Source organism: Bactrocera neohumeralis, chromosome 3, assembly GCF_024586455.1.
Source record: "Bactrocera neohumeralis isolate Rockhampton chromosome 3, APGP_CSIRO_Bneo_wtdbg2-racon-allhic-juicebox.fasta_v2, whole genome shotgun sequence".
NCBI lineage: Eukaryota > Metazoa > Arthropoda > Insecta > Diptera > Tephritidae > Bactrocera > Bactrocera neohumeralis.
This window is the reverse complement of record NC_065920.1, coordinates 29,521,955-29,594,043: the sequence shown is the minus strand read 5'-3', so window position 1 is coordinate 29,594,043 and position 72,089 is coordinate 29,521,955. Positions and strand designations below refer to the sequence as shown.

The following is a 72,089-nucleotide window of genomic DNA, read 5'->3' as shown; positions in this document are numbered from 1 at the left end:
AACTATTAATCCGGTGTATGAGTATGATTATTTCAATAATTTAAAAATAAGGAACTGGTCCTTTAAATATTCTTTCGAAATCAGCGAAAGAGTGAACTGAGCAACTTCTATCTGGTTCCTTGAGATGCTCAGGACCTTGTCATCGCCTTTATTAGCTAAAAGAAGTGGCATGTTTTTGCTGCGTTTTTCGTTAACTTTTCGCCGACTATCTGTAGTAGTGATGATTTCTACATGAATCTCCCCGCTGAGCTCAACAAAGGTCCGCGGATTGGTGGCGTATAAAGGCTTGCCATTCGAAAAGATAAGGTTCTTGCGTATCATCATGCTCCGCGCATATCTGCGTTGAATTTACTTTTCCAAGTTTAATAAGGTTGGATATTAAGAGTTGATGAAACAATATTATTATGTTCTCTTTAGACCAGAACTAGAACGGTTTCGATTGTTTCAAACAACGCTTGAAAGAGCTGAATGGTCTGGGGCAGCTTCGAGAATTGTGTTCCCAGCTGCCCCCGGCGGGTCCACTAGAAGGTTTTTGACTTGCTGGTTAGAGCATTCGCCCACTTGTCACCTTTTGTTATGCCAACTAATTCGGTGGTTAAGATTGAGTTGTAGTCATTTAGTTTGAAACTACCTGCTGCGTAGGGATTACTACAGGACAAGACTTTTAATCTGTCGGAGAATATGTAGATTTCACCTTTAGAACTATCGAGCACAGAACCATTGATAATTTGAAAGTACCTTAAGCGTATGGAATATTATTGTCGCATTAGCTTGAGTTTATTAAGAAGGTCGAATATGATACCATGCCCGTTGTGACGCCGAGTTTGGCTCCAATGACCTGAAAATCATGAGCCGGCTGGCCCTAATAATTGTATCATACTTCACTTGAATGTATAGTTAGAATAATAGCCAAATATCTAGGAGCCAGAGGCTTTGTTGATTTTGGTGCTAACTGGAGCCAATCATTTGACAACCACTCAAGGGAGCTCTTGAAGCTTCTAATTGTTGGGCAGGATACAAAGATAACTTACTAATCATGTGATGTGTTGATACTAAATGACAAGGAAACGAAGATCACTAGGATTCGCTATCATGTGTTAGTATACCTGGTATTCGCCAAATTGTATAACTTTGCTTTCGTACGGTGATCTGTACTTCATCAAACGAAATCAGATTAAAAATTTTAAATCTTTGAATTTGATTATATGTATAAAAGATGAAACTCAAATTTGCGATAAATGCACTTAAAAGATTCAAAAAATGAGTACAAATTGCTTGAAGAGAAACGGGTGATGCTTGAATTATTTTTCAAGCAGCCTGAGTTTATGAGCATTCTTTCCAAATCGCTATGATCAGTGACAAGCCAAAGCTTGCAAAGCGAATAATTTAAGTAAGAACTACTATGTGCCGGACCGCAAGCCAAAGTAATGAAACCAAAATACAGCCACGCGACTAGAAACACAGATACATACATCCATATCTCTCTGCAAATACCGAGCTATGGGCAACCGCATTTACATAAGGTTAAATAAAGATTTTGAATAAAGCAAAATATCAAAAACTATGGCATATCACACCAGGCCAATTTCCGGCTCAACGCCTCTAAAATATTCCAATCCACAAGCTGCCCCCACCGCCAGCGCACCAGCACGCCAGCAAACGTCGACGGAAATCAAATGCTACAAAACATAACAAAACGGAATTCATAAACATGAAGAAAAATATGAATGAATGTGCGACGACGGAAGTGCGGAAGTGCGCAGAAACGGTAGTGGCCACAAATATCGGGGAGATGACGTATAGGAGGCGGAAGCGTACATTGGTCTCCATAGCGGCAATGACCGTCGGAGTTAACTCGATGACCGTGGCATGTCGGCGGTCAGCAAAAAATTTCAATTTCGACTGCCTTCTCTGTATTGGCGGCTGCCGTCAGTGTTGTGCACTCGCTTTATACATATATACATATGTACGTGACGGCATGCGTGGTCAAGCCCGCATATTGGCCTGAGGAGGACATTGAATATGTATAGGAAATAAGCATGCATGTATGTATGAGTGTGTGTGTGTGTATGTGCTTCTATATGCATAAATGAATCGGAATGAAGCCAGCGACAAAAAGTTTCACCGAAAAATGTGAACGTGCAGCAAGTGAAGGCGATCGACGGCGGGGTAAATGTTATTAGGATTTTATCTTCGGAATTTCATAAGCTTGCTGGAGTAACGGCAATGGCAAAGCCGTGTGTTTGTACGTGTATGAATAGAATGTTTCTGAGCCATACAGAGTGCTTTGTATGCAGGAGCCTGAGCGATGGAATCCGATACGATGTGATTCAAATTCGACTCGATACGCTTTCAAGCATCGTTGTTATTGCTTTCGACCTGTGGGCAATAGTTGCGAAGCAAAATTGTTGCTGCATCATCTACTGGTGTTGTTAAGTTTTTATTTTTGTTGATTTTGGTTTGTGGCAAAAAATTCAAATGTGTAAAAATGAGATATGCAAAATCGAACGTTAGCCGTTGTGGCTACTATGCGTTGTATACATATGTACATACATATATGGTGAGTGTGTTTGTACCGAGCCGGCATTAGTTTGTTTGTTATAATATAATTTGCATAGCAGCGTTGCTATTTGAACTCACCGACTCTGCGGCGAGCAAACACTCAAACTAATCGGATGTGGACCACTGCAATGGCTATTGGTTTTGGTTGTTGCTATTGTTCCATACTGCTGCTGGCCGCTTGTGGCATTGTCGTGTTATGCGAAATAATTCTTTTTTGCGAATTCTTAATTTTCATATCAATCTTTTTCATCAGTATTTGAGTAATAGTATGTCTCTTTTGCTTTATTCTTTCCCCTCTTATTCGCAACATTTTTTGCGTCCGAAGTTATTATTTTTATTATGGTTACTACAACATTTTATGGGTGCATGTACATAGTAAAATGTAAATAAATAAAGACTTGGCTTTGGAGGCTTTATTAGTTTTTGAACCTTAACCCTTTATAAACTGACAACGTTAAAAGATTAAAAACGGAAAAACAGGAGTTACCACAGCTATCGTTTCAATAACTAACTCTCAAAAAAGTTTGTATTTTCGTTGCAACATTGTTAAAAATATTTTCATCGTTATACAAGCAACCCTGAACTGTTTATCTAAGCTCATTAAATAATAATATTTCTATGTTATGATGCATGTTTTAAAAATAATGTGTTTATATGTTTTTGTAATTGGTTTGCTTGTTGGTCGGCTAACAAAATGTTTATCTTCACCATTTTCTTATTTGACTGTTTACCGTTTGTGAAACTCGCAAGCTGCCGTCTGTCACCTACAAATTTGGATCTGATTAAGTGCGCAGTTAATCCGGATTAACGCTGCCGTCTGTCAAGGCTATAACTCAACTAAGTAAAAACGGAAAAACTGTATCGTTTCAACAAAAAAGGGTATGTGACAGATATGTCACGTTATGTAACAACGTCTCTAAGCTCATTAAATAATAATATTTGTATTTCGTGAATATTTACATGTTTTTTAAGAAGTGTGAAATTCTTTGAAGCAGTTGGTTTGCTTGTTGTAGCACAAAGTCACACCACTTATTTCACATACCGTTTGTGATACTCCAACACATCCTAGACGCTTGCAACGAGTTCGTTTTTATGCCCATCCCGGCCAGTGTCCAACTTGATCTTGCCTAACTGCTATAGGAGGAACATGTTGGGTTGGGCCCAATTTGCACAACACCGTGGCAACTTCTAAACGAAAATCAGCAGATGACAACTGATTGCCCTCTAATTTGTTTTCTTTATGAGCTCTTTTGTATAAGAGCCGAGCATTAGACATTGCAAGGTCTAAAAAGTGATAAAATAGACGAACGTGCCATCGCTTGCTTCTTAGCAATATCTTATAGCGGCCCATGATGCTGTCAATGAGATCAACCCCACCCATGTGCCGATTATACTCAACTACTCGGCTGTCGAAATAAAGTTTATAGTTTTGGTTCTTTGGAATATTTCTGGCCAGTCTCATGACAACATTTGAAGCAGCACCTAAATCTGGTTCTCCGGGTTTCAAAATATTTTCAGTTCCAGATTCCACTCTATTCCATTCTATACGCGAATCCGTTAGTGTCGCAAAGTACAAATATTTTAAATCCCCATTTTTTCGGCTTTTTAGGGTTATATCGTTTTAGGTTATGTCGAGCTTTGGTGGAGCAAATTTGCTCATCTACACAAAGCTGAATTTGTAGCGGAATTTTTTTGCATGTTTCGTTTAGTTTTGCCAATATTGGTCGAATTTTAAAAAGTCTATCAGCTTGCGAATGATCACGAGAAAGCATCTTAGAATTTTCATTAAAGTGAATACATTGTCTCAATTTTTCAAACTTATTCGCTGCCATTGTTTCCTTTATGAAAGGTGTACCGATTTCGTTATTCCAATGTTTCGTCACTCTCGGGAGGTGCACCAAAAACATCATGTATGTTATGCCAATAAATTGTTGAACGTCGATTTCGGATACATGGAAACTATTGTTGGGATCCTTTTCCCTTATGTATAGGTTAGTTTGTTGCGCAATATCTTTGATTAATTCAAGAGGAAATATTTTTAGGAAAAACTGTATGGGTGTTTCCAAATCCAAAATATCAGCAGGCAGTTCTTCCTTTCCAGTGAAACGTATTTGATGTTCGTTTAGTTCAATACTCTTTTTCTTCCAGACTACATTCATTTTTGGTTTAGGACGATGTGACGATCCTTTCTGACTGGCATTTGTAGGCATGGTTGATTCCTCTAAGCGAACGTCAATATCTTTCTTTTCGTTTTCCAAAAGAGCGTCATTTTGCTCCCAATCGAGTTCAAAGTCTGAACTTATATCGTCCTCAGGATCAAAATCGGGATCTGTAACGCTATTATCGTCAGTTTTGAACCCATCTTCGCTACTTTCATAATTCATCAACTCTTCAAGAATATTATCTTTTCGGTAATCGCAAGCACGTGCATTCACTAACTTTACTACAGCGAAAAAGAAAGTACCGTTTTATAAGTGATGCCAATACATAAAAACAACCAGAGAATTTTAAAATTGATAAATACGGAGTGTGACAGTGCTGCTACATCATACTAAAAAGGGAAAAATTAATTTTCCTATGTTTTGTACCCTCTAAAAGGGTTTGTAACATATCTGTCACATGATGCTATAAAGGGTTAAATACTACTATGAGCAAAAAATAGTAAAACTTTGTTCTTTACTTTAAAATAAATAATTAATTTGTTCTTCGATATCTATGTATGTCATCTCCCTAAATGTAATCCCCCTTGGCTTAAATATACCTGTGCCAACGTTTTTTCCAATCTTCGAAACAGTTCTTAATGTCAGTTTCTGGAATGGCCTTCAATACGCGTAGCGATTCACGTTTAATACCTTCAATTGACACAAAACGGTTTCCTCGAAGCGATAATTTGATTTTGCTGAATAGCCAGAAGTCACACGTAGCTAAATCAGGTGAATACAGCGGTTGCGGCCAGATATTGGTTGAAAATTTGGCGAAAAACTCACGAAGAATCAATGCGATGGTGCATTATCATGGTGCAAAACCAAGAGTTGTCGGCCCATAATTCCGGCCTCTTTTTACGAATAGCGCAAACGACGCATAACACTCAAATAGAATTCCTCATTGACAGCTTGGCCGGTCGGAAGGAATTCGGAGTGCACCACACCTCGATAATCAAAGAAAATTGGCGACATTATATTGATTTTAAATTTGCTTTTTTGTGGTTTTTTCGGCTTCGGCTCATATATATATCTTTGATTGATAGTCTCTTTCCGGGTCGCCAGCAAAGGTGTACGACTCATCGTCAGTAATAATACGTTTCGTAACATTCTGGTAGTCACAAAGCTTTGTTTCATTCACATTTATGCGACGCTGTTTTCGAAAAAATTTACTGAATTTGGTAGCAATCGTGCTTTCACTTTTCTTAGGCCCAAATGATCTTTCAAAATAGTTTTCACTGATCCTTCCGATATTCCAACGATACTCTCTGACTGATTAATCGCCGATTCTCAAGTACCAATTCCTTTATTTTATTGACGTGTTGATCATCAGCTGATGTTGATGACTGGCATGGACATGTTTCGCCCTCAACGCATTTTCGATTCGCATTGAATAATTTGTACCAAACATAAACACTAACTCGCGACAATCAATTATCACCGGAGACCTTTTCTAACATTCTCAACGTTTCGTCACCAGAAATTTGATTCTGTACACAAAATTTAATGGAACTTCTTTGTTGAATAATTTGATTTATAGTAAAAATCGTCGAATGCATTTTATGTACTTCAGAAAGACAAGCGTATACTTAACACTAATGATTATTTTAATGGGATATTTGGTACAGATGTCACTGACAGTCATAATAGCCTAGAAAAAAATATTTCGACGAATATATTTTCACGCGAAATTTTATTTTAAAACTTTTATTTTTACTTTTATAAAACTTCTACTATTTACTGGGTCTCTAGTCAAGTGCTAAGTTCGGGTGTAACCCAACATTTCCAGCTCTGACAACTTGAAAGAATCAAAGCAGTGGAAATATCTACAGGTGGTGGCAAAATTTTATATTAAACTAGGTTAAGTATTGCCCTGATTTCTTCCATTTTACATAGGAGGAATACATTGTTATTAGTTTCTTTTGAATATTTAAGTTTTCTTACCTACTGACCAATGGTGCTAACGGAAGTATTGACTCGAGTCCACCCATTTTTGGCACGCTCTCATCACGGAAATATTCGCCCCAAAATTCAATACTACAGCTCTCAGATTGTCAGCAATATGCACAGTGGTGTACGAACAGTCTATCACCCAAATTTCAACTCGTCTCGTCAACCTGATGTTTTATAAAGTTAACTCAATAACTATCTCCATTATTTTAGGTGATACAACTACCGATACGCCAACACTAGATTTACGGTTGGATAAATCGATTATATAGCTCTTAATGAAGGCATTTTTAAGCATTTAATATTTCATGATTCACAAAAACAACAGTTAGTTAAATGGAACTCTCGTAGTCTCATCAAAAACTGAGTTTATAAATATCGACTGCAACTTTCCAGAAAAACGAAACTAAAAGGCACTTAATACTTCAGTTTTCAATAGTTCATAATTTGATATTTTATGAAGTACTCATTACTGGTTCATAATTAAAAAATAAATACGGGTAAACCTAATGATATATGTGCAATTACTAATTATTACTCATTGGCATTGCTAACAAAATGACTTAATTGATTCGTCATGAATAATTACCCGAACGTCCACATATAACTTCCATTAAATTAACAACTCGTAATTAAAAATGTACACGGAACATTGTCAGCATCATGCGGAAATATTGCGAATAATTTGGTGAAAAAACCGAGGTTAATTGCAGTAATTGATCAAATCTGTTCAACTCATGTTTACCTTACCTCAGTGCCGCGCTGCACAAATGCTGACCACAAATAATTATGGCTTAATTTTAAATCGCATTTTAAATAAGCGACATATGATTCAGCAACAGAGTTTGTACTCTCATTGGTCAGAGATTAATAAAATATTTGCAACCGCATGTAATAGATGATGTAATCATTTATTTACCATGCTGAAGTCTCAATGTCAATTTAAATCGCTTTAAAATTTCACTTTCCATTTAATTAAGTTCACATAATTTCAAGTTAACATTAAATTTTAACACACACGACTAAAGGATGCTTCCAAATAATTTTATTTTTTACAAAAACGTAAACATTAGTGATAGAGCCAAAAATATCAAATTTATTGACCAAATTAGTCGAAGCCGAGAAATATTATTCAGCTTCTTTCAGTTAACTTTATGACTGACTGGGATATTATAATCTAACCTTATTTTATAATAAACATCACAGTAAGTACATTGTGACTCTCTAAGCCTCTCTTACCGAAGTTGAGAATATCTTTTTTGTCGGAGTTTAGAATTTGAGAAATATATTGCTATCGTCCTCGATTAAGAAGAGTGTTACCACTAATAAATATTGCTTATCTAATGTAATGGCTAATTGGGATGATTTGAGTATTCGCACTGCAATCCAAAGTACACTTTGATTTCTTAACAAAATAATTAGATTACCAGGTCGAATAGTCTAGCCCTGTCTTTTCGATACCATCGAAGGAGATATAGGAAAGATGGACTCGCTGATGGAGACGGGCTTTTTGAGGGATCGAACAAAGCTTACATGGAGGGTTAATGGAGAAGTACAATGTCGGGAATCATTAGATAAGTTGTCATCGACGGTATCCAACGGTAGGCTGTTTCATGGGGTCGGAAAAGGGAAAGCGAAAAGGGTGTCAGAAATATAGGGTAAGCAGAGCATGCAAAGAGTTAGCTAGTGTCATGCGGGGGACATATGCTTGATATGTCTGGGTCTATTCTGGATAAGTAAGAGTTTAACCTGCTACAGTATCCAGAACGAAGCTGCGTAAGGGTCACTCTTGTTTCTCGCGGCAACTAGAGCTTTTCGTCTGCAATATGTGGTGGTTTGCCTCCAAGTGCGCCATTCACTGGGAGAGAATCGGTGAAGGTGTCACTGTAGTTGAGGAAGGAGATGGTCCCGCTCAAAGCAGGGATAATTTCTGCGAAAGCACCCCAATTGCAACCGCTTGGAGGGGCGTTCATTATGCTCCTTAACTGGGAGCATACGGGCCTCAATATGAAGGTATTCGATGGGAGACATCAGGAGGCATCCTGTCGTAGTTCGGAGTGAAGTGTTTTGACATTTTTGTAGTTTCCTCGTCTGCGTTTCACTGCATCCAGGTGACCATATAGTGCTCTCGATCTTTGCGTAAGACGATGAAATCTTCACAACTCAGAAGATCTGAGCGGCTATTTAACTTGGCTTCTTGGACCGCAACTATCGATACGCGTGAATCCAACTGGAGTCCGTTACAGTTGAATTGTAAAATCCGAGTTTGTCGCAGGTGTCCGTGGGTTATCTTGGGAGTGAGGGAGCGACGTTGGCAGTATGGTGCCACGTAACTCGTGGTCCACTTGGGCTAGACTCAATGCCAGTACGAGTCAAAAGGATACGGAGCAACGTCGCTGCAAGGACTTACCGATCTAAACGGGGTTAGATCTACGAAATAACTGCCCTTGGCTGGATAACATCCGGGTAAATTCCGATAACGTAGAACCGGAAGTTGTGAGAATTGTGAAGCGAATCCTTCTTCAGAGTGGTGTCTTTTCACTCCAATAGTAAGCCAGCGATATTGGCCTTGACTTCGCGGACTATGCGCTCAGGACTAATGAAAGGATGGAAAATTATTTTATGATTACACCAGTTTTAGTGCCTGGCGACTGCGGCATTGCAGGAAATTGTAAAGCTGATGAGCTCGCTATGACAGAAACTTCAGTCTCAATATTTGGAGAATGGGAACAGGGGCTCCGTTGAATTCTTCTATCGCAGGGCAATTTAATGTTGTCTTCACAACATACATACACAACAGTCTAAGTGTGATGATAAGGGATTAGCTATCTAACCCAACTTGATTGTTCACAATAATCGTGGTGTTACCCTTAATAAAGGTTCAAACCTTACGATTTTTTTAAATAAATTGATTTACCTTTTTTATTCATAGAATCTATTAGTATGACACAAAATCTGACTCATTTTAAGTTGGCTCATACAAATGGCTCAAACTAAAATAATGCGAGAAATGTATATACATACATATGTATATGTACGTACATACCTTTCTTAGACCTACACTTAGTACTGTGTGCCTTGCTGCAAGTCAATTTTATTTTCGCACCATCTTCAACGAGGAGGCTTGTTTTCTCAACTCTTGTAAAGTGCACGTGACACAAATAGATAATTACACTCTAGTCTTTGGCGCCTTAACTTAATCTGCCGCAGGGGGCTATTCACTTCTTTAGCCGCCATCTTCATGTTAGCCAATCGGCTTGACGTTAAGCCCGGAAGTCCTTGTCATCCGTTTGCTCTTTCTAAGATTTCTAAGATTGCTTGCGTTCCTATCAATTTACTTCTACATGGTAGGTAGGTATGCGTTTACGCTAAGCCAACAAAGTCTACTGCTCCACTTTTTGCGTCACGCACCCACTTATATTTATGGATATAATAGATATTTGCTGATTACAGCCAAAAAAGTATTACGCATAGGCAAAGAGTATGTATACACATATGTCTGGCAGTGTTACAGACGGCTCAGTATTAGGTGTAATGCATGGAGAAGACATGAGGTCTAAAACACCGCAAGAAACAAAAGCAATAGGAAATCTTGCGATGCATACGTGTGATCGGGTTACGTTAGAGTGATAAGCTTTCATACAAAAGACATTTCTGACAGGTTTGTCAGTTGTTGACTCAGCTTTTTTTGAACATACTACTAAAGCGAAATACCATATTTAATACATTTCTTCGATATACATAGAGGAAACTGCAAACCAGGCGACTGAAAATCTGAAAAGTTTTAATAACATTTTTAGTTTTGACGTTTTCGTACAGAAGCTATTTAAATAAGGATTGATCCAAAAACAATTTCGACGATTAGGTGACACATGAATTAACGCCTAATTTCGATCTGCGATTCATAACAAAATATTTCCATTCCTGTTGTGAATAGTTACAGGATATACGAATGATAAGTGGGTCACTCCCTTATGACAACGTCAAGCTAAAACAGTCGTGGCCGAGTCGCGCTGAGCTGGCACTGACGGTGACCAAGCCAAGATTGGCGGTCAGGAAGGTTGTGCTATGTTTTTAGGGGGATTTGACATAGATTTCCTTTCACTAGATCTATTAAGAAAAATATATTATTTAACTGTTTGGCTAAGAAGAATAATTTTGCAAAGTAAGAGTAAGAGTAAATGAAAGCGCAAAAGGAAATCTGTACACTCGGCATATGGAGTTTAGTAAGAAATTGGGGATAAACTCAAACAAGGTCTGTGTCAAGTTGTAAAAATTATTGCCATTTTCCTAATAAATCGTGGAACAGAGAAATGCAACACATTATGGATCACATGGAAACATAAAAGTCGAAACCCCTTTGTTGCCGTAATAGAATACTTATTCTATAATGGGCTGTCAAAAAATTCTTGCGGTATTTTTATTGAATTTTTTTTTTATTGAAATAGAAATGAGTTTTTGATGACTCATGCCCAGCTCTTGACCGATGCTACGGCTGCTACTATGCCGGTCTCTTTCGACCAATTCAGCGATTTTATCGCTATTTTCGACGACAGGCCTTCCGGAGCGTGGCGCATCTTCGACCACCTCTACACCAGAACGAAAACGTTGAAACCATCGTTGTGCGGTGGAAATGGAAACTGTATCGGGTCCATAAACTGCACAAACTTTATTGGCGGCTTGAGATGCCATTGATTCTGTCGATGTCCATGGCGTATAAGTAACTGGAATGAGGTTGAATATGCAGTACTTTAGTATAAGTAGTGTAAAACGTTACAACTTAAAACAGTCTTTGTGCTGCGCTACATCGTTGTATCAGAAAAAATGGTCTCCGATCAAGTTGCCAAGTCCTTTTGCTAGTTAAAGAGGTGAAAATCAGTGTGGTGTCATTGTGCATTTATTGGCTTTCTCGTATGTGGTGTAGTTTTATAAGAAATATTGATTTGTGAAATTTGTGTGTGTATTGTTCCTTGATGTGATGTATTGGGTTGCGTCTCTCTTGTGCCTTGTGAAGAGTGTGTTGACCTGTTATCGATGTGGTTATTTCAGGGAGAAGCTTATAATCAATTAGCTACTCCCGCCTTCTGGACAAATGTTTTAGTGTAGCTGTTGCTACAACGGTGCTCGGATTCAGGAGAGGCCGTGATTGGCGTTATCGTACCGCACGAGTTCTATGTTGTGGTTTTCTGCTGCGGCTGCTTGTAGCAGTTGGTTGTCCGCCGTCGCGTCAAGGGATGCAGTGAAACAGCCTGCTGAATATGCGGTAGAGACCCGTTCACTCACACTCTTATGTCTCTTTGGTATGCGCAAAGCAATATCCATTTGACTAAGCTACCTGCAGGTGTTACACCGGTAGTATACCTTTAAAGACTCCGCAGAGATGCGGCCAGTGTGACCGACGGTATGGAGAGCAATATGCAGCTCTTTAATTAGGCAGTTCGCATGCCACTACGAGCAGGAATCAGTCTGTGGCAGCCACAGTTCGCGGAATGTAATTAATCCGTGTAATAAAAGAACTCATTTAAGTAATTGAAGAATTTTTTGACTAATACTCGAGTTCCGTTGTACAATTTTGATGCTCTTAAGTTTCAGAGTATCATATTTGCTGATCCCACTTTCAAAAATAATTTACTAGGCACCATTCCTTATAGTTGGAGTAAATTAAGAAACTCCTCGGAATTTTTTAATCAAAGGTGGGAGTCAATAAACTTGTATGTATGTTGCCACAAAGCTTGGTAACTTCGAGTTCTATCATAAAAATAAATTAGAGAAAGAAAACAATAATTTGGTACAGAGGATCGCAGAAGCAAGAAACATTGGAGTGGTTCCGCCCCTAAATCTATATACATATGTGTATTTAATAACCGCTGAAGTGCTTAAATCAATCAAACTTATATAATGGTTAATTTTAACTACTTCTTTATATGCTATAAGAGATAACTGACTGAATAAATTCCACACCAATATTACGTAATTTTATCTTTACAGAAGGTAGGGAAGTGCTTATATAATGAGCAGAAGTAAAAATTCAACAATATTTTAAATTTCATCTAAATTATTTTTCTTTGCATTCAGTAAATAAATAAAAGATCAAATGTTATGAACTATTTTTTTTTCTAGCACCAAATTGACCCCAGTGAATCGCTGGGTAGTAGATAGGATTCTTTTGGAGTATGGTAAATCTCCATAATTCAGACACCCAAAAACCTTCACGAGTTCAAAACCGGTTACTTTATCCAAGATCGGAGCGATAAACTTCAAGTTACTTTTTAGAATCTGGCTTTTTCGAAACAGTTGAATTTCGAATATGATGCGCGTCGTAATTGGTCAGGAGATAGCGACGTGGCTTTCGGCTGCATTTATCACTGCAACCAAAAGAGCCAGACAATGAGGCGCAGACAATGAAAATAGGAGCTTATGCCATCAATGACATCGTTCAAGTAATTTGCCTCCTAAATTGCCTTCTACATCAAATGTCTTCTTACGTTTCTCTCCATTCACAATATCCCTATCAAGCTCAACCATATCTTAGGTTTGAGCTCAGCAGCAGGACAGCTACGAGATACTAAGTTGGCTGGATTCTCCTTGGAAAACACATACCTCCATTATCCACATGTCAGTCAGTACATGTATAGTATGTAAGATACCCTGTTGCCCACGAACGTTGACAGGGGAACAGAGTGCTGTTTTACTCACTGCATAAAATGGAAAGTTGTTATGGGAACAGAGGTGAATATGTATTTTTTCTTGGCATACAGGCAATCGAGAAGGTGGGCACCGGAAAGTTCTGTGTGTCGTAGTCTTCTGTACGTGTGTAAATCGCCGATCCGTATACACGAATTGATGTGTCGTAAAATCCATTTAACTGTATGTCGCGATCATTTCGTAGTAGACAATGTCGAGGCAGATTGAGTGATGGAAGCAAGTTAAGAGATACTAAGCAACAATTCCAGGCTTGATGTATGTGTTGTAGCACCGACTCACTCGTCCCATTCTTATTTTAGCAGCCACAATTCTTACATAATTATTTTGGAGGTTATCACGAGTGAGGAGAGCACTCCAACTGGATTGAAAAGGGGTGCACCGATAAACAATACTGTGCGCTTTTTAATAAACTTGTGAACTTACTTTGGTGTCAATGAGAACAACAAAGTGTCACTGCATTGATTTCAAGTCACTCCAAGTGCACTTGATGTAAAATCATCGGCAATGCTTAGCTCTTTCATAGCTTGGCTTTCCTTGAAATCTGCGTGATTTTAATACCACTTGAATAGAAGAAACTGATCGCGTCGATGTATCTCAATAACTTTTGCCTTTAATGTGTGTAAGGAATTTGTGTCATCCACACCACAAAGAAAATCATCAATATAACAAGTAAGGAAGGGCTAAGTTCGGGTATCACCGAACATTTTATACTCTCGCACGATAAAGTGATAATCGAGATTTCATTATCAGTCATTTACATATTTTTCAAGTACCGTATTTGTGTAAAGTTTTATTCCGCTATCATCATTGGTTCCTAATGTATGTATGTATATATTATACAGAGAAGGCATCAGATGGAATGCAAAATAGCGTTATATTGGAAGAAGGCGTGGTTGTGAACCGATTTCACCCATATTTTGTACATATCATCAGGGTGTTAAGAAAATATAACATACCGAATTTCATTGAAATCGGTCGAGTAGTTCCTGAGATATGGTTTTTGGTCCATAAGTGGGCGACGCCACGCCCATTTTCAATTTAAAAAAAAAGCCTGGGTGCAGCTTCCTTCTGCCATTTCTTCTGTAAAATTTAGTGTTTCTGACGTTTTTTGTTAGTCGGTTAACGCACTTTTAGTGATTTTCAACATAACCTTTGTATGGGAGGTGGGCAAGGTTATTATCCGATTTCTTCCATTTTTGAACTGTACATGGAAATGCCTGAAGGAAACGACTCTGTAGACTTTGGTTGACATAGCTATAGTAGTTTCCGAGAAATGTACAAAAAACTTAGTAGCGGGGCCACTATTCCAGCTTTTGGAAACAACATTTCCAAATAATTCCCTAATGCGATCCTTTGTGCCAAATTTGCTTTAATATCTTTATTTGGACTTTGGAATGGACACTTTATAGGTTTTCGGTTTCCACCTAAGACGCAGCCGCGGTCAACATTTAAATGAAATTATCTTCAAAAAGTAAATGTCATGAACCAATCTAACGTTTCAAATAAAGAACCGAGGAGATTTTGCAAATTTTATGCGTTTTTTTAAAAAAAAGTTTCAACTCTCTCGTCAAAAATCACTTTGGTATATATAACCCTATATCTGACTCTTTTAGTTTTAGGACTTACAAACAACCGTTATGTGAACAAAACTATAACTTTGTTGCGAGAGTATAAAAAGAAGGCTTTACAGCCGCAGCGCCCATTGGAAACTCTACCATATGCTTATCTGTTAAATAGTGAAGGCTTCGCACTGTTAGATATGGAACTGAAGCGGTACCATATGTCACAGTGCTGAGATATGTGAGAAGATCTGCATCTGCCAAAAATGAGTAAAATCAAGTCAACACTTCTCTTAGCTCCTATACACCTAATATTTTATTTTATGTATATTTTCGAACTTCCGGTTAACTTTAAGCCTTATTTGTATATTGGTGAACTTGTAAGATTTCGTAACGAAACTCAAAGAGCCTTTATTTCGGCTAATGATATGTCACACCAAAACTGGAAAAAATCGGTGAAAATGTTTCTTAGCCCCTACAAACCTTATATTAGGTTGTCAAATCCGCTTTTTTGCTCTTTATTCAATGCTTTATAAAAAGTGTTACAGTGATCGGATTTAGTTCAAATATGCGCCGTTTCGTTCGATAATCTGTTTCCATCTAGACGGCAACTTCATAATACCCCCCTCGTAGAAGCCACCCTCCTTATTTGCGAAGAACTCGGACAGCCACTTTTCACAAGTCTCTTTTGAGTTCAACTTTACACCAACAAGGGCGTTCGCCATGGACAGGAACAGGTGGTAATCACTTGGCGCTATGTCCGGGCTATATGGTGGATGCGATAAAACCTCCCATCCGAGCTCCCGTAGGTTCTGACGAGTCATCAAGGAAGTGTGTGGTTTGGCGTTATCCTGGTGGAACACTACACCCTTCTTGTTGGCCAATTCTGGATGCTTCTGGTCGATCGCCTGCTTCAAGCGGTCCAGTTGTTCGCAGTAGATGGTAGACTTAATCGTCTGGCCATATGGGAGCAGCTCATAGTGGATGATTCCTTTCCAATCCCATCAAACACAGAGCAAAACCTTCCTGGCCTTCAATCCCAGCCTAGTCACTGTTTGGATTCACCGGCCTTCGACCACGACCCTTTTCGCTTGATATTGTCGTATATAATAAATTATTCGTCGCCAGTCACCATCCGCTTCAAAAATGGGTCGAGTTCGTTCCGTTTCAGCAGCATATCGCAGGCGTTGATTCGGTCGAGAAGGTTTTTTTGCGTCAAATCATGCGGGATCCAAACATCAAGCTTTTTTGTGTATCCAGCCTTCTGCAGATGGTTTAAAATAGTTTGGTGACTAACTCCCATCTTCTGGGCGATGTCACAAGATGCCACATGCCGGTCTAACTCGATGTTTTCCATGATTTGATCGGTATTCGTCGTCACAGGTCTTCCGCCGGCTGGCTTATCCATGGTGTCGTTTTCACCCACTCTGAATCGTCGAAACCATTCCTCCGCAGTTCGAAGTGATAGAGTACCATCCCCCAAAACACTATTAATCTCACGGAACGTTTCTCTAGCAAATTTGCCTTTAACGAAGCAAAACTTTAAAATAGCGCGAATTTCAGCGTTAGGGAGCTCCATGTTTACACGCCTATAACAGTTGAACGCAATATCCAAACTAATCATCCATAGCGTCGTTTTGTAGGTTATGTCAAGACCTTTCAAATATGCTTAGCATTACCACATACGAGCTCTGTAGCGCTGTATACATAGCCGCGAAATTCAAAAGACAAAAGGGCGGAAGGGAGATATTTGGCAAAGTAATATAATAAAATTCATAAGAATTATAAAAGTTTTTCAAACTTCCAGTTAAATTTGTAACGTACATATATATATATGTTGGTCAATATGTAAAATATCTTGGCAAAATTAAGGGGAAGTATAATATTTGATATACTATAGTTTAATGGAAAAATGGTGTTACTGTAACTAATGATTTTTAATTCAGAATAAAAATTGGGTTTTCGCATCCTTTTGTTAACGTTTTCCTCATATACCACATTTAATAAATGTAGCCTCTTTGATTGAGTTGTTCATATCACACATTTCAGTTAATTAGGTTGAACTTAATATTAATATTTTGGACATGCAAAATGTATTAATGAAACTAAGTCAATCTACAACTTATATTATTCACAAGATTGGTATTGCAGATGGGCATAATCGGGCTATTGCCAAGGTAATAAAATGTCATGAAACGAAAACCAAAATGCCATAAATAAGCTCTAAATTAAGACAGACACAAACCACTAAATTTGTATCCACCAGACCTTCTGATAGCAAGAGTTGCTAGCATTTCCTTGTATTGTGTGTGTGTCATGGAGTTTAATATTATACTTGTTACGAGAGCATAATAACACATAAGAATTTTGACAACCACTTCTACATTATTTCAACTAAGTAAAGAGCAATTTACAACCAGCCAAACATTCTCTATTATATATATCTTAAATATACAATATATATATCTGTAGTATATTTCAATTTCCCCAAACCATCAATTGACAGCCAGCTACGGTAACTAACTGCAGCATCAAGTGCCATTGCGGCCAACTATCCAGGCGAGAGTTGGTTTTTGTTATTGCGCTTTTACTTTGTCGCACGCGTTCCTGTTCGCGCGTACACCGAATGAATCACGAAAAGTGCACACACTTACGGAGCAAATCGTCATCAAGAGGAAGCTTAAAAAATAGCCACGAAGTCGGCGATGTTTTTGTTCAAGTTATTGCGTCCATTCCGGCGACCATAGAACGTGTGCTGCATGCGTGACGAGAGTGCGCTCCCATTATTGCAAGCGAGGTGCATGTGTGCCACTATGTTCTTTGATGGAGCATCATCGCTATCCGGCAAAGTATCTAGCGCCAAGCCATCTTCAAAGCTTAAATTGAACGTCGGGCGCAAGTGGAGTTCTAGAAGAGAATTTCGGTGGCGCAAATGCGTCGTCCTTTACGTATATTTCAATTGTCACCTGGCGTTCGTGCAACCAGCAATAACAAATGACTTTTGTCAGCACGAACCCGTCTCCGAGACCATAGATAGCTGAAATTCAATTTATAAACATTTCGTAATTGATAATTGAATGAGGAAACACATAACTTAGAACAACAGAAGGAGGAGTGAAAGTTGTAAAAAAAAGTTGTAAAAAGCGTGTCTGATGGAAAACAAAACGCAAATAACTAAGACAGGATTGAATTTCGTAAACCAGTCATTTGTTGCAGGCAATTTCAAGCTGTTTTTCCTACACCACAAAGATGGCTTAACTGCCGAGTTTAGCGGCTTATGATTCTTCGGTTCAAGTACCACGAATATATCGTCTACCAAATATTTAACTGTTTAAAATTGTATAGAGAGGAGTTTGAGAGAAATACTATCTCCTTCGATTTGCCAAGCAATACTCTCCGGCGTCCAAACTATAATAGATGCTCAAACGAACGGTAGTATTTGTAGTGACACTTACAAATCATGTCTCATTGAGAACAGACGTAGGACAGTTTTTGTTACATACCAAATAATAAAACACAAAAGACAAAAATCAAAAAAGCAAAAAACACATAAGGATCACACCTGGTTATTCGGTAAAAACACTCACTAATAACTACCTGCAGTGCGGTAGCGGGCAAGTACAAACAACACCATGAGTGATGACGTCGATGATGCCGTTATAGAATGACAAAAAGTAAGAAAATGACCAGCAAAAAGATCATTACAAAACTGACTTATAGCGCAATTCTGTAAGCAGTCTCTAGTCACTATTTGTGACATTTTAAAATCTGAATTTGTTAGTTAATATTCACAATACAGTCGCTTGTCTCTAGTCACAAAATATTGTCTCAAATTTGTCAGCTGATAATAAGCAGGTCACAAATGTAATAAGAAAAGAGAAAACAAACAATGGACGAATATAAAAATATTATTAATTTCTTTCCAATAGAAATGCTAACAGGAGAAATTTGGCACACTTGAGAAATAGTGAGGATCCATTTTTATTAAAGAAAATCCGAAATCATTGTGTTGGGAGCTTACGCAGGAATTGAAAACTCACGATAATGGTTTCCGAAAGTCAGCTATTCCTTTTGAGACTCCAGTGAGTGTTCAAGCTTTTAAATGAAGATTTTTTACTAAACATTGGTTTACTATTTATAGTTCGTTCCAGAACTATATTTTCTTTTCAAATTGCTCATACCAATACTGCATTAGAAATAGTAATTTTTCTGCCATGACCCAGTCTTCAAACTTGTGATGGAACACAAAAATGTGGAAATAAGCAAAATGGGGTAAAGTATACATATATATGTGAGGGAAATTAAAACAAGTATATATAAACATAAAAAATATTTCTAGTTTCCATAACAAGTTTGGAATTAAAGGACTGTTTGGCTATTGACTGCAGCCTTCTTCTTCTTCTTCTTAATTGGCGTAGACACCGCTTACGCGATTATAGCCGAGTTAACAACAGCGCGCCAGTCGTTTCTTCTTTTCGCTACGTGGCGCCAATTGGATATTCCAAGCGAAGTCAAGTCCTTCTCCACATGGTCCTTCCAACGGAGTGGAGTTCTTCTTCTTCCTCTGGTTCCCCCATCGGGTACTGCGTCGAATACTTTCAGAGCTGGAGTATTTTCGTCCATCCGGACAACATGTTTTCGCTGAACTATGTCAATGTCGTCGTATATCTCGTACAGCTCATCGTTCCATCGAATGCGATATTCGCCGTGGCCAATGCGCAAAGGACCATAAATCTTTCGCAGAATTTTTCTCTCGAAAACTCGCAACGTCGACTCATCAGTTGTTGTCATCGTCCAAGCCTATGCACCATATAGCAGGACGGGATTAATGCGTGACTTATAGAGTTTGGTTTTTGTTCATCGAGAGAAGACTTTACTTCTCAATTGTCTACTCAGTCCGAAGTAGCATCTGTTGGCAAGATTATTCTGCGTTGGATTTCGAGGCTGACATTGTTGTTGGTGTTAATGCTGGTTCCAAGATAGACGAAATTATATACAACTTCGAAGTTATGACTGTCAAAAGTAACGTGAGAGCCAAGTCGCGAGTGCGATGACTATTTGTTTGATTACAGGAGATATTTCGTCTTGCCCTAGTTCACTACCAGACCCATTTGCTTTGCTTCCTTGTCCAGTCTGGAGAAAGCAGAACTAACGGCGTGGGTGTTGAGGCCGATGATATCAATAGCATCGGCATACGCCAGCAGCTGTACACTCTTATAGAAGATGGTACCTTCTCTATTTAGTTCTACAGCTCGAATTATTTTCTCCAGCAGCAGGTTGAAGAAGTCGCACGATAGGGAGTCGCCTTGTCTGAAACTTCGTTTGGTATCGAACGGCTCGGCTCCCGATCCTGATGGAGCTTATTGCATTTTTCAACATCAACATCATCGCGGCATAAAGGCAGCTCCTTAGCCTCCTGCAGCCATATTGCAATAATTGCACCGTCTTCGTCGGCTAATGTTATACCACACGAATACATGAACCGAAAGGGTTACTTTAGTATTAACGTTAAACTATTAATTTGATATAATTAATATATGTATTTAAAATTTTAGATTTGTGGCGACATACTAATTTTGCCATTTGAATGCACGTTTTTCCGGCTCATGTCACGACTCTGGAATTTGGAAAACACCGCGTTCTTGATTTAAACTTGCGTAATTTTCCACAGTAATTGTGACTTCGATGAAGTCGACATTGAAAACTTTGAAGACTCTTCTTTCGGTGATAACTATACAGCTCAGACAGACCAATTTTACACTGCAGGAATAAATGCACGACGTAACTGCTTAAACTCTCTCACACAGTCTTTGTAAATTTTACAAATAAATTTATATTATATTTCCTTTTATATTTTCATAAAAAATCGTTAATTTAATTCATTATTTCATTTATATTTTCAGACCTCATATAATATATGTACATAATAAATAAGGACTACTTAAATATATAATTATTTAATTCTTTTTAACCGCTTCGGATAGTTTTGAAATTGCACTTGCTATGTTATTCAATGAATCGGCAACATTTTGCCTCTTCGTCACTCCTCCTCTTCATCGCAGCCATCATATCAGCAAACATTTCTTGGGATGTCTTCTTTCGAACACGAGAAGTTGATAGAATGTCGTTTGCTGAGGGATTCTGTGAATCAATATGGATTATAATGTCGTTCTAAATGTAAAAGAAGATAATATTCGGTTTTCTATTTATTTATAAAAAAAAGTAGGTGTAAACATATTATGCGCAAATTTTTTATTTAATCATACCTCTACTCCAATTGTAGGCACATCAGGCAGTCCATCCACCACGGTCCTGCTTAGTTTCTTGCATAGGCCCTCCACCTGTCAGTATTCTATCCATTTTTGCCTTTATTGCCGTCGATCGTATTTGGTTTTTTCCAATGGTTTAAATGCTTTAAAAAACGCGATATTTATTACAGTGGAAATCTACGTATGTATAAAAATATATATAAGTATATGTAAACATTTAACTCCCTCCATTTGGTAGGTGAACATGATGGAACTTTTACGGCATTTAGCTGCTGAACAAGCTCGATCCACAGCTCTTCCAACCTTTTGGTTCGCGTGGGATCATTTTTGTGGAGCTTCATCTCAAGGTGAAGCTCTATGAATGCTAAATAACTTTCGATTTGCTCCTTTGTTGCAGGCAATGATTGTGGACAAGTAAGAGGTAATTATATACAAGCAAAAGAATATAGCAGAAAATATTTAATTTGTATCGTTTTCTTATCTTACATGAAGGATACATGAAGGACAATGAAGACCTGATAACGAAATTAAATGAATCGTTTGAAAATTGGAAACCACCAACAATATTCGTAAATGATAAGAAATGATAATATTAAGTTTCATACATACGTCTCAACTAAACCAAGACAGAGCTATTCGTGTCGTTACCAAAAACTTCATCATAGTAGGCCATTGGAAACAATTAGAGCCGATGTTGAGCTGCTTGGACATGCTGGTCGAGATGTTAAAAACTACTCATTTGTATGCAATTCGAATGATTGTGGAATTATAAAGAATCTTACAAGATAATTGATTTAAAAAATGCTTGGGCGCAAATTTCAAAAGAGTGTGCGAAAGATATCGCAGAAATTAAAAAAAAAAAAAATCTGCGGACGACATATGTGCTGGAAAAGAAAAAGGTGGACGGGTGCAGGAAGTCTGCAATGTCGACTGATGTGGTATATGAACCACATTTATATTACTACAAGGAAATGTCGTTACTCGACCCTGTTAAAATCCGGAGGACGACAACAAGTAATGTAAGTAAAGTATTTTTAAATATTTGAATATTCATAAATTGTTTTCATATATACATATATACAATATTTTCAAAAGACACACGCAGAAGTAACCGATGAATCTGAGGAGAGTTTATTTAACCAAACAATAATTGAAAATTTTGAAGTGGATTCCTCACAATTGCCTTCGCCATCTCCAGTGGACAACTTATCAGCGTGCTCGCCGGCTCCGTGCTCTCACCTGCTCCATCCACTTCGGCATTAGTGGCTCGGAGACGAAATAAGCGAGTATCGAATAGTGACGCCAAATTTACAGAAGCCATAGATGCTAAAGTCTATTGTGGTACCAGAAACGAGAACAAAACTGTATTTTCCTCATTCTCCAGAACAATTGCTAGCAATTACCATTAATAGGAGCGACGGGGGTGATGTCCGAAATACCTAAAATGGTCACACGTAGGGTTATACATCATCTATCAACTCGGAGAGTTAACAATTCTCAAAGTGATATACTGCAATTGGCGATGGATGATGCGAATATTCAATAATAATGTGTGGTAAGTCGTATTCCCTTAATTACCAAACAGAAATAACTAATATGTTTTGTTTCAGATATTTCAACGCGATATTTTAAGGAAGATATCGGGTGATTTTTAAGAGCTTGATAACTTTTTTTTTAAAAAAAAAACGCATAAAATTTGCAAAATCTCATCGGTTCTTTATTTGAAACGTTAGATTGGTTCATGACATTTACTTTTTGAAGATAATTTCATTTAAATGTTGACCGCGGCTGCGTCTTAGGTGGTCCATTCGGAAAGTCCAATTTTGGGCAACTTTTTCGAGCATTTCGGCCGGAATAGCCCGAATTTCTTCGGAAATGTTGTCTTCCAAAGCTGGAATAGTTGCTGGCTTATTTCTGTAGACTTTAGACTTGACGTAGCCCCACAAAAAATAGTCTAAAGGCGTTAAATCGCATGATCTTGGTGGCCAACTTACGGGTCCATTTCTTGAGATGAATTGTTCTCCGAAGTTTTCCCTCAAAATGGCCATAGAATCGCGAGCTGTGTGGCATGTAGCGCCATCTTGTTGAAACCACATGTCAACCAAGTTCAGTTCTTCCATTTTTGGCAACAAAGTTTGTTAGCATCGAACGATAGCGATCGCCATTCACCGTAACGTTGCGTCCAACAGCATCTTTGAAAAAATACGGTCCAATGATTCCACCAGCGTACAAACCACACCAAACAGTGCATTTTTCGGGATGCATGGGCAGTTGGCCACCAAGATCATGCGATTTAACGCCTTTAGACTATTTTTTGTGGGGCTACGTCAAGTCTAAAGTCTACAGAAATAAGCCAGCAACTATTCCAGCTTTGGAAGACAACATTTCCGAAGAAATTCGGGCTATTCCGGCCGAAATGCTCGAAAAAGTTGCCCAAAATTGAACTTTCCGAATGGACCACCTAAGACGCAGCCGCGGTCAACATTTAAATGAAATTATCTTCAAAAAGTAAATGTCATGAACCAATCTAACGTTTCAAATAAAGAACCGATGAGATTTTGCAAATTTTATGCGTTTTTTTTTTAAAAAAGTTATCAAGCTCTTAAAAAATCACCCGATATATAATTAAATACCATACCAGATTTAAATACCAAACAAGAATTTTACCAATATTAATTTTGTGATATGTATTTTAGAACAACTATACAGATTATTTCTACTTCGCTGTTTTTTTTTTTATTTTTCATTGGAAAGGAAGATCTTTATCACTAAAACAATGTTTACATACATTATTTCTTATTTTGCTAGCATATTTGTATGTATCATTTTCCAGAATTGGTAGAGATGTTATGGTGGACGGAAGGTGCTCATGATATGGTTCATAATGTGTATTCGGCGACATATTAATTTTTCGCGATAAATAACTTTGTAAAATACATTATACTGATATGATTTTATCAGACTATTCTATTGAAACTTCAATTGGTCGGTGAAATATTCGAAAACGTCTGGCTAGTTTTCCAAACGCCATCTCAACCGTCATTCGGGCTCTACTTTGTCTATAATTGAAAGCCTCTTGTGCAGTATTTAATTTCAAACTTCGGTTGAAAGCTTTTAACATGTGTCGATTTAGCCAAAAAATATCGTCGCCAATAATATAAAATGGTGTTTGAAAAAATTGCCCTTTTAAAGGTTTATCAGATGGTATATTAGTTAGTCTCCGGAAAGCTTATCAAATAAGGAGCTGTTTTCATATGCCACAACATCAGATTATTTTCCATTTGCTCCAATATCGGCATAAATAAATCTGCACTGAAATTATTTTTCTAACTTTATCTTTAGATGCTCTTTCAGAAGAGCGCCTATTATAGAATTCAATACCTCCGGAATAAAGGTATTAATTGTTTTTCGAGATATGTGGCAATACTAATGACCGAAATTAGTCTCCAGTTGCTATATATCGCAGGGTCGCAGAACGCCGGATTCTTGATGAAACGGTATATACATATATGAATTTATATAGTTTAGCTTCAAATAATAACTCAAATATAAATTAAATTGTTTTATATTCTTTGAAATAATATCTTTGCAAAAATGTCCTGTCCCTGTTCTTCCTCCCATAAAATATATTTTAGGAGATGTGCTTCCAAATCATGAAGACCTTTTAATTCCAGAAAGGGATTTACCCAGTATTTTTGTCTTTTTTTTATTATACCCTGAACAGGGTTTATTAAGTTTGTCACGAAGTTTGTAACACCCAGAAGGAATTGTCGGAGACCCTATAAAGTATATATATAAATAATCAGTATGTCGAGCTGAGTCGATTTAGCCATGTCCGTCTGTCTGTCTGTCTGTCTGTCCGTCTGTCTGTATATATACGAACTAGTCCCTCAGTTTTAAGATATCGTTTTGAAATTTTGCAAACGTCATTTGCTCTTCAAGAAGCTGCTCATTTGTCGGAACAGCCGATATCGGACCACTATAACATATAGCTGCCATACAAACTGAACAATCGGAATTAAGTTCTTGTATGGAAAACTTTCACATTTGAAAAGATATATTCACGAAATTTGGTATATGTTATTTTTTAAGGCAACAATGTAATCTCTAAAAAATTTGTTTAGAACGGATTACTATAGCATATAGCTTCCATACAAACTGAACACATAGTTACTAACAGAAATGCACCTGTGAAGGGTATTTAGCTTCGGTGCAACCGAAGTTAACGTTTTTTCTTGTTTTTTTATGAATTTATAAAGCCTTTTCAAGTCTTTAAGCGCTTCTATAGCTCGTACTTGCCTGCTCGAGGCCTTTTCGCAAATGATTATGTTATGATAACAAATGCCCACACACAGATTTAGCTATGGCAATGGCAATAGATTCGTCGGTTAGTATGCCATAAACTTTTGCCTGTCAAGATGCGGGGTTATGTACGAACACACATCGATAGCTTTGTTGTTACTTTTATTTTTTTTTTATTTTATTGACAAAAGCGCAGAAGCGACCACAGAAATGTCGAATCGAAAAGAGCTATGATTTTCAGAATTCCCAAAATCTCGGCGAGTTGTGCTCTTCATTAATTTCAAATCCTTCTTTTACTTTCAAATCCATGCTACCATTATTAATTAAAACTCCAGACATTTTGTTCGATTTTTATTTTATATACATACGATTACTTTAGTAACAACTACATATACGCAACAAAAATTAATTAGAAAACTATTATTATTACAAAATATTTGCCTGAAAATCTTACCACTATATCCACATAGATTTATAAACTGTCGATTATATTTCAGTAAATATATATATATATACCTACGACTCCTTTTCTTAAAAAATACATTTGGTGTGAAAGTTAATCCGAATTTGTTAGACGATCAATAATGGTACTCTAAGTAAGCTTTGTTCAATTACATACATACATGCATACGTTCAACTATTGATATAATGTATAAACATTTAGTGACAATAAAAATATATAGTATATTATATATAAATTCTGGATTTCTATATTTATCTAAGAATATATAACTTTAGGTACTTTTTGACATAGAATCTTGGAGAATTGCACACGATTAACAGTTAAGCGTGGTCGTAACTATTTGTAAATTCAGCTTCCTGCTTGAGGGTTCACCCGAATGCCCAATATTTAGTGTTGAAAGCACATGTAGTAGCACGCTGAACAAATTGCTTAAGCTTATGGAATATTTGTAGCATTAATACTTATTGAAACTAAGCTAATTCAGTTTTTCATTTCCCTGCAATCCGTGTCAGCAATTACGATACATAAGTGTATACATACATACGCACATATATAATGTAATGGTTCAAATGGAATATTTGCTTTATCACCTATAAAAACAATCTATAAACTTTTACTTAGCACAAGAAAAATGTTTCTCAAATCTATTACATATTGAAAAAACACAGCGATAAAACTAAAGCATTATTAGTAGAAAATATTCATCGACACAATGCTTATTAAAATATTTAAAATTACATCTAAATGCTATTAAACTATCAAGTAAATTATATAAGTATATAAGGACTTCCTTAAGTAAATAATTACTACATGGCCTGAAAAGTCTTGGGCTTAACGTTGAAAGAACGTGCATTTGAATGAAAATATAACTTTTTTGCTCGGCATAGTCTCCATTTGTCAACTCATTTGCGTAAAATATCTTACCAGCGAGTCTTGGCAAGCGCATTATATGACTTTCAGCGTTGTTTTCAGGTCCCAATAAATGTGCTGGCCTTCCCGAACAGGTTGCATCATATGTTAACTAAGTTCAGCTAACCTGTGCTTGGTTGTTGAATATGCTGGGAGAGATTTACTTTAACGCTTATCATAACATTGCTTTGCAAATGTTGAAAATTTGTTATGTTTGTTCCATCCGGTAATAATATTTATATATTTTTAGATTTATATTTATCTTATTTTTAGTTTTTTTCCAACATAAAACTCACTTTTTGTCATTGCAAACTAAAATAGCAGAGGGAGCGTCACTTTGAGGCTAATGAGTTGAGAGCGATTAAATAAACTGTTATGAAACTCTTAGGTAAGTACCCCCAGTCAATGATAAGCCGATCTTCCAATCAAGCCAAAGCCTTTTCAGCCTATGAATTACTTACATAAAGAAATAACCATAAAAACATAATCTAAGCTTTTCTAAAAATATATATTTTTGTATACATATGTATGTATACATGTCCAAATATCTTGTACATACAAGTATATATAGTTTATAGGTATAGACGCATACATATAGGCTACCTGAGCTGCACACAAAACTTGCATTTACAGAACTAAACACAAATGCAGCGGTTTTAGTAAACTTTAAACACATGAAAATATGCCATCTCTTTCTTTGTTGTCTTTTTAAATACGCCCACATGCATAGTAGAATTAAAATTAATTTTCTGCTGACTAATAACAGCTGAAAATGTTAATGTAATTAATTTTATTAATTCACTAAAGGAAAAAAGTTGTCAATTCTTCCTTGTAGAGAATTTTTGCTTCAACATTTTCTGAAAATTACAATTTGTGTTATTAACATTCGCTGCTATTAACTTTCTCTGTCATTAACATTTTATGTTTAAACTCACTGTGCTGCAATAACAGCGCTATGGTAACTGCCTGTTCGAACAGCAAATTATGCTGTTATCTAACATTTAATTCACATTGGTTGGTGGATTAGCTAAAGTGCCGCGCTGATTGCTAGCCTCCTGCAGTGGAACCCATTGGGCGAGTGAATTTTTGGAACGGAACATTTGTTCGAAAAACATACGTTCTTCGGGGCGCACTTCTGCAGAGTTGCCAATGACTGCACGACCCAGAATTTCGCTGGAGCCTAAATATAAATAAAAGTTGCAGTAGAAATGGTATTGCAAGCACAAGTTATCAAGAAGTTTGGCAACCTACCCAACAGTCCATCGTGAACGACCGTAAACTCAATGAGACAATTCTTCAATGTGTCCTTGTTAACATCAAATGTTAGCGCTTCGTTATATACCGGATTTATGGTATTACGTGTGACACCAGTTTTACGCTTCTTGATTTTCTTACCATCGGACAGTAGCGCTACTTTAATATACGGATCTGATGAGTTCCGCGAATCATCTATTATGCGTAAGTTGCGCGCTTTGATCAATACCACGGTCAGGCGTTCAGCTGAGGGCAAAAATGAGAGCGAAACCATAATGTCGCCCAAATCGACCTTCATGTCCTAAATTCAAATACACAAACACAAAACACATGCATTAATATAACGGTTTCAACAGACCATTTACGTGCCGAAGAGCAGAACAATGTCCGCATTCTATCTATGGTATATTGGCAGCTGTTACCAACTAACTACTTACTTGCTCTGCGCAGGAGCCTAACGGTGTCCACAACTCAACTTTTTCGCTCAGATCCAAGCTGTTTAACGGTATTTGGGCGCCTCCAATGCAGACGTGGCGTGAATACGCATCAAAATCGTAGAGCAAAATCTCAATTGTGCGCTTATCGATTACACTTGCATTCTCTTCAAAGACGAAATCCTCATCGAAAACTATAAAAATTGACAAAGGTTTAGTGAAACGTCATTGAATTAAACTAAAAGTTACTTACTAGGATTGAGAGTTTTCTTGTGTATGCGCGTTTGCCAGAAATTCTTCTTCTCGGGAAGCAGACGTACTTTGGCATATGGGTCTGCTGTGCGGCTAAAGTCGCGCGGTTGCAAATTTTGTGCCTAGGAAAGAGTAAAACATATTTTTTTACAAATACAAATCCACATCATTGTTAAACTTTTCACCTCTATTAAATGTACGGAGAGCATGCCGGCTATTGTGTCGTAGACCACACTCAAATGAATATTGCCACGAATATCATCACTACCTTGCGGCGATCCCTTCTGTTGCGAGTTCTATACGCAGTGAGAATGTTAAGAGTTATATTTTCATAAACATTGAGCCAACAGAGTTGCCTTACGCTTCTATAGAGAGACATGTCAATTTTTGTGTGGTCCAATTTCGCGCTCATCGACGCCACCTTTGGCCTGCTAGGGTTCATGCCCAAGACGACGTGCTTATCCGAACGTGTTATAGGCACGGAACTTGTTGAAGACATCGAGAGCGTGTTCGATTTCAGACTACCCGTTGGTGAGGTGGGCGTTGGTGGTGGGGACTCTTCAGCAGATGTTGAAACCTGTTGTTGCACTGTCTTGCGCGGTGGTGGCACCCAAAAGGTGGGATCGTCAGTATTAATGGATGTGGGGCTTACATTGCCTTTGCAAATCGAACGAGAACGCGAACATTCGCTGATGTTGTCCGCATTAAAAGCTGCAGTGCCAGCAACGAGCGGATCAGTGCTGTTGAATTGAGCAGTAAATTATATGTCTGCAGTGTCTTTAATTTTTTTCAGTGCAAGTAAACTCACCACTGTTCGGTATCCTGTGTCTCTGCAGCCGATTCCAGTAAATTTTTCTCAAACCAATTCAGTCGATACTTTTTCGAACACGAGACATAGAACAATGCACCCACAACAGTCACCACCAGAAAGGATATGGACGCATAAATGCCGACCTGTGCCACCGACACATCCTCCTCGCGGATTACAATGTCCATGTTTCTGCCGTTACTTAGTGCAGGCATCTCGGCGTTTCTCTATTAAGTGTTGTTGCGACAGCAAGTTTTGCTGGAAAGCTCCTGTAAACGAGTAGAGAAGAATATCGTAGAAATACGGCATTTGCATAGCGGCTGAATGGAAGCTTTTGCCAATCAAAGCGTTATCAGCGCTTTCAAAAGTTTGATTTTGTTTGCGTTTCCTCAACATTTTATTTCGTTAATGTGTATTTATTACTTAAATAAATTACTGTCACAACGCACAAAGCACGGCAGCTTTTCAATGCAAACACATAAGTTGAGTCGATCAATAAATTAGAGGCTGACAAGCAATATTTTTTTTGGATCAAGCTACTCACTTTTTGCGAATAGATTATACATATGTATATGTATAGAAGATTATATATTAGATATAGAGTCACGTGTAAAGGTTCGGTAAGCATCATTCGAAACAATATATATGTACATACCCACATTTATCTTGAAACAACAAACGAGTTATCAGTGTCGGCGCCTAAATGTAGACTACATGATTTTGTCGGAGCAAACAGACTCGCATACAATATAATGTAAGTTGACTGCTGTTAGTATTACATACTTGAAACAAATCGCGTTAGCAAAAATAATAAATGCTGACCCGAACCCTATACAAGAATATATGTATGTATACATATATGCTATATTCAAAATTCTTCAATTTTTGTACAGTTTCATTTAGCTGCTACAGTCTAATAGGAAGATCTAATGCATATAACATATATACATTGGCCACTAATCAAACCAAATTATTAATAACACTACTCAACAAATCTGAAAAATTTGCGACTGATGTACTAAGATGTCTATGCCCCACAGTGGTGTTCTGATTAGAATTTAAGTTTAAAATTAGCAAGAAAGAGCCTCTAAAATCATAGTCGCAAAGCGACTGTAATCTAGTGCAATTGAACTGAAGAAAAAAGAGATGAAGAAAATGGGATTTCAATGTCAAATACAAGTAACGGCGCTCTTTGACCTTTCAATTATAATATATATGTATACATAAATATGTATATACTTGTACACTGCCCAGAAGTTACACATGGCTCAAAAATTCATTTAAAACCATTACAAAAATTATCTCTATGTTTGGAAGCCACATGAGTTAATAGAAAAAACCTCATAGATCTAATTTGTATCCCCGAATCGCTTCTGAATAGCAACAAAAATCTATTAATTTCTGAAGCGAATGGTTATGAAGATGAAATGTGGCTCAATATCGGCAACGTCACGCTAAAACTATCGTTTTCGAATCGCTGTGAGGCGGCGTTAACGGCGGTCAAGCCAGGCTTTGCTATGTGTTTGGTGGAATTGACAGAGAATATTGTGCTATGAGCTACTCCCCTACGATCAAACTCTTATTTTGGTTCTTTGTTGTCTACAATTAGACAGTCTGAAGAAAGCGATTGCCCATTTGCGGTCCGCTTTATCCAATAGGAGAGATATTGTGCGCCATCAGCATCCCGCACATTGATGGAGACACACCAGATATTCCGGAAGTTTGGTTGGGAAGTTCTTATGTATCCAATTTATAGTCTGGACTTGACAATAATTATTACTACCTATGAATGATTTTGCTTTTAATTCGCCTCCAGAAATGCTTGTCTAAATTGATAGTTCCAATTTCTAAAGGCACAAGCGTTGCTACGAGAGTTGCATTATGAAATCACCATCATTTTTGAACAAAATTCGACCATTTTCACTATGCTAAAAAGTCTTCATTTTAAAACAAAGATAACGGATTTCATTTTACTAGACTTTTATTAACATTATATTTCTTTACCTCCCTCTAAGATATGGGTTTTGAACAAATTAGTTGAAACAGTATTGCAGCACCGGAGCAATAACACCATTAACAGTGGCATTTCTAATATCGAATATAATATTTTAAAAATATTCCAATATTTTAGGACGTGACCGAAAACTCTGATATACGCTTGAGTTCGCGAGGGGATCCTAAGCTTGTTTTCAGCGTCTATTAAATACCGTAAGAAAATCAAGTTTTTTTATAAAACAATATCATGAGTTTACCGCCTTTCTGAAATTACCACTTCCTTACTTGTTGGCTTAGCTTCCAACACGTGATTTCCCATAAATGTATGTAAATTTTTATTATCTCATTATTGGCTATAGATAATATACTTATACTGCTATGAGTAACACATTCCATATTCTTCACATAAGCATATACTAGGTTTTTATGACCTTTGGAGCTTTTGCCATATATTCTAGTTTTCCATTCATATTAAAGTGATAGCAAATACAGTTTTGCCTTTCCGATAAGCATAAAATATAAAACTAGCAGAGTTTAAAGAGAGCTAACTCATACTCATATAACAAAATAATGCTCTCTCCAAAGCACTTACTTCCGCAACTGCATTAACTGTATATGTATTAAGGGTAGTCATATAACGAGAACTTTTGATTATTAACATGATGAAATGGTAATTTTATCTTATTGACATATGAAATGATAAAATCTGTCTGAAGCGTTGTTTACAAAATGATAGAATTCCGCGAATGCAAACGCAGAAATGTTAATCAATTCCATAGAATGCAACAGGTTGCATGGAATTGTTGTTGGGAACACATAAACAAATTAAAAAGTTATTTGCATTAAAATGTCGGATGTCTGGCTGCTCGTCCGCCGGTGAATATGTCCGTGAATATTTCCGATAAAAATAAGATAACATAATTAATTCAGTGATTGATTCGTCCTAGGAAATCAAAGGTGGGTATATTTCCATGAAAATTATATGATGTTATCCAACGGTGAAAACAAAATCTTACTCGCGCCCCTATATATGTACATTACAATGGTTAAGTTGTAGTAATACCGTTGTCAAACCGGGTGAAAAGTCGCTTACAACTTTATAGTTTGGTTATAAACTTACAATAACAAATGTAATTTTCTTTGTTACCCTACTTGAGTAAATGATGTCTCTATATATCACTGGAAACGTCTCGTTATATGAATACCCCTAATACTCGTACTTATATATTGTTATGACATACACTATGGGCGTGAAGGTTTGTTTATGAAAACTGTCAGTTTATTGAGAATTATTTTGCGGTTGAAGTGCCGGCAGACCAAAGTAATGCGGATATGAATAGCACACTTGCACCTATTGTATATGTATGTATGTAAAATATTTGTTGCTTATACAAATGTATTAAGGGGCATGTTAGCTCCGATATCGATATACATATATGACACAATCGGAAAATTTGCGACAAAAGGTAATGCACAATAGGTGTTTGTGGTTGCTTTCGATTATTTTGTGGTTTTAGACATAACAAAAGAAGGGCATTTTATTGCGTCGCTTTTATTTACTGTTATCTAAATATAACCATATACCCAACGTTGACAACACAAAAATCAATAGGGAGTATCAACGAAAGTATGTAACAATAGCGGTTTACATATTACAGCAGAGTGTTGTAGCCGAAATGACCAAATTATAATAACGACGTACAGGGTGATCGATTTCGAGGTTCCCTACAGAAACTTCAAATTTAATGGGGAATGTTTATTATCATTCGTAAGAAAAATCTTTGGCATTAATTTTTTGAAGATTGGTCCATTCGTTGATTCCAATTTTCGAGCATCTCGACTGGTAACTCGCGAACGATACGGTGATGTTTTGCTCCATGGTTTGAATAGAAGAGGGATTGTCCGCCTAGACTTTAGACTTTACATATCCCCACAGGGAAAAGTCTACGGTTGTGATACTAAAAATCACTGAATTTCAGAGCTTTTATGTTATTTTGTGTATGTTATAAACGAATCCGGAATACTAACCTCACAGAGTATGAAAATTATTAGTTATTTTTATAAGATGGTAGTTGATTGAACTCTTGTAGTAAAAGTTTAACACCATGAGTTGAAGAACCCCTTCCGTTGCCCAACCATTAAGAAGTTCGCATAGCAATTACCCGTTTGAAGAATAACAAAGCGGCAGTGGCCAATGGATTTCCGGACGAGCTTTTCAAATACTGCGGCGAAGAACTGATAAACAGCATACATCAGCCTCTTTGTGGAATATGGACGAAGGCATGCCTGACGATTTAAGTGTGCTCTGCCCAATCCACAAAGGGAGACCCCACAATATGCGCAAACTATCGTGAGATAAGCCTCATCAAAAAAGCCCACCGTCAACACACTAATTGGACTTATCAGTATGGCAGGCCTGGAAAATCAACAACGGACCAAGTATTCACCATGCACCAACCTTGAAAAAGACCAATGGAAAGATGATCGATACACATCACCTATTCGTCGATTTTAAAGCTGCATTTGACAGCATGAAAAGAAGCTGCCTTTATGCCGCGATATCTGAATTTGGTGTAGGCGCAAAACTAATAGTAAACTGACGTTGAGCAATACCAAAAGCTCTGTCAGGATCAAGATGTCGTCCAAATGGATGAAAACACTCCACTCTGAGAGTATTCAACGCAGTACCCGCCGCGGTAAGAAGAGGAAGACGAAGACCTCCACTCCGATAGAAAGACCTGGTGGAAAAGGAGCTGGACACTTGGAATCTCCAATTGGCGTCAAACCGTGAAAAGAAAGAACAATTGACGGGCTGTTGCTAACACGGCTATAACCGCGTAAGCGATGTCTACGCCAATAAAGAGAAAGAAGAATAATTGATTTTGGCAACACATTTACTTCAGTGACTTGAAAGTAAATTCCCCACCAAATCACTAGAGAGGAAAATAGCTCCAGCATTAGTATCAGCGGCGAATGACCAGCATAAAAGCTGCATTATATACACATACACTTGCAGCTAAACCTCTAATTGGAAATTATTATACGCCACGACAATTTGTTAAGCCCTTCACAGACATTTATTTTACACAAGCATATATGCAAGCTTATGGGCGTACACCAACGCAATGACGCATGTATGGATGTGTGATCCGATGCTGAATTGCGAATGCCTGAAGGAAGGAAAGTTGGCAATCCCATTGAAAAGCTCCCGCATTACGCCACTCTACGTTATAATTATAACATATGGCTGCTGTCAGCAGATTTGCAACACACTTTGTACCTGCCAAGGAAGCGAGAAATTGCACCGCAATTGTGCACACATACATACCTTCAAAACGTTTGATTTTCTTAGATCTTTCAAAGGGGAAAACGGTATAAATGGAATATATCTAAATAAATGAATAAAATGCGGCAAGCCACTCACTTTAATTTAATTTAAACCCCTTCGAATGCCACATATATTAGACAGCGATCGAACGTCAGCTGTGGCTAAGCCGTGTCCGTTTTACGTATCAACGGGAGGAGATACTACAAAAATAAGTTTTTGGGAATAAAGTTATAACCAGGGATAATGGGTGCCCAACTTATTCCAGTGTGAGAGCGCCTCAAAATAAGCGTTTTTTTATAACTTTTTCCATTATGGCCAGATCGAACAAAATAAGAATTTTTGGTCATTTATTACGATTGCAAATTATTATATATAGGACTTAATATATATCCGTTTTTATGATTTTATGGTATATTGAAATAACTAACTTTTGATCTTTCAATACTTAATACGGGGAATTAAGCCTGTTAGTTCTCAATTAATAAATGTTTTTAATCATTTGTAATTGAAATATAATTCAACTATGCAATACGTTTCATGAAATATATTTAAATTTAGCATTTTCTTTGATTTTCATTGTTCTAAATTTTTATAAGTGATCTTCAACGGCGGCAACAAATTCCTCCGTTCACATATATTTTTGGTATAATTTCAATCTGGCCGTTCCAGTCATTCCAATTGCAAAACATCAAAACCTAAATCCAGTCAACTGTCAAAGTTCGGTAGGTGAACGGTTCTCACATTTCCAGTGACAGGAGAGTTGGGGATCTCTTTATCTCTGGTTATAACGTCAAAACTGTACTGAACGATTTTGCCACGGCTATACTAGTATGTAAGATAGGTTGCTATAGTGGTATAAGTACCGAGTTTTCCAATAGGGATGGTATAATTTGTAAGTATCTAAATGCAAAATTAAGTGGAAGTCGTGTGAATATTGCTGCCGTTCAAACAAGTGTTGCTGAAGAACGCAATTTGTCGATTACAAAACGTTCTCAAAAATTGGGACTGTCTCACACCACATCCAGTGGTGCTGGCGACACCGTTACTGTCAATGGAAGAGCGGTATAGATCGATGATAACTAACTTTTTATGGCCGCAATTGGAAGAAGTTGATCTTGACAACATATAGTTCCAACAACACGGAGTTTTATGCAACACAGCACGTGCAATAACCGAATTATTACGAGAAAAGTTTGGAGAACTACGTTACTACAAAAGAAGTCGTGGAGGCCATTTGAATGTGGTTATATTCAGAACTTAATTGTATCGATTTTACTTCACTTTAAATTTAAAACATTTGAACTTCCTTAAAGATTAAATTGTGTTTTTTTTTTAAGAAATCATATCACTTTCATTGGAAAACCCTGTAGTCCTGGGACTACGAAGGCTTGAAAATTTCAGCAAACCCAGCTAAACAAATAAGCACTACCTTCTGGCTACTGATAGCTACTATAGGAAGAGAAATTTGGTAATGTGTAGTTACTGTCGAAATTTCAGCCGAATTGGTCTCGTAGTTTGGTTTCAATGGCTAATGAAAAAGGTCTCTGATGTCCGGACAGGAAGCACAACCCCGTCTCAACAAAGTTTAATGCTATTTAAGCGTAGTTTCTGCATTTCAGTGTGCCTCTCGACAGACAAAAAAAGACACAAGAAATAGTAAAACCAAAAAAAAATTTGGCTAACCTATTTACCGTATTCTACAGATTTGTCCTCTTTTAGACTTGAATAAATATAAATCATTCGCTATTTAGAGATTTTGGTCAAATGAATAGTTTAGCACCGCGACGGCAGCATAGGTAGTCTGTAAATAACAGCCTTCCAGGAAACGTACTTTAAAAGAAAGGTGGTGCAATTTCAGAAATAAATTATCATTTTTTAAAATTTTCGCTTTTTTTGCTGATCGGACCGTCCTTGTACTTTACTCAATGTATGGTCGAATTTTCAATGTCGCTACCTTGTCTATCATGTGGAATTGCCACGTTTACTTTGAGTTCAAGCAAGGCAATCCATCATAGTGTTTTGAAGAATAGTCAGATATTCAAACTCAAAAAAAAACTTGGCTTCAGTTTGTTGCTAGCTACGGCATGTTGACTGCAAATATATCAATTACAAACTCACTACTCGCCATATGTCTGGTGGATCTATGTAACAGCAACAGCGCACAATTCTCCAATCGCTTTTTAAAAGCTCTAATGAAATTGTGCAAGTGGGAAATAACTATCGAACGAAGCAAATTGTGCAATAAATTACAACGCATTTGACATTTAAAACAATAAGGCATGCACGCAGAGGCAACGCATGCATAACCAGGTATAACGATTTTTGTAGTAACGCATAAGGAGGCATGATAGCAAAATGTTCTGGGACTAATTTCTCACTAGAAAGCATCAACAAACCAAAAAAAAACAATAAACTTCACCTATAATACTTGCTACCGATGACTACGTATAATGCTTCCTTATGACCGAACCTGTCCACCTTACTTGTTGAATCTATTTGTATTCATTTCGCTCACGACTCAATTATATTCGTTTCTGACAGCACAGGCATAAATTACGGCACATAACAATATGTTCAAATAGCGTGAAAGGTGCGGAGCATTCAACAATCAAAATGGTACAAGTGCACATTTCATAAAGTCTAAATGAAATTAATTTAGCTGTGCCTTTAGCAAGGAACAGTGCCCTTTTGCGTAACTGCTCACCGGCCCACTGACATACGACTACACCAACGAACAGTTAAAGGAATTCTAAGGCACTTTAATAGCGTGTGAGTGGAACTCACGGATTGCACGACCTTGTGTGTGGCTAACAAATCTTAGTGGCTCGGCGCTTTTTTGTATTCACACCATTGCCCCTTTGATTGCATGGCTGTTACCTGCGGCATTTTATTTAGTTTCACGACCAATTTACTCGTTTTCCCAAGGGACGTAGCATGCCCTCTGCGTTTTCATGGAAAGTTTCGCATGATTGTTAAGTTCGAAGGAAACTTAGCCAATTTCAGTTGTATAACCAACTGGTGCTGATGAAAGCCATCACACAGGACAGAAGGACAGTCGTTGCAAATTGGTTTAGATCGAGGCTGCGTCACCTTTTATGGCGATAAGGTAATATTCAATATTTTTATTTTATTTGATTTTTATATTTGACATATTTTTTTTAATATAGTCTTTAAATTTGAACTGTCTTTGTTAGGGGTCTTTTTTCATTTTCAAATATCTTAAATGGTAATGCGATGATTTCGGCTCTCCTTGAGCTCTGTTAAGTTTCAAGAATGGCTAACATGCAATTTGCTGCTTAATTTCCACCACAAAAGGAGACCTCTGTCTGCTTTGAAGTCTGCAGTGAAATCTTGACACCAAAGGACAGCAAATTATGGTTTCAGATACTGAATTAATGTAGTATGAAAATACGTAGTTTGCCTTCAATATTTCGGAATTACAAAACAAAAACAAATATTTTTTCGAAACACTTTTGCCACTCTGATTAAGATATCTCCAAAATATGCCGTTTGAAGGCATCAACCGCCTTTTCAGGTGTCGAAAATCGTTGACTCATACGAGGACATAAAGGAGTGGCCTAGTCAGGACTATACGGTGAATGACTTACCAATTCAATGTTTTGTGTACTCAAAAATGAAGTTGTTTCGGACTCCTACGGCTGATGTCATAAGAGTGTTTTAAAGCACCGGCCAATCGACACGAACTTTTTTTGAGCGATTGACATATTGTATGGGATCCATTATAAAAAAAATGTCTTACAGTCATGTTCATGCAATATTGAATGTATGGTCGTCTCGGTAATCCGTATTATTGTCTGAATCAATCACAGTATCTTCCGCAACAACAACTGATTTTAAATGACCTTCACGAAAATCGTCTTGGACTGTTCTACCACCTCAATAGGTTTCACCGTATACGTATTATCGATGAACACTGGTCCTTGCTAGAGCTTGATAGCCGTGAAACTAAATATTGAATTAAGTTCATACTAGCGCTAAAATATTGTGGATTTTATTACATTTTTTGACTGAAATGAATATTTTAAGGTACTGTATACCACACAAATAGCAATGCAATAAAAATATGTGCTGATGTAAAATGTGATGTAATGTAAAAACATCAAAATTTTCAGACTTTACAAAAAAGTTGTGATTTGCCACATTGCAACGCTAGGGTTGCCATAGCCCGAAACATAAAGGACAGCATATGTAAAAAGAGCAGATTAATTATATAGTATACTTTTTTTTAGTTAAATTATACTTTTGTAATAGTTCTACAATTAATTTTTCAGAGACCGGTAGAAAAGTCTTCTTCAAACTAAACCAATATTTACATACCGTTAAATATATACATATTACTTAAACTTACTTAACCTTGCTTATAAAAACATTATTCAAAAAATACATGGCAGCCCTTGTTTCCACATTCACTGCGGAAGCTGCCGCGTTTATTTACCTAATTTACTACCCATTCGGCCGTTACTTACACAGCGGGACCCGTCTACATAAACACCCAACATATCTACTTAGCCACAAGTATATTTATACACGCGAGGCAGTGTGCAGTTGACTTTTTGCCATAGTCTGGGATTTATGTGCGGTTACTGTACATTGTCTTAATCTTGCATTTTCTTTTTTATTCACCCCATTTTGTTTTATTCTTCTCTATACGCGCTAAGTAAGAATTTATTGCTTGCTGGTACAATATTTGCTCTGAGGATGTGTGCTACGAGTATCCCCATTTTAATTATCAGTGTTAAGGTTGTCTTCTCTTTTTGATTGTGAAGTTTGTTTTGCTGAAATTTAATCTAACAATTTCATTTCATTGTAGTATTCTCCAAAGACAGTGACGAATGGAGAGGATGTTTAGATTTCCCCTTCTTGCAAAAAGTCTCAATTCACTGTTATTACATTGGCGATTATAAAATAATTCTGGCATTGAGAAAGTTAGTTGGCAGTATAAGGATTTTGAGTTTAAACACTGCCTGAAGTCTTGAACGCCAGTTTGCGAAGCTGATAAGGACGTTCGTCGCAGCACAGAAATTTAGTGCAAAATCACGTTTTAGTTAAGCATTATATTACAGTTACTTTAAAAGTTCCTCAAAGAGTAGAAGTTAAAATTCACTATTGCAATTACTTGGGTGATCAAAGGATAGCAGGCTTACTTTAAAGTTATTGTTTCACTGGATATTATTGGATAAAATTTATACATGTACATTTATTAAAAATACAATTTTCGTGACACAATAAAAATATAGATATATTAATAATAAAATTGCATTGGCTCTGCTCGATGTCAAAATCTGTCAAAAAATGCGTATACATGCAAAAAAAACGAATGTTTGCGGTACCATGTGGCGTTTATTATAGATTTTCATTTCAAGATGTTCTTTTTTCTCAAAATTTCTTCCAGTTCCAGAAAAAAACTGTTTTGACATTTCAAATCTGGATAATGAATATCTTTTTTCTATGGATTGCGGTGTCGAGTTTCCGTCGCTTTAAGGGAAGGGTTAGGGTTTCAAGGTAGACTTTTTTACGAATTTATTTCATAAATATGGATTGAATAATTTTATTCGGACCATTTGTGCATTATTTAGTACATTTTTGATAATAAGGGGTAATTTCGAATTCAGAAATATTAAAGCATAAACCGATAACCGAGTTTAATCTAGAATGTCTTGGACAAAAAAGAAAAACAATTTGCAGTGTTCATCATAACTCCGCTGGAAATTATCCGAAAATAAAAAGCCAAGAAAAATTTGTCACATTATAATCAAATCTTCCCCCCAACGTTCTCTGATAATTCTTTTCTTTATTTAAATTTTTTTTTAATTTAAAGTGCAAACTGCTATTTTTCATTAAAATTCCCATTTTGTGGGTGGAAAACACACTTAATGTAAACAAAAACTTGACAAACCTTGGGGGCGGTATTTTATGTGTCAAAAATGTGTCCGAAGTTTGAATTGAATCGGTCAAATAATTTTGAAATGACAGTCAACATGGACTTTGAAAAAGTAATTTTGAGAAAAACGCGTCTAAAGTATATGAACTAAAAAAGTGACAAAAAAAATTGTCAAAAGTGTGCTCTATAATGTAAAAACGGTCTGAATAAAATTACTTAATCCATATTTAAAAGTATTTTTTTACCTTGAAACCCTAACCCCTTCTTTTAAGGGGGTATTCTAGTCTAGAATTTTGAAAAAATCGTTTTTTTTTTGCATATTCTTAAAGACTGGACCTTTAAGAATATATTCCCCAAAGGAATTTTTAAAATTCCTATTATTTACCGACTTATAGCTATTTTAGTGACGCAGCGTGCAAACTGCCTGCAGTTAGACTCAAATCTTTAATCGCGTTTTTCTCGAAACTATTATTTACAACACTTCTGACATGATTTTTCAAGTTCTAATGAACCGATTAACTTGAAATTTGGTGTGGACCTTCTTTATATATCTCTCTATGGTTGAAACTAGGATTATTAAAAAATTTTGATTTTTACTATTTTTAAAAAATTTTGATCTTTGCCAAAAAACGGGCAAAAAATTCTAACAGTCGCCATTTACTGAAAAAATATTTTTTTTATTTATCCTAGTCAACTGCACGATAGCGGCATTTGTAGTGATTAAAATTTTTTTCAGATCACCCAAAGTGTTGGAATCATGTCAGGAAGGGCGCACCCTTATTTTCAACCCCCGCCACGCCACCGCGTCGCAATTAATCAAATTATTACACAAATTTTTTTTTTTTATTTTTTTTTTGTATTCTTAAAATATCAGTAAATATCTGATAAAAAAATTGGATAGTAAAAATGTTCTTAGTTTTTTTTTTTTATTGGACTTTAAAAAATGCCGTTAAATAGCATTTCTAGACTAGAATACCCCCTTAACTAAAAGTGCTTTGAAGCATATAGGGCAGAGAAAGTGTGGTCTCTTCGGCAATAATCGATGTGCATCGTGAAATAAAGGCTAATATTGACAACATTATAAATAAGCTTACCAAGCATGATGTATACCAGTATGTTTTATGTAACTTTCAGTCAATCCATAATAATAAGTAATAAATGTGACTTGAATTTTTTCATAACATCACACATTAGCCCTGCATCAAATCCTGCTTCAAAGATTAAAATTAAAGACCCATCTTTAGTTTTAAAATAATCCAATCATACTGTTTTTCTAAAATGTGAAATGCTTGAACAATTTGAGATTGAGCCGCGGCCAACATTTGAAAGAGATAATCTTCAAAAAATAAATGCCAGAGAATGTTCTTTCGAGTGATAATAAACATTAAATTTGAAGTTTCTCTGTGTTTTTTTTTTTAAAGTAGGGAACTTCGAAATGGATCACCTTTTAAAACGTAAGGTTAAAGAGGTCTCTTTATGTGTCTAAATTTCTTATTCTCTTATGCCAACCACTAACCTGTATTAATCCAACATAGTATCAAAGTAGTGGAAACGACTGTACGTAGGTGCATACAAGGCTAATTTATATTGCCTCATTAAATCAGACTACAAATTAATTGCCAGCAATTTTAGCTTGATAGTAAACCGGATAAAAGTACGACAATACCATTTCTGTCACATTTGCAATTAAAATTTATAATCTCATTAGATTAATGCATTAAACTTAGGCTGTAATTTAACAAATGTGACATCGGTGCATTGGCTAGCAAAAGCTTTCATGTATACAGAGCTCCAAACCAGAAACTTACATCTACTTGGCTGTGGCTTTGTTGAGAACATTAGAGCTCTCTGTGCCACCTTTTACAAATGAAGGTACGTGCGATATTAAAATTAGTGGAATCACTTATTATTTGTTCTAAACAAATTTAACTAATGAAAATGAAATATATAATCCCTGCTATTAACTGAAAACGTTATTTTATAAAATCGATAATTACAAAAACAAAGTTTAACATTTCTAATCGTTGTATTTTAAAACTGGGCAAGTAAGGAAGAATTTAGTTGTGGTGTCCCCGAACATTTATATTATCGCAAGGTAAAGTGATATAAGGGATTTTGGTAAATATTTTAATTCACAGTAGGACGTATAGGCAAGAAGATATCCTGATATAAGAAATAGATTCTCTCTGCATTTCTTAAAGATTTCTTACTTTGACACGATTTCAACAATTTTGACTCAAACGCATGCTGTTGTTGCAAAAACATTCTCCAAATTTTGATATTAAAACTCATGAATTGACCAATGTTCGGTCGATGTATATGGGCTCTCACCTAAATGTGGACGGTGCCACGACTATCATCCAATTTTGACACCGGCTCCTATATGTATTTAGCCTTGTCGTGCAATCCTCAATGAAAAATTTAATGTATCTGGCGCATTATTTCGATTGGATTTCGATTAATGGCGATTTGTGGGCATCGGATCATTAGATTATGCCTATCTACGAACTCATCCTTTTGATTTGACCGTTTTACTCAAGTCATAAGTTGCTCAGACAGATGGACGGATAGACAGGCAGTCAATCAGTTTCAACTCGTCTCGTCATGCCTGATTAATGAGGCGACAAAATCCTGTACAGTCCAGGGCTTGGTGAGCTCAACTGGTCGTAGTTCACCCTGGATTTCATTGAAAGGAAGTTATTGCATTTCCAAAGACTTTAACCTGGTACCACGGGGAGCAGTAGCCCCTGGAGGTAACTCCAGTCTGCTCATTGGGCTTGGCCCTTTCTGGAGATTCGTGGTGGCTGTGGTTAAAATCAAACGCGGAAATCAAAAGAACCGAAACTTTGTCGGAAATCGAAAATATTTGCATTGCGAAGTTGTGTGCACGGGACCTTGACAGACGACCAAAGTATTGCTCAGAGGTTCCAGATTCCTCATTTTAACCATTTTGTAAACGTTATTTCCGTTTACATGTTTAAAACGCAAAATAAAATTAATACTGCTATCCAAACCCCAAAAAATCCTTACCTTTTCAAGGGCGCTGATCAACTAATTTCGGTGAATATATATGGTTGTGCTTTCAAACTACAAATTTCCGAATCCAAAATTAATATTGATACCCAAATTATACCTACCTTCTCAACTGCGAAGAAACTAAAAACAACTAATTTGGTCATTGAATGGTCTTTAATTTCTTCCACCGGGAAGATTTTTTATCATTGAGCTATTCTCGCTATACAAGTATATATAATTTCACATTTAATCTTATTGATAAATTACTGTTATAGATATACTCCGTATGGAAGCTCAACTGGTAGTAGTTTCGGCTACGAGGTCTGACCGGAGACTTAATTCTGGTACCACAGGGAGCAGGAGCCCTTGGAGTTAACTCCAACCTGCTCATTGCGGTTTGGCCCCTCGGATGGAGTATCGTGGTGGTTGTGGTTAAAACCCAAATCGCGGGAAGAACTGACCTTGTCAGTTGAATGTGGAGTTGCATTGCAACCGGGTGCCGGATCCAAAGTACGGCAGAGGTTTTAATGGGCATCGAACCCTACCAAGGCGGTTAGTGTGTCCGTTCCACACTGCCAATTAGTACTGAAAATGCTTCATTCTAGGGAATTGATCAACGCAATGATTTGATCCTCTGTGCTTTTGAGCGCCGTGGAGTAAGGCTGTCGTCAGCAGGTGCCCACGTAAAACACACCGGACGTTGTTACTGATATACTGTTAACAGTATAAAGCCAACCAGGGACGCGAATATTATAAGTGTTATAAGTAAACGTTTTGGTGAAAGATGCATGTCTACATTATTCCAATAAGATACCTCACACATATAATGTGCATACTCTATAAAAGCAGCCATAAACTCAAACATCATGTTCAAGAAAAAATGTCCTGATATGGAATAGTTGAAGAAGAGAATTGCCATAAATAAAAATATGTTTCAGTATTTTCTTAATTGCTTTATTTATTTATTGCAACGACAAATCAGATTCTGACACATTAAATAAAATATCCTGAATATAAGGTAAGCCTCGGTGTAGTGAGACTTCACATCATTCCGCCTTATAAAGAAATAATGAAATGCGCTCTAAGATAGCGTTCAGTGCGCACTAAAGGCGCTATTGCTTCTATGCACCGGAGTATTATTGAAGACCAAAATGAATCCCTCCTCTATCGCGGACAACAACTGGTACTGTGTCCATACACTTTATTGAAGATTTTGGGGAAGGATCTTGGTTTGCAGTTTTACAAAAATCAATTTGTGCAAATATTGAAGCCAAACGCTCATTGAACGCGTTACACTTTCGGTGCATGCGACCAAAACAAGATAGCCACCGATACCGATTTTCATAAGAAAATTTTGTGAATGAGTATGTTAATTAACAAATTTTTGCATTTAAAATGATGCTAAGCTACAAGTCAGTTTTGAGACGTCGATACATCCACATGAAGTCAAATTTTGATGTGGTCTATGGGCAGAGGCAATCGTTGGTTCAAATTTATTCAAAAATGAAGCCAATCATAATGTTACAGTCAAAAGGAAATGTTGATGTAAACGGCCTTCGGTTCCAAGAAGACAATCCTACATGCCATATAGCCACTGGAACAATCAATTTATTGAAGGAAAGTCTTGTGGTGTGGCCTCCAGATCGTGTGATTTAACACCACTGGAATATTTTTTTTAAGTTATGTAAAGCCACTTGTATACATATATGTATAAGTGTGATATTGGCATCATGTAAGAGAATCTTGAGCGCGTTATTGATAACATACGCCCTCAATTGCCCTAAAAAGCGGTCGAAAATGGGGCTGCTTGGCTGAAATTTATTTGAGCCGGCAAACACTTATCTATGCGTTTTATTTAAGAAACAAAAGCAAGAAAAAACGTTAACTTCGGCTGCACCGAAGCTAATATACCCTTCACAGGTACATTTCTTTTAGTAACTATGTGTCAGTTTGTATGGAAGCTATATGCTATAGTGAGCGGATCTGAACAATTTTTTCGTAGATTATATTATTACCTTAAGGAGTAAGTAATCCATGTCAAATTTCGTGAAGATACCACGTCAAATGCGAAAGTTTTCCATACAAGCCCTTGATTCCGATCGTTCAGTTTGTATGGCAGCTATATGTTATAGTGGTCCGATATCGGCAGTTCCGACAAATAAGCAGCTTCTCGAAGAGGAAATGAGGTTTACAAAAATTCAAAACAATATCCAAAAAACTGAGGGAGTAGTTCGTATATATATACAGACAGACAGATGGACAGACAGACAGAAAGACGGGCATGGCTAAATCGACTCAGCTCAACATACTGATAATTTATATATATACTTTATAGGGTCTCCGACGCTTACTTCTGGGTGTTACAAACTTCGTGAGAAACTTATATACCCTGTTCAGGGTATAACTAAACACAGCCTTCACTTAAAAAAAAATACTCTAGCTTTTTCGCGTCAAAAAAGTAAGTAAACGGTGGCAACAACCGTTCTTAGTTTTTAATACTTATTTCGGGGAAGCAGCAAATATTCTTTGGATACCTTCACTGGTCAAGCGAGTGCGTGTAGTAAAACATATTTTTCCATAACACTATTGTTTTTTCTGAGTTTAAGTAGCTAAAATATCAAATTTTGTAATAGGTAAGCAAAGAACCACTGAAACGAAATCAGAAAAGTTATTGGAAGATGCCATTGCACAATAAAAAAAAATATTGATAAACATGGTAAACACCTGTTGGTAATTTGCCACGGCTGCCCGACCAAACGCCTTACTGACACTGAAGCGCGATCAATAGTACGAAAAGTAAACACAAATTCAATTTCAAGCGCAGTTCAAATATCAAAAGATATAGCGAAGACATCGGGTAAGCCCGTAAGTGCCAGTACAATCAGGCGAACATTGCACAAAAGCCCTATATAATAAAAGCGCTTGGAATTTGCAAAAAAGTTTAATTAAATCAGGCTGCAAACTTCATGAAAAACGTTTTGTATACGGATGAAAAGCAAATTCGAAATATTTGGACCAAAAAACCTCCTAAAATTTGGCGATCCAAAAATAAATCCTTTGACGATAAGTGTGTTACCAACACCGTAAATCACGGTGAAGGATCGGTTATCGTCTAGGGCTGTATGAGAGCATCAGTTGGATCTGGAAATTTGGATTTCATTGAGTTCACTATTAACAAACTGGATTATTTAAAAATTTTGAAAAAAACGTTGGTGCAAGCACTGAAAAATTAGGACTATCAGGAAATTGGATCTTTCAAGAGGACAACGATCTTAAACACAAGTCCAAAATTGCCAGTGACTGGCTGTTATATCGAATACCAACAACTCTATATCACACTCCGCAGTCCCCAGACCTTAATCCCATCGAGCATCTGTGGCAGCACCTTGACCGAAAAATCAGGCAGAGCAACACTTCAAGCAAGGACGACCCAAGAATCTCAACACAATTTACAAAACATCTTGCAGAAGATTAAGTGAGGTCCTGAAGTGCAAAAGAAAGCAATAAATTACTAAAATGAATATTAGTTTAGTTTGTGTACATAGATTCAAACTTTAGTGAATTCTGTTTATTTTTTTTTTTACGCTAACAGTATTTATCTAAAAGCAACTTCCCTTATTTATTTAGCAATAAGTTTTGCAACAAGTTTGAAACTGGACTTAATATAAATACGCCATCAAGCTGAAGAAATTGCGATGGGAGAGCGAAATAATGTCAAAAACACTCTAACTAACCGTTAATTATCAGCAAAAGCACAAAATCACAAATCGCACACGCACACGCAATCGCAAGATTCGTGTTCCACAGGTAAATTTGCAATCAAGAAATTCGCAAACAACGTTTTTCGCGTGTGTTGGCAAATACACGCTAATTTAGAAATGTCAACAAAATGTCTAGAAAAGCAAACAACTAGACAAAACCAGCAACAAGATGAACTTCCGCCAATTACGGCGCATAAAAATTGATGAGCCACATTTTGTGCAAAACTTTGCTGATTTCACTGGAATTCAGGAGACATCCCCTCTTATGAAGGGGCCCCACACACCTTGCGCCAAACTTATGTTGTAAGAAACGTAATTTTAGATGCCACAATCAAAGCACCTACACTGGGCAGCGGCGCGAAGTGGCATTTAATTGTGAGCAGTTCCACACGCCCCTGCAATTGGATATGTTTTTAGGAGCGAACAATAAACATAATGCACACAATAAAATGGAAACTTATGCAAACACACGTACACGCGTACAGCAAGATGTGGCAAGTGTAAACAATGTCGTTGCACGCTCATTATTTGCACAACAATGCGAGCAAAGTGAAAAGTCCTGCGGCAGGATGGCAAACAGACAGCAAATACACAGCCACTCAAGCAGTCCGCCGCATAAATAATACAAGTAACGACGCAGAAAAACAAGATAATGGCGTCTTGACGCACAAACAGGTGTCGGTGGACGACTTCCTGTCCTACTGCTGCCCTGACTACATAGCGTTTCGCGTTTTTTTCCTTTATAGCCTCAGGAGGTGTGGCGCCACTCGCCTAAGCCAATCATTTCTGCCATTGCAATACTCGTATTGCCAAGTAAACACGCGGCTGACAAATACTTAAGCAAGAGCAAAGCAAATAATGTGGCCAGCACTCAAACAAGCCCACTGGTAAATATTGATGGAAAATATGGTGAATGCTCAGCGCAAATATGGTGCAGGCGTTGCTCGACTGCGTGACGAAAGCTATGGAGAATGCATGGCATTAATCATATGCGTGTTAAATATTCAAAGTGTGCACCGTGCTTTACATATTTAAAGGCGCCCGAATGAGTTGCGTTTCAATTTATGCATATGCAGCAGCAAAATCACAAGCGCAAGCGAAATATGCAAGGCGTGCAAGTGGCAAGAGGCCATACGCGCAACAGCTGTCGCTTGTTGCCGTGAGTTGGTTAATAGGCGACATGAAGAAACTTCTTTTAGCCATTTTCACGTGAGTGACAAAGCAGCTGTGGCAATAAAATGTACGAAATGCTGCCTAGTTCAGGCGAAAATTAAAGCTGTCAAGGGTGTCAGCGATTTTCATGATCTTCAGCGCGCTGCAGCTGACAGTGGGGAGATGACAAGCCACAATAAGGGCGATGAGTGGTGATTCCCTGCGCTAATGCTAATTGATTTAGGATATGCGATTACTAATAGATAACTACAAATACATATATATAGAAATACAAATATGTATATATATATGTGTATATATGTATGTATGTGTGTACTTTCAGATAAGCGCTGGCGTTAATGATAAAGCATTAACCGCGCGTGTCTATGGCAGCAAGCTGATGGTGGTGATGAAGAGTACTTTGTGATATGATATGAAACTGCTAGAAAAAATCTAATTTTTATTGTAAGCTAAAATATAATAAACTTAAAAGCGAATTATATTGATTGAATTAAATATTCATATGCTTAGTTTCCACTCACCTTTAAGTGGACAGCACTTTCGTATGCCGCAGCAATTTGTTTCCGGAAAAACTGTATTACAATATGTTAGCGCTGCTTGTAAGTCTTTTTCTCGCCTTTTCACTCTCCTTATCAACTGTATGATAGCAATTATACACACCCGCTTCGCTGTTAGCACAGAGGGCAATTGTTTAGTTATGAATAACAAAATTTTTTACTTTTGTTTTGCTTAAAATTTATTCAGCAAATTGTCTTAATATACAGAATTGTCTTTTATTTGGTTTGCTTTCGTTTGCGTTGCGTATGCGTTGGCTGCGAAAGTTCAGCGTTGTTTGCAACAGCGAGGTAGTACATTGACTGAGTTGATTGCGTATTTGCAAATTTACTTCTTCATATACTCTGTTATTGTTGTTTTGGTATACATCACTTTCACTTTACTTCACGCAGCTGGTATACACACAAATATAAACAAACATAAATGTTAAAATTTGCCTGTGAGCTAACATTACGAGCACGACAGAAGTAACAACAGGACCTTAACAGAAGTATAAAAGCTCCTTTTATGAAATAAATATTGGCAGTATTTTAAAAATTTATTTTCAAAATTATATCAGGTAAAGAAATCGCTATTATTATAGAAAAATATATTTATAGAAAACTTTTAAAATTGTTATTATTAAAATCGTAAATAATGCGCCAATTTCCTGCGGCACTTTCATTCGTAAGCAACAGCTGGCCGTTGAAGCTCTTCTGCTGTTACTCATACGCCACCGCTTACTTCCTGCTCAAGGAATACATTTCACGCTTCACTGCCGTTAACAGCTAAAGCTCTTTAGTAACATAATGGTATTTGTTAAAATGGCGTAAACAGTAAATGTCAGAGTTCGCTCTCTTGTGCTGCTCACTGCTACTAACAACGGAGTTGCCAAGATAATAATACTTTGTACTGATATTATTAATATTACATGACGTAATCCGTAGAGATTTTTTGTTCTATTTCGATATGATAGATAAGTATAAATGAGCAACCATAATAACTACTGGCATTGAAATAACTACAAAAAATAAATACTTACATTAATTAGAAAACTTGATTTTCATTCGTCAAGCAGGAACCTTAGAAATTTAAAATATTATTTACAGTTAATATAACTTTTCCTTTATGTATGACTGTTATCGCATGAGAGTTATGCTCTCTTAAATACTTTCCTCGAGATTGTCTAATATAAATTGCTAAATGGAACCTCAAACTTGTATAAACTAACCACTAATATATAGATATTATAATGCGTGTGTAAGGTAATTGAGTAGGGTCCGAACTTGAAGCTAACACCGGAAACGAAAAAAAAAATTCTACTTGATTCGGCATTCTGCCCGCATTATACGAGTACCTAGTTACTATTGTTGGTGCACGAAAACATTATTATCTGATGCAATGATTACAATGCCTATGAGAAAACGACCTAATATAGATCGCCGAAAATGACTGTTAACCAGCGAGAGAATGATAATGATACCAGTTATATTGGTATTGCAGATTTGCGTTTTGAAGTGAATTACAATAAAGTGAATAGGCACAGAATGGAAGGAGTGTGGTTCGTTCACAACAGCAGCGAACAATGGAAACTGAAATTGATCGATTTCGCAGACGTAATGCTCCAGTGAACTTTCGATCTCGAAATAGATTATAGTGCCGAAAAATCTGTAACAATTGGAGAAATCTCAATAATTTATAAGTATTGTAAAGCTTTACAATACTGCGATGAACCTTCAGGATTATGTTGAACTGGTGGTAACATAAAATGGTCAGACTTAGTTCCACCAACTCAGTAGCTTCTGCGATGGAAAATGGATCTAAGTTGGTGCAACATTTATTGCACAGATCATCCAGATATCATAACCATTTTCAAGGTAATATATATTATTTGTTCTCTCTCACACGGGAACAAGTTTCTTTTCGCCTTTCCAAGGACTTTAAAAATAAAATTAGGGTTTTTGGAATTTTATTTACATTACGTACTCGGTTTCTTAGTAGGCTTGTTAAATTTATTTATATTTAACATAAACATATAAGGGGTGATCCAATTCGATGTTCCCTATTTAAAAACAAAAACACAGAAATTTCAAATTTAATAAGAAACTTAATTATCATTCGAAAGAAGATTCTTTGGTATTTATTTTTGAAGGTTATCTCCTTCAAATGTTGACCGCGGCTGCGCCTCAAATGGTCCATCGATTGAGTCCAATTTTCTATAACATTTCGACTGGTAACTGGCGAAGTAAAGTGCGGTCGTCCAAACAGACTTCAATGTTAAAATATTCTCACAGGAATTGTGATATCACACGATTATCTGCTCACCGAAGTGTTCTCTCAAAAAGTCCATTGGTTGATATGGTGTGTGGGAAGCAGCGCGAGCTTCAAATATTCGTTTATCATCATTTTTAAAGAAATATGGATCGATGATGCCACAGTCCCACAAACCACATCAAACCATTGTCTATTCTGGATGAAATGACAGCTCTTAAATCTATTTTGGTTGCTCTTCGTCCCAAATGCGGTAACTTTGCTTGTTTACATATCCATTGATTCAGAAATGGGCTTCATCGCTGCACAAAATTTGGCTTAAAAACGTCGGATCTTCTTGGAGCTTTTCAAGAGCCCATAGAGTGAAGCGATGTCGCTTGGGAATGTCGAAAGGCTTCACATTTTATACAAGCTGTATTTTGTACGTTTTCAAATTAAAATCTCTACGTAAAATGCGCCAAGTCGTTCCATCCGCCAGTGTTAATTGCTGTGAACTGCGTCGAATTGGCTCTCCATAATGTTCGTGTACACTCTCAGCTACGGCTGCTATATATCCTTTTCTGCATGGTGGACGTGGTCTATTCGGTCAAATATTATCAAATAATGAATTCTGGGTCTCAATATGAGTGATGGTGTTCCGAATACTACGCTCAGTAAGCCGATTATGTTGATCATAAGTTGAGCGAAGCGCGCGAAACACATTCTTTACAGAACGTGAGTTTTCGTAATAAAGTTGAACAATATGTAAGTGTAGTTTATTCGTAAGTCTTTCCATGATGACCCGCCAAACAGTACTGAACAAAACTAACATGACACATGGCAACTTGACACGACTTACGCGGGATCTGCCAGAAAGAGGCTTTCCTCTACTTGGATCACCCGTTATAATATAATTTAATATATATATCTTAGCCACAAAAATGCATGGCCAGATCTTCCAGTATTAGTCTACAAGTATGCTGTAGAAATGTTGTATTTAGCTTAGCTCTCAATCTTTTATATTGTTATATATTTAACCAATTTTACTATATATTCACATTTCGCTTGATCTGCAGCTCCGAATCAATGCGATCGCGAACCGATCGATCGGTGTAAACGTAGAAACGTATACGCTACGCCGATAATTTCTACTTTGCACTGATAACATTCTATAATAAAATGCGTTAACCTCGATGACAGTGAATATTCACATAATTTATTATTTAATTTCAATTAAATTTTGTAACTCATAAGTGTTGTTATTTCGCTTAACGGTGCAGTTCATAGGGATCAATTGCTGTGGGCCGTCGTACGCCGCCAAATGACGCAGTTGTTGGGATCAAACGTGAGTTGAAGCAGAGTTGTAAATATACACTTATACGAGAATATTGGCGTATACTTGCACTTACAATGCTTCTCATAGCTGATAAATTTGATTAAAATTCCTTAAAAAAGTAACATATGCATACATATATTCTTATACATACATATGCAATTACATACTTATTTCTTTCTTTGCATAAAAATCGCTAGTGATGGAATTAAGAGGTACCGTTTCTTTTGCTAATTGACCTACAGTTCATTAAATTATAAAAAAAATCATCAATTTGCAAAATAATATAAAGAAGAAAGCCACCTTAAAAATTTTAAATATATAATATTTTTGCTTATTTTACGTTGACTGTTATTAAAGATTAGAGCTTATTCCATTCTTTAGGAAAAAAAATAATCAAAAGTTTGTATTATAATTATAAATATTGGAAACAAACAAACTTTCAGAATGCTCATGATTCTTTGGTTAGGAGGTTAGCAGACACACCTGAAAACGTTCAACAATATAGGAACATTAGTTTCCCAAACTAAATACATTCTAGTCATCTATATAATATCTCTTTTTATACTCTCGCAACAATGTTGCTAAGGAGAGTATTATAGTTTTGTTCACATAACGGTTGTTTGTAAGTCCTAAAACTAAAAGAGTCAGATATAGGGTTATATGTATATACCAAAGTGATCAGGGTGACGAGTAGAGCCGAAATCCGGATGTCTGTCTGTCCGTCCGTCCGTCCGTGCAAGCTGTAACTTGAGTAAAAATTGAGATATCATGATGAAACTTGGTACACGTATTCCTTGGCTCCATAAGAAGGTTAAGTTCGAAGATGGGCAAAATCGGCCAACTGCCACGCCCACAAAATGGCGGAAACCGAAAACCTATAAAGTGTCATAACTAAGCCATAAATAAAGATATTAAAGTAAAATTTGGCACAAGGGATCGCATTAGGGAGGGGCATATTTGGACGTATTTTTTTGGAAAAGTGGGCGTGGCCCCGCCCCCTACTAAGTTTTTTGTACGTATCTCGGAAACTACTATAGCTATGTCAACCAAACTCTACAGAGTCGTTTTCTTCAGGCATTCCCATATACAGTTCAAAAATGGAAGAAATCGGATAACAACCACGCCCACCTCCCATACAAAGGTTATGTTGAAAATCACTAAAAGTGCGTTAACGGACTAACAAAAAACGTCAGAAACACTAAATTTTACGGAAGAAATTGCAGAAGGAAGCTGCACCCATTTTTTTAAAAATTGAAAATGGGCGTGGCCTCGCCCACTTATGGACCAAAAACCATATCTCAGGAACTAAGACCGATTTCAATGAAATTCGGTATATAATATTTTCTTAACACCCTGATGACATGTACGAAATATAGGTGAAATCGGTTCACAACCATGCCTTCTTCCAATATAACGCTATTTTGAATTCCATGTGATGCCTTGTCTGTATAATATATGTATACATTAGGAACCAATGATGAGAGCGGAATAAAACTTTACAAAAATACGGTATTTGAAAAATATGTAAATGACGTATAATGAAATCTCGATTATCACTTTATCATGCGAGAGTATAAAATGTTCGGTGACACCCGAACTTAGCGCTTCCTTACTTGTTACAATTTCTTTATTAAGGAATTATATAATTTCAGTAGCAAATTAAAAAAAATAGTTCCCATACACTTATTATTATTCGATGAACTTCATTGTGTTTTCGTATTCTCTTTCAGACTCATTCCCATACTTTTCCTCTAATGCTTCAATCACGTTTTGACGAACTGGATTATCCTAACTGAAAATGCAAAATATTGGAAATAAACTTGAGGAGCCTTGATGTTAAAAATAATCGTCAGTTTCTCGTTATCTCATTAATTGTTCTCCTTTTTTTTGACACCTAAGCCCCCTTTTCGTAGACCAGGTCACATATATGTAGTTTACCTTGAAGTTTGTATGTAATACCAAGAAGAAAACTTCGGCTATGATACAAATTATATACATATGTATATATAAATGATCGGCTAGACAATCTGAGTCGATATATTTGTATATGGAAATTTTGACTATCCACTCCCATAGTAGAGCAACGATATTAGCCTTTAGTTCGCTGAAAGAGCGCTCAAGACTGGAGAAGAAGTGTTAAAACTCCTTATCTCTAGCATCAAGTTACTTTAAGATTAGACTAGTTTGGTGACTGACCAAAGCGATATTGCAGCGTCAATAACTGCAGAATGGTAATTGACGGGCTCCGTTGCCTTCCTGTGGTTTGCTACTGAATCATTGGACCTCAGACCAGCTCAGCACGCGCAGATCAACTACCACCAGCAGCAGTCACAAGGTCCTCCTGGCTTGGGGTAAATCGGAAGAGGTCATATAACTCTAGCATGGTTCACTTTCAATGCTTATAGGGGTTTTAACAGGACACTATCACAACGAGATTCATACAAAAGATGACATAGAAACATACATAGAATTCCTCGAATGTTCCGTATTTGCAGGACAAATCAAAAACAACTCGGGTCTCCAACACTTAACATCCAGTTGATAGAGCAAAATTGGACATAAAACACCTTAGCAGAACTGTGATAGTTCAGGGCGTTTTGCAGACAGCTAACATCTGTACACAAGAGCTTTTCGTTTGACTTCACAAGGAACTGAGCGAATAGTCTAAGTTTGATTCCTTCCCCATGCTGAAGGATCAGCCATCTAGCCTCACCTGATATTTAGTTTTCAGATATCGTTTCTTTCTCTTCAAAAAGCTACTCATTTGTCGGAGCCGATAGAGTATAATACAAGAATACAGCCGCCATACAAACTGAATAATCGGAATCAAGTGATTGTATGAAAAGACAATGGTAATAATGATCAAATTTTTTTCAAAAAATTAAAATAACCTAAGGAATGATGTGATTTGATAAAACTAAGTCTGATTTCGTCATCAGCACTACAAAATTGGTGAGATAAATTTATCAGATTGTGAACAAAGAAAACCAAGTTCGCCAATTTAAGAGGACTAAGAATAATTTTTGAAATACATACAACAAAAAGTTATATTTTTTTATTCAAAGTAGTTTCCTTGTGCTTCGATACAGCGTTTAGTCCGGTCAGTTAGCATTTCAAATGAGTGTTTAAGGTCATTTTTCGGAATGCTCTTGACAGTATCGGTCATCACCTTTTGGATAGCTGAAATGTCCTGAAACCAGTGTCCTTTCAAAGGCAAATGAAGTTTTCCAAATAGGTAAAAATCACAGAGTGCCAGATCAGGTGAGTAGGGTGAGTGATTAATGGTTAATATGGAGTTTTTTGTCAAAAAATCAGTGACAAGCGTCGACCGATGACACGGCGGATTATCGTGCAACAGGCGCCAGGACCCTGCCTCACGGTATTGTGGTCGAGCACGACGAATGCGTGACAAAAGACGCTTCACAACACCAAGGTAAAACACAGCATTAATCGTTTGGCCAGGTGGGACGAACTCTCGTTGTACAATACCCTCGGAATCGTAAAAACAAAGACAGCATTGTCTTTATTTTTGACTTTGAAGACGACCGACTTCTGATCGTCACAGAGGTCCTCACAACCTTCTGGGAATCGCTTAAACCACTCACGCACATTACTACGGGACAGGCACTGATCACCATAAACTTTTTTCATCATTTGAAATGTTTCAGTAAACGTTTTCCCAAGTTGAAAACAAGTTGAAAACAAAAATTAATATTTGCTCTTTGCATTTTACGACTGACCAAAAGCTGCTGTCACTTTTTGATCGGTAACATCGATTGTAGTTATCCAATTGTCTTATTTTTTACGAAATGTCAACAAGAGATGAAACTTTTTATTTCATATACCCACCAATAGGTAGCGCCACCAGAAACAGTTATATTTAAAAAGTTATGCTTCTTCTGCGGCAGACCTTGTACATATGTTTTCCCCCATGTTGTTTCAACGTTGCATTTTTTCGAATTTTAACATCACTCGCAACATCAAAGGGATCGGAAACAGGCGAATATAATTAAACAATAATAATATCTAGTCTATAAGATCATTCTTAGACATAATAATTCTAGATTATAATTTTGAATCAACTTCAATCAATTCTCAAAAATTTCGAGTTCCTCACGTACACGCAAATGATATGTTATAGAGACTCATAGATTCGGTAATGTTATTATTTAATTCGCTTAGCCGTAGTATCTTCGCAGTTATCACCAACTGAAAAGCAGACAATATCAAAAGGTGATTGAGTGAGTTTTCGGGAAATCTAACATATATTCCACATACTCTACCATACTCTACAAATACCTGCAAGAAGCTTTACTTTGGTTACTAACTTCTAATTTATAGAAGTGCGCAGTTTTATATTTACTTAGAATATCCGTATACATAACAACTGATTGCTATTAAAATTTCAGTGAAATCTATTATCAGCGAAACAGTTATAAATACAGGTATACAGTATATATACATATGTACATATATATATATTTCATTAAGAATGCACAAACAAAGCTTGCGTTACGAACCGCAGGCTCTAGACATGCATTCTATATATACAGCTGTTGACAGCTAACTAGAAACGCTCTCTTTTTTATAGGTGGCTGATAAGTATATCTAATGATAAAAATTTTTGATATATTCCTAAAAGTCTTGCATTGTTCGTGTTAATTTATTTACCACGAAATTAGAAGGTGAATTAAGTGCGACAGCTAATTAAAAACAGTTCTCTAAAGAATTAAAATTCCTTCTGGTTCTAATTTTTATTAATAATATTAGGTACTGATTTCGCGTAAGGATGTGTTTCAAAGTTGTGTTTTAAAATATATTAAAATGTATTATTCAAGGTTTTTAATGAGAAAAAGCTGCATATGAACATACATCTGCCCTACGTAGTTACATTTTTGACCTTCGTCAGTCTGGAAAGACGTACAAGGAAATTTTGAATTAGGTCAAAAAATATGTTTTCAATACCCTTAAGCATATACAGAATTTTAAAACTAACTGACTTCTGACTAAAATTCAAAGTAAACAATGCGTAGACTTTTCCAACTCTTGTTGATCTTGGACAACAAATCAATGGCAGTTTCTGGTTTGGAGCGATGTAACTAAAATTAATAGCATAGATCCTAATGATCGAAGGTGTATTCGCCGACCAATATATCAAGAATTTGATCCTCGCTATGCTCACGCGTACTGAAGCATGGTGTGTGAATGTTTTTCCTGGAATGGTGTAGGTCTGCTCCATACGATTGATGTAATTTTAAAAAAGGAGAAATGAGTCAACATTCTAAAAACGGACAATCCGCCATGGACAAAGGAGGAATTTTCCTGTTATATGGAAATTCCAACAAAATAACAATCCAAAGCATGCGGAAAAGTTGACACGAAAGTTTTTTGTTGAAATTCCGTGAATGTTTTGGAGTGGCCTGAAGAGAACACATTTGGGTTGATGTCAAAAAATCTGTAGGTACCAAAAATATTACAAATCTGGATATCCTTTGTGATGAAATTAGAACGGCATGGCAAGCTACACCATTGGCGCGCCGTCAGAGTCTTATAACGTTAATTCGCAGTGGATGTGAAGCAATATTAAAGTAAAAGAGATAACCAACAAAACACTAACTGAAAGTAAGCAAGATTTTGTAATACTCGTATCATTGTTTTTTGTTGGTAAAATATTTTCGTTTCTAATTAGTTGTCGCACTCAAATCGTTGATTCTACACATTTTTATTAAAATCTCCAAAAAAGGGATTTTTTATTAAAATTTTTACTATTAGAGTTTAAGTTTAACGTAAATTTCAATAAAATGAGGGAAAAAACTGTAAAAATAAGTGATTTATTGGAAAATAGCGTCATGTACTTTAAGCTATGTAGCGTTTCTAATTAGCTGTCAACAGCTGTACGTATATGTATTTGTGTTGCTTTCTGAGTTACAAAAATTTAAAAAATAATATTACAATTATATTTTTTACAGAAAATATTATATATGTATGTACATTTGTATATAAGTTGTAATCATAAACATACTTGCATCATTTCTTTTTTTCCTGAAACTTTAAATACATACATACATATATTCACTTACAAAGTAATAAAAGTTAATGTCAAGGTTGATGAAAATGAAATTGGAATACACATAATATAGAAATGTATTCCGCGTTCTAAAGAGCACTAGGCTCACGCTTTCCGTTATCTCCTAAAAGTTTTGTTATTGTTTTATTGGTATTACCCAGACGCTTTGAGCTGACGTAAAAATTGTAAGACAACGCATCAGCTTAAAATTTTAATGTTTATACTAATTCGAGAATATAAACAAGAATTTATATACAATGTATAAGGTCATATGATCGCTTAGATTTAAAATTTTGCCCAAAAAAGCTAAAAATACTTCGCAAATGATTTTCTTTAATTATAGTTTTTCAAGTTCAAGAATCTATTTAATAAAGTCGTGCAGTTTGACAATTAAATTTTGAACAAATAAAAAATTAATTCTAAGCTAGTCTAACAGAGCGCGATGCCTTGTTCACGTGTGGTCTAAAATGTTCAAGTTTTCGAAACAAACTAATTTGTCATTGTTCATTATAATTGATTTCGTCTTACTTTCAGATTTTGACAAAGCTCTTATCTATACGCAGCAAAACAAAATTAAAATATACATAAAAGTAAAATTTCTTTATTGCGATCAAAGTATGAAAATCACACTTACTTTCTGTCATTAATTCCTTGAAAAAAATCGTACATTTGGACTATAATCAGCCTTGCCGATCCTGTATCATATTTACACAGCTCCATCTGTGATATCTTCGATTAATACATTCTCCGTGGTTTATCCTCCAAGTTTTTCAACATAGAAAACTTAGTACATAACTGAAAAAATAAGGAAACAGTGGGGAAAACAACGATATTCATGGCTGCCGTGTGTAAATTTCAATTTATAATTGGGATTTTTTACCTATCTATTATATGTATATCTATCTATATTCTATCTCTAACTCATTTATTCAGCGTGATTCTCCAGAAATAATCGATCGATCTGTAACATGTTCCGAAATCGGAGACAAAAAGTTACGGAACATTTTCTATCCATTTATTCAGAAACGAAAAAAATGGCGGCAGAACTGAAAGTTGGCAAAGAAAAATCAAGAAACTGCGCGCGACTAACAAAACGTGAAAGTTTCTGCATGAGAACTTGCGTAGAGTTTTACAGGGCCTCAGGGTACATTCCGCTGTTGGATACAATTGTCGAAGATTTGAAAAGAAAATGTAAAATAAAATCTTATTGAATGCTTGATAGATAGAATCAAAGGCCTTTTGGATAATGACAACGTCGTGCGACGTTTAAAGCTCAAATACGAACTTGATCACTGGCAGCGATCTGCCTTGGGGGCAGAAGCAAAAGTCAAAAGACAACCAGTTACCGATTACTGCATTGGAAACGTTGAAAAGCTGCGATGTAGACCTATACCCCATAATTATTAGTTTTCTTCGCATATTCTGCACGCTTTCTGTGAAGAATGCGAGCTCTGAACGCTCTTTTTCGACACTTCGCCGCATACCACTGACTACATTGCATACTTTAATGCCTCTTTATCACCCTCAGTTTACAACTTATAATGTGTTTTTACAATTTTGTAGGATTTGGTATTAGAACTCGACTTGAAATTTTGCCAACGTGATATTAAACCATATAAAGACTGTTATATATAATATATTAATCTTCTTGTTTCAAGTAATTGTTTATTGTATTATATTGGTACCAATTCATCTCTATAATTTTTTTGATGCTTCCACATGTAATTTTTTAACAAGAGATCAGAAGCGAGCATTAAAAAGGCGAATCGAAGACAGCTATTATATTTTACTCTTTTTTGTTAAATATTTATATTATATTTTCGTACCAAATCAATTACTTCAAAGAAGATTCAAGGCATCAGATGTGACGTTCAATGGGAAGTGAAAGCTTTAAGACATCTGATCTAGTTATTGAACTTGAGTTGTAAAAACGAAGTGCATTTCTAGTTACAGTGTCTGTCAGTTATCATGTCAACAATCTGTGATCAAGTTTATTAAAGAAATATTGATCAAATGAGATCCTGAAGCCTTTTCAATAAGCTTAATTCTTATGTGGGATTAGTAAAATAAGAGTTTGTTAGGGGTAAATAAACTTTATAAATAGTTCTAAATCACATATCAAACGGAACTGCTTTCACTTTTATTTACAGTTTACAACTTTAGCGCATAGTCCCAGAGTATATGATAGCTCTTAAGTACATTCCCTCCAAAACAAACCATATACTTAATACTTATTTGTGCTCCAAATAAAGAATGAGATCAGCATAACGATAATGGGAACGTAGTATTAGACACGGTGTTATCAAGCAACATAGCGTGAATGAAGCAGCAAATCCGCATGTCAAGGTCGTCGTAGGAGAAATATTATCTCAAAATTTCAAAACAAATTGTATTTTTATGTTGAGTTTAGCACGCAAGTTCATTTTACAATCAGTATTATTTTTTTTAACAAGAAGGAATTTTAACTTCGGCTACACCAAAGCTATTCGGCTGGACCGAAACTATAAAACCCGCAGGTGTACTTATTATAGCATAAAAAATGAAACGATCTTTATTCTGATTTTGATCGGTCAGTTTGGATGACAGCTATAAGCTAACATAGTTATAGCAGGCCGATCTGAACTATTTTTCGGAGATTGTAGCAATGTCCTGGATAATACTTTTCTTGAAGAAACATTGTCGAATTAAAAAGTTTTCCATCAAGCACTTGATTCCGATCGTTCAGTTTGTTTGACACTTATATGTTATAGTTGTCCGATAACGGCGGCTTCGACAATTGAGCAGCTTCTTCGTGAGAAAAAGACGTGTGCAAAACTTCTGACCTATATTATATACAGACGGACAAGCAGTCGGACAAATCGACTCAGCTCATCACGCAGATTATTTATATACATATGTATAGTATATACTATACATATATGTTTCTTAAGGTCTCCGACGTTTCCAAACTTGTTGGCAAACTTAATATATACCCTGTTCGGGGCGTATAAATAGTTTTATTACCACCGTAAAGCTATGTTTAATCATAATCGTAAATTTTAAATTCTCTTCAGCATCACATAGTATACTAATTAAATAATGTATGGATTGACACATTTATTTTGCTTGAAATAGAAAACGACTTTTGCGTGCTGAAAGCAAAAGTCAGAGAAAAAAAATAAGACCATTGAACACCGATGTGACGTTGAGAACCCGGAATAGCGGCATTTCCTTCTTCGCAATTTGATAGTTCGTCACTATAGCATTTATTAATAATAAGTATGTACTATACATACATATCTGTATAACATATTCAAGCTAATATTCCGTTAGCAAACATGCGTCGACGCTTAGCATTCGATAACTACCGTTCTAATTCTCAATATGCAATCATGTAATATAAAATAAACCACATAGCATACTACATAACATATAGAGTATATGCTCTTTGTAGTTGCACTAGTCAACTTGGGTTTTGTCTATTCTGCTACCTTACCTTAATTACACTATTTCAATCTGATTCGCTAAAAATTGTTAGTAAATTTAGTATTGCAAAGTAAATGTTTACTATATGTTCATGGGGAACTAATATTTCGTTTCTAGTTGAACTCTTATGATGACAGTGTCGCCGCTAAAGCTTAATTACTGAACATATCTCCTCTTTATATAAGAAAAATTCCAAAGTTTTTATAAAATTATTTTTTATCCTAAAATGGCTCGTGGTTTTCGAAAAATCCATCTGAATAAGTTGGCACACCACGCAGCGATTACAGAGTTTTGCGCCAGGGACCTTGATGACAATCGATGCGTTTTGCGACAAAAGAAGGAGCCTTATAACGGCTGATGCAACTAATGGGACTTTTTTCAATTGCCTTTCTTTGACAGATTACGTGTGAGTCGTATTAAACTGTCATGTTATACTTGCTAAGCATAGTCTGGCACTTCATCATGGCAATGACGTTTACAAATCGTTCAACTTTATAACGAAAATGCATGTTCTGTAAAGAATGTGTTTCGCGCGATTCGCCCAACTTATGGTCAACATAATCGGCCTACTGAGTGTAGTATTCGCAACAACATCATCCCTTTTGAGATCCAACATTCATTATTGGAGCGGTCATTTCAACTAGAAAAAAAACGGTTTGGTGTGGTTTTTGGGCCGGTGGAATCATCACTCTATACTTCTTCAAAAATAATGCCAGTGAGAACGTAACCATGAATGGCGACCGTTATCGCGTCATGATAACCGACTATTTGATGCCTGAAATTGAAGCTCGTAATCTCGGCGACATTTGGTATCAACGAGTCAGCGCCACTTCCCACAAATCGATTCAACCAATGGATTTCTTGAGAAAACACCTCGGCGAGTAGATAATTTACATTTTGCGCAGGTCGATTGGCCACCAAAATCATGTTATATCACACCATTAGATATTTTCTATGGGTATATGTATGGTTCAAAGTCTATGCGGACAATCTCGCTTCGATTCAGGCCTTGGAGCAAAATATAACGCTCGTCATTCGAAGTCACCATTCGATGGACCATCTGAGATGTAGCCGCGGCAACATTTGAAAGAGATAAACTTTAAAAACTGCTTGTCAAAGAATGTTCTTTGGAATGGCAATACACTTTCCCCTTAAATTTGTAAGTTCTGTGTTTTTTCTTTAAAAAAATAGAGAACCACGAAAAGGATTACCCTTTATATTTTGCTGAAACTTTTCGGAGGATTCTTGATATAAGAATCCATTACGAAAGCGAACGCAAAAACGTCACTAGGTACCAAATAAGATGAAAAACAATAACAAGCGTCTTTTAAAGACGCAGATTCATCAGATTTCTTACAGTAAAAGTTATAGACGTCAAATAGGCGTAAACAAAGTTACACTGTTTATGATCGTACAATTGTTATTATTGTTTATTTTTGGTATCATTTATTGCGCATAGCATAAAAATTAATATTGTTTTGTTGACCTGTGTTATGACTATTACATTAACTTAACTTTAGCTTTTCGTATAGATTTATGCACTGACGAAGTAGAAAAATTCACAGCACTTTACGCATTCATTCATTAATCAGACCGCAAAACAAAATATGGGCGCAAACCATAAATTCAATCTACCTCGTCTTACACTAGCCCCGCGTTGCCGCAGCAGAGCTGAGCTGCAAATGACGCCTTAACATGTGAGTGAGTCAGATTTCATTGAGGCATTTGCAGAGCCAACCAACACTTACAGCATTGAGAGTACGAACGCCGGTTTGGCGGCTCGCCGGTTGTGACAAAGTGACAGACGAGCGTTGCGTAGATCAGAAGATCTCATTGAAGCGCAGCTCAGAGTCAACTGCCCTTGTGGCGAGTCGGCACAGCGTGAGACTAAACGACTGACACTCAGCCACGCTTCAGATAAGGTAATCTAGAAACATGCATATAGATACGTTTGACATATAAATAGATTAAGACTTGCTATTCGATTGGCATTCAGCGGCTTGAATCGGTGCAAAGTGAATCGTAGCGTCTACACAATAAAAACCTCATAAGACAAATATAAATATAATACTATATAATAATAAAAGTGGTAAAAGTGCTCTAAATCACAAACCTTTAAAATAGTGTTAGCATAACGCGTGATAAGTTTTGAAAGTAAAAGGCGACGATATCGAAAGTGAAACTAACGATAACTAATAAATAAAGAAAATAGTACAAGTTTAAGTTTTAAAAACAAAAATAGAAACAAAATGACTTCTGCTATCAGTAACATACTGCAAAGTTTGCGCCTAAGCTCGGCGTCGAAAAAACCCAATAATACTTCCGCAAATCCTGCGCTGCATAAGACATTCCCACAGGAACCCAGCAATGGCCTACTACCACGCGGCCTTGCCGAAATCCCACTGTCCGTTGTGGCACAACATGATGAGTACTCCGACTGTTGGATTGTCATTTACGATCGCGTTTATGACGTCACACAATTTCTCCGCGATCATCCAGGTGGCGAGGATATCATAATGGAGCATGCCGGCCGCGATGCAACTTTGGCTTTTCATGGCACGGGACACTCACGCTCGGCGATCGAACAAATGGGCGACTATCTGATTGGTGAATTACCGCCCAAGGAGCGCATCTTCAGCAAGGGTAGTGCGAAAGTGCTATCTATTGACGTGCCACAGTGAAAGTAGAGAGCGAAAGAGAGGAAGGAAGTGTTTGAAAAACTGATCACGCTACTCACTGTACAATCGCTCACATGTATGATAAGGCACATGTATGATAAGCTTTGTGCTCACTCGTACTGTTACCAGCACTGCACTCACTTGTTCCTATATAAAATTTGGTGATAACCGACTCGAATCAGCTAGTGCATGCTGAATCTTATCACTTTTGGCGAAGCAATTCTACGCGTTAATGAAACCTGTGACCCATAATTTAAGATACGTGAGTGAATTAGAAAGTGATTTCCAAAGTTTAGACATTCAAACGCAGATAGTATAGAAATGTAATTGTGTATGTGGGATGAAATAATTCTCTGAACACTGAAATTTTTTTACAACATAGAAAATTCAACCATAACCTTACATTTTACAAATTAGTAAACGAACACGCATACATACATATGTATATATAAATTCCAATCAAAGCTGCTTTTGATGTGACAGCTTTCTTCAATGCAATTCCTGTTTACAATGTAGTATTGTTGTTGCATTTATAACTACGTAGTGTACTTAAGTAACAAATAGTTTAAAAACAGAACATTCAAACAGAAATTTAGACCCGTAATATTACTTGTTAATATTTATATTAAAAATTGTAGGAGCAAATTTACCGTTACTGTACCGCTATTCAAAATCATATTTGACTATTTATTTAACACAAAATATTTATGTTGAAAATCGTAAAAATATTTATTTGCTAGAGCTAGTTTTAAGTTTATGTAAATGATGTGTCTTACCGACCGTGCCGTCCACTTAAATGTACTAAACATATGTATATAAAACTTTAAAATATAGGAAATTATGTTTAATCAAAAATAAATAAAACCAAAACTTGTTTAACTTATTTGGAAATACTATCGCAAGCCCTTAGAACCACCCTCCAATTAGCGAGGTAGTTATATGCTAGGGAGGTTGGATAATGCAACTCTTATTAACGATAGGGGATTTTTCAAACTTTCTACACAGTTTTTGAAAAACGATACCTTTTTTCTGCCTTAGTTACGGCGATTACGGCATTATTGTCACTATTTCATTCCAGCCAGCGTTCTATTGAGCTTTGGTAAGAGAAAAACGCGTATGGGTGTTAGATCCGGAGAATTTGATGAATATGGAAGCAATACAAAGATCAATTCATGCAATACTGTCTTGGTTTTAAATGTTTTGTGATAGTGAAAATGCTTCTTCTTTGAATGGTTTCATCCTACAAAATGTCTTTAAACTATTTTATTACTAACTTCCAGTACGAACTTCAAAAATATTTTTGGCAATATTTCTATATTTGCATCTACAACTGCCTCTTTGGAAGTTCCTATATAGTGTTTTCAGATGGACTATGCAGAAGTTAGCTAATCACTCGCAAATTGTTCTTAACCTGGCACTTTTGGCTTAATAACCTTTTGACATTTATCTTCAGTAAGCCATTTCATCATGGAAAGATATACGATCCAATAGAATCAATGGTTTCGTCTATAAGACCGTTCAATTTATGGTCGTCATAGTCGTTATTTCAGATCAACAATTGAGGATCTAGTGGAAAACTTTGAATCCACAAGCACAGTACAAAATGTTCCCGTGCCAGTGGGACAAAGAAGTGCCCTTAGTGTAGATTATATTGCAACAAATGAGAAAGATCCAAATCAGCCTGTCACACGTCGTTCTCAAGAGTTGGGCATCTCTCTGGGACGTCGTTGTGAATTTATGCGAAAAACGGATCTTAGCTACATCCTTATAAGATCAAATTGACGCAAGAACTTTTGACCACCAAAATTGTCGCATGTTCGTGAAATGGGCTGAGCAACAACTTGAAATTGATCCAGATTTTCATCGAAAAATCATCTTCAGCGTTGAGGCTCATTCCTGACTGAATGGCTTCGTCGATAAGCAAAATATGCGTTATTGGTCAGCAGCAATCCACACGAACTTCACGAATCACCATTGCATTGCGAAAAAGTTACGGTTTAGTGCGGTTTGTGAGCCGGCGCCGTCATTGGATCATACTTCTTCTTAGCTCAATGAGAAATGAATATTTTTGGTTCGAATTGGATGATATGGGCTTGGACAATATGTGGTCCCTCTTGCTTGCGATTTGAATATGAATTCCCGATATCAGATAGGTCTTATTGAAAAACTTAGTTAATGAACTCACGACATTATATAGTATTTTTATTTTTTTCCACCCGTTGCCATTACAATAGACAATTCGCATCGTAACGAATGACATTTCGAACTTATTTTTCATTGAATGCGTGGCCTTGCGTTTTCATTGCGCCCAGCGCATTTGTTGGGTTTTTATGCGAAACTATATCCATACCGCCGTAGAGTTAATGGTTCCATCTTCTGCGATATTCTATCGCACACCGTCGAAAACTCAAAGACATTATGGAGGACAGTTTTCTGTATGCTTACAGTGCTTTCTCATCTCGGTTCGTCATCGTCCATGTTTCTGTGCCCTATAATAAGACAAGAATTGGAGAAAATAATTTTTGTTCGTCGAGACAGGGATCTCATTCTCAATTGCTTACCGATCAAAAGCGGCACGAGTTATTCTGCGCTTGATCTCCAAGCCTTATTATTGGGGAACTTTATGCTGATTTCGAGCTATACAAAGTGCTTCACTTTTTCAAATTTACAGCTGCCAATAGTGACGTAGTTCCCAAGACGCGAGAAATCTTTGTGTGTGGCCTCCAGGTACTTTGGTTTGCCCTCGTTCACCATAACCTCTTTTGGTTCTTTTTATAGGCTGAAAAGGTTACGTTGACGGCTTTGTTGTTAAGGTTTACGATATCATTCATATACTTTTAGAGTAGACGGTACCACTGCCGTTCAAATTAGAGGCACTTATCTTCAGAATTAAACTGAAGACGGCGCACCTCCTGTCAGTGTTGTCAAAAGCGGCTTTGAAAACAACAAAAAAAGTGAAGGATGTCGATCTGTTTGTCAATAGTCTTTTTCTGAATCTTATTTACCAGACCTAAAGCCAAATAAGGTTCAAAAAGCTTATTTACAATGGACTTAACTCCTTCGCACAATACTGTCGAAAGAATGTTATATGCAATGTCTAGAAGGCTGATCCTGCGACAACTAACACAGACTATAGGATCTCCCTTCTTGTGAATAGCATAAAATACACTTAACTTCCAATCATCGACACATCGGACACGTATTCATCCAATCATGCTTAGCAGCCAGAACATCCGCCTTTCCAGCTCATCACCGCCAAATTTAAACAGTTTAGCCAGTAATCCATCGGCCTCCGGAGCTTTGTTTTTCTTAAGCCACTTTAAAGCTGTGCTCGAGTGGCAGGACGACAATGTCGTCATGGTAGTTTGTTAGTGTGGCTTCTTCCTCATCCGTCGCAAATACTTTCGCCATCTAGCTTGAAATTTCGAGTGTACTCTGGGTGCCTGTTACAAGGTTTCCATTTCTGTCTTAACAGAAGCAGCCCCGAACTTGAAACCATTTCATTTTTGTAATAAAATTATTTTATTTTAAAATGCACAAATCAAAGGTCCCACCGCAAAATTTAATGCCTGTCTCTTATAGGTTAGGTATAATTACAAAATATATGGATTTAATTCTAGGGACTGCCATCCGGGAAAATGGAATCTCAGAATATGGGTTTCAAACGAATAATAACCGATTATTGAAATCCAAATCGAATAGTTTAGTAGTCACACATAATTATGAAAGGAGTGTATTTTTCGAATGTGATAGTTTCGAATACGTTATTGATTGAATTTCCAATCAGATTCTACACTTAGCTTATACAGAGATTAAAATAAATTAAAAAAACGATCTTCATTTACATTTATTATAGTTTGTTCTTTGCAAAAACTATTACCTATAAATATGCATATATCATAATAAAATCAAGTACTTAGATATTAAATGTTCAATTGCTTTTCCGATACTTAAAAGTATGTGTAAAATATACAAATTGAAAAGAAGAAATTTGAAAAATATCACTTAACATTTTTGGCATGGCTGTGATGACTAGTGTACATTGCTTCAAACATAAATCTCTATAATTATACGCATTTACAAAATTGCGCCTGATTAAAACCGATTTCGTTTTACTCTAAAAATTGAAAACTAATAGCTAGTCGTGTGTTACTAACTAAATTGCTGATAGCGAAAAAAGATCGGAAGTACGCAGCATTCGTGTTGTGAACCGAATGTGTCTTTGGCACTATCTCGTTTCACTCGCAAAATCCTTATCTTCTGCTCTTTCTATTCGCTCAACAGTTTACTTTGCACAAGTTCGTAATATAATGTTTAGCTACTATTCGGTGGCTCGTGGGGCCCCTGTAAGAGTGCCTGTAGTTTTGCGGCGGCAGGAAACGAGCCTAAGTCTAGCGGTGCTGCGCCACTTGTGCTCTGAATGTAGGCCAAGAGTCTGCGAAAAAACGTACAAAATTTATAAAAATAAAGCGCTGCGGAAATAACAATGTGCCGAACGCCACTCACCGTCGCAACTCGTCCAAAGCATTCTGTTGCATTAGTATATAATTCTTAGCTAACAACAATGTGGCGATCTTTGACAGCTTCCGCACGGAAGGCGAATGCGCGTAGGGTATGACGCTGCGGAGTTCATCCAAAGCATCGTTCAAATCGTGCATGCGTCGCCGCTCTCTGCGAAACAAATTAAGGTAATAAAAGTCACATGTAAGTACATGAATATTTAAAGATTTCTACAAACCTCGCGTTTATATTCAGTCGCACCGTTTTTGCCTGTCGGTTTTTCTGTTTGCCATTGCCACCGCTTCCACTTGTCCCACTGCCGGCGGCCACGGTGGTCGTACCACCAGATAGGGATTGTGGTGGGGATTTCCGCCCATGTCCCATACTTCCGCCACCAACAGCCCCCAGTGCACTTGGACTGGGCTTATTCTCATCTGTCGGCATGGATCCTTGCTGTGACATACCAAGTCCTTGTGCATAGAAGCCGCCGAGGCCCACAGCGCCAAGCGGTGTTCGCCTACCGGGCACACTTTGCGGTGGGCTGGATGTGGGGCCGGGATGGCCGGACATCAAATTTGGTGTTGGTGGTATTGGCATGTGTGCATGACCGGGTAAAGCAAACCCGAATGGCAGATTTGAATGGTCCATTTTTTGCGGTGGAGTATGTTCCAAGTGGATTTACTTAGGAACTATAAGAATAAAGACAGTATTGATGTTCAATGCCGTCCATAACATTTGGCTTTCATAAAAGGTGATTAAATAATGCATTTTTAGAAATTCTAGATTCCTTCTTTAAACAACTAAATAGGTTGCTCTTTATACTTCGGGATTTGACAAGCCTAGTGTAAAAGTTTGCAGCTGATCGGCATTAAAAAAATCTTAAAGTTTTAGCAACTAGTCAACTGATCGTAGATTTAAACAAAAACCAAAAATGTATGACCCTAAAATGCTTATTCTCTAAACAAATGCCTAACTTGCCTATATGGGCGGGACAGCACTGAATTTCCGACTGAGCGCCCGAAAGTAAAGCAGTCGTCTGCTTGGGTTGCCTGCTTTTTTGGAACAACTAGATATATCGTGACCAAAAAATCTAATGAATCTTTAGAAATTTTAGATATTGTTATATGTATGTCCTAAAATGCCTTCGTCGGATATATAAATAATATTTGATAGTTCAGTAAACATTCTGAAAGTTATGAATAGCAATCTTGTGATTGCAGCGCTTCAAGTTAACTCAAAATGTTATAGGTATTCATTGCAAGTGAGTGTTTCCACAATCCTTCTCGAGCTGTAATCATTGAGACACCAACACATAGATGACCGAAACTAACGTTTTTAAACAATGTGTATCTTATTCTGTGATTATGTAATGTCTTATTTTCTATCTCGGATCGGTTTCAATTACAGCTTATTAGTTTGAGTAAAATAAAGCTATCGGAGTTTTTCTGCTTTTTCTCACTTTCGAACTAAATTGACTAGTGGTCGAGAATACTTCAATAGTGAAGATGTGGTTGTTAAGAAATGAGATGAGATTATACTTGGACTACTATAGACAATCTTCTGAGAACCCAAGAAAACTCGTATAACGAGTGATGCAAGAAGAGGTACTTTTTCAATAGCCGATGTTTAACAGATCACGCATGAGAAGTGTGAATCTGTCATGTTATCTTTGTTCACTGATATAGCAGTGGTTTAGCTTTTCATAATGGAAAAACTTACGCCTGAACAACGTTTATAAATCGTTCAACTTTATTACGAAAACTCACGGTCTCTCTCTCAATGTATTTCGCGCGCTTCGCTCAACTTATGATCAACATAATCGACCTACGTACTATTCGCAAACACCATCATCCTTCTTGAGACCCAGCATTCATTATTCCATAATATTCGAGCGAATAGACCACGTCCAACACGCAGTGAAGAAAATATAGCAACGTAGCTGAGAGTAGAGAGTCGATTCGGCAGCAACTCGGACTGAAGTATGGATCGAATTGGCCCATTTTTCATCGTGATCTTGAATAGAAAGCGTGTACAATACAACTTGTGCAAGAACTGAAGCCGCTCGATCTTCCCAAGCGACATCGCTTCGCTCTATGGGCTCTTTACTAGTTCCAAGAAGATCCGACGTTTAGCGAAAAGGCCGATTTCTTGCTCAGTTGATATGTAAGCAAGCAAAATTGCATTTGGTACGAAGGGTAACCCGAAGATATTCAAGAGCTGCCATTTCCGACTATTTGCGGCCTGAAATTGAAGCTTGTGATATCGGCTTTCAACAAGACGGCGATACTTCCCATATATCGCATCATTCAATGGATTTGTTGAGAGAACATTTTGAGCAGCTAATTTCACGTTTGACCATCAAGATCATCAATATCGATACCGTTAGACTTTTTTCAATGGGATATGTAAAGTCTAAA

At 36.7% G+C, this 72,089-nt stretch overlaps 3 protein-coding genes across 5 annotated transcripts in view; 1 reads left to right on the top strand and 2 right to left on the bottom strand.

Moving 5' to 3' along the window:
- Nucleotides 1-25,886: 25,886 nt before the first annotated feature.
- Nucleotides 25,887-49,704, bottom strand: LOC126752908 (synaptotagmin-1). The gene is made up of 8 exons (XM_050463945.1): nt 49,364-49,704; nt 29,669-29,937; nt 29,222-29,600; nt 29,046-29,156; nt 28,862-28,982; nt 28,612-28,802; nt 28,172-28,475; nt 25,887-28,100 (listed from the first exon to the last, which is right to left on the bottom strand). Exons 2-8 carry the CDS (start codon nt 29,881-29,883, stop codon nt 27,922-27,924), a joined length of 1,500 nt encoding a protein of 499 aa, XP_050319902.1. The 5' UTR covers nt 29,884-29,937; nt 49,364-49,704; the 3' UTR covers nt 25,887-27,921.
- Nucleotides 49,705-64,473: 14,769 nt separating this feature from the next.
- Nucleotides 64,474-66,042, top strand: LOC126752912 (uncharacterized). Its single transcript, XM_050463953.1, has one exon. It carries the CDS (start codon nt 64,744-64,746, stop codon nt 65,173-65,175), a length of 432 nt encoding a protein of 143 aa, XP_050319910.1. The 5' UTR covers nt 64,474-64,743; the 3' UTR covers nt 65,176-66,042.
- A 2,959-nt stretch (nt 66,043-69,001) lies between these two features.
- LOC126752911 (class E basic helix-loop-helix protein 22) overlaps nt 69,002-72,089 on the bottom strand; it is a 7,114-nt gene continuing 4,026 nt past the window's right edge. For 2 of the 3 annotated variants that reach the window (XM_050463949.1, XM_050463951.1), the window contains exons 2-4: nt 69,911-70,361; nt 69,679-69,843; nt 69,002-69,607 (exon numbers count right to left, since the gene is read on the bottom strand). In XM_050463949.1, coding sequence (XP_050319906.1) covers nt 69,487-69,607; nt 69,679-69,843; nt 69,911-70,320 — 696 coding nt within the window. In that variant the 5' untranslated portion in view covers nt 70,321-70,361 and the 3' untranslated portion in view covers nt 69,002-69,486. Of the gene's footprint in view, nt 69,608-69,674; nt 69,844-69,910; nt 70,362-72,089 lie in introns of those variants that run through there. The other variant, XM_050463952.1, reaches the window with a different exon arrangement.

Excerpts from the sequence above, each read along its gene's own strand:
- LOC126752908 (XM_050463945.1), bottom strand. The coding sequence starts at position 29,883 with ATGCCTGCACTAAGTAACGGCAGAAACATGGACATTGTAATCCGCGAG. Across the intron at positions 29,601-29,668 it reads ACACAGGATACCGAACAGTG|CACTGATCCGCTCGTTGCTG; the intron begins GTGAGTTTACTT and ends TCAATTCAACAG. Across the intron at positions 28,476-28,611 it reads TAGGCTCCTGCGCAGAGCAA|GACATGAAGGTCGATTTGGG; the intron begins GTAAGTAGTTAG and ends ATTTGAATTTAG.
- LOC126752912 (XM_050463953.1), top strand. The coding sequence starts at position 64,744 with ATGACTTCTGCTATCAGTAACATACTGCAAAGTTTGCGCCTAAGCTCG.